This window comes from Papaver somniferum, chromosome 8 (assembly GCF_003573695.1).
Source record: "Papaver somniferum cultivar HN1 chromosome 8, ASM357369v1, whole genome shotgun sequence".
Taxonomy (NCBI): Eukaryota; Viridiplantae; Streptophyta; class Magnoliopsida; order Ranunculales; family Papaveraceae; genus Papaver; species Papaver somniferum.
The window spans coordinates 4,643,166-4,715,254 of NC_039365.1; the positions used below are offsets into that span (position 1 = coordinate 4,643,166).

The 72,089-nt window shown below is 38.1% G+C and overlaps 2 protein-coding genes and 1 long non-coding RNA gene across 14 annotated transcripts; all 3 read left to right on the forward strand.

Moving 5' to 3' along the window:
- Positions 1-14,259: 14,259 nt before the first annotated feature.
- On the forward strand, positions 14,260-16,305 carry LOC113304403 (ankyrin repeat-containing protein ITN1-like). The gene is made up of 2 exons (XM_026553508.1): positions 14,260-14,891; positions 15,245-16,305. Exons 1-2 carry the CDS (start codon positions 14,334-14,336, stop codon positions 16,133-16,135), a joined length of 1,449 nt encoding a protein of 482 aa, XP_026409293.1. The 5' UTR covers positions 14,260-14,333; the 3' UTR covers positions 16,136-16,305.
- An 8,668-nt stretch (positions 16,306-24,973) lies between these two features.
- LOC113304405 lies at positions 24,974-29,629 on the forward strand. 12 transcript variants are annotated; one of them, XR_003338175.1, is made up of 10 exons: positions 24,974-25,423; positions 25,517-25,647; positions 25,752-25,873; positions 25,978-26,046; positions 26,356-26,432; positions 26,505-26,654; positions 27,281-27,454; positions 28,324-28,432; positions 29,044-29,141; positions 29,286-29,629. It is a non-coding gene; the product is annotated as an uncharacterized LOC113304405 (long non-coding RNA). The 12 variants fall into 12 exon arrangements; XR_003338177.1 differs by having other exon boundaries at positions 25,758-25,873; XR_003338178.1 differs by having other exon boundaries at positions 24,974-25,259; positions 25,352-25,423; positions 25,752-26,046.
- Positions 29,630-30,993: 1,364 nt separating this feature from the next.
- LOC113304966 lies at positions 30,994-32,994 on the forward strand. Its single transcript, XM_026554083.1, has one exon. It carries the CDS (start codon positions 30,994-30,996, stop codon positions 32,992-32,994), a length of 2,001 nt encoding a protein of 666 aa, XP_026409868.1.
- The last annotated feature ends 39,095 nt before the right edge of the window (positions 32,995-72,089 follow it).

Below are 72,089 nucleotides of genomic sequence, written 5' to 3' on the forward strand. Positions count from 1 at the left end.
TGGAAGGACGCCTCTCAAGTGTCTGCGCATTTTCCAAACTTCAATCCTTGAGGACAAGGATTATGCATTTTCCAAACTTCAATCCTCGAGGACAAGGATTATTCTCTCGAGGGGGTATTGTCATGTGTCTTCCTAACTCTGTATGGGTTGTGCTGTTGGTAGTTACATTGGGGTGCTCTAGTAGTAATAATGGTAACAGTTTGCTTAACCGTTGCGATTGAGACATGTGTTTGTCTATAGTTAGTTGATTTCGATTAGGATTGAACCAATAAATGTTCAAGGAAACCACCTGAGGCGGCTAAGTAATGAATGAGAATTTTGTTTAGTTTTTTTCTTCTCTCAGGCTGGTTTTGAACCAGATTTCTCTAAATTTCTCCCATTCTATGTGTTAGTTGTTGTGGCAACACAACAATATTATGCGTACCAGAGCCTATCGAGTGTAACCCGACCAGTGTTCAACTATCTTAATGTCCCCAGTTGGGTTACAAGCTCTCGCAACCAAGCTCGACGTTCATTTCTCAGTTTTGAGATGTACGGTCTAATGGGCTGTATATATCAGAAGTTAAGGAAGAAGCCCAACCTAAACAAAAGAGAAAGAAAATGAAAACCGAGAAAAAAAGAAAAAGATTACACCACCCTTTTTGTTGCGTGCTCAAAAAAATCATCCTTCTTTGAATCCTCTGCAACAGAGCTTGGAGTTAACACCTGGATGGCACAGTATTGCTTCATGGAATAAACAGACATCTTGGTGTCATCAAAATTGAACGGATATATCATCTTCACCCCAAAAAAACCTCCAACAAAATCTGACTCAACTTTGAATTCAACATAGTATTACAAGCACCCGTTTTACTTGACGCTGGGTTGGAACTTCAATGTGGGATTCAGATTTTTATCCTTCGTGAAGTGAAAGTATTAATTAGTACTGAGGATACCACCCTGTTGAAGATAAAGAAACTTGACTGATTAAAGAGAACGTATGTTACATCACACCATGCTTCTAAAGCTAGCTCTACTATAGGGTTTAGAAACACAATTGATATTTCTTGACACACAATTCTCGATACTTCCATATATAACAGCTTTAGCTCGCAAGACCCCATGTTTTCGTAACACCGCATGTTACTTATCGCCGAAGTGGTAGGAACCCGGTATATAGCCTGGTTTTCGTGGAGGTTTGGTAGTCTTCCATGGCAAGGGGTTCCGAGGCCGTGGCACCTGAGACTGATTACACCTCATTTAAGGATATGTGACACGTATCCAAAATGATTGCCATGTGTAAGCACATAATCCACGGCGATACTTCCGTATATATAATAGCTTTAGCTCGCAAGACCCAATGTTTTCGTAACACGGCATGTTACCTACCGCCGAAGTGGTAGGAACTCAATATATAGCCTGGTTTTCGTGCGGTTGTAGTAGTCTGCAATAGCAAGGGGTGGTCAGTTAAGGCCGTGGCACATGAGACTGATGACACCTCATTTAATGGCGTGCGTCACGTATCCATAATGATAGCCATTTGTATACAAATAATCCACGGCGCTACATTAAAAATTGAAAATCACATTTGACGTTTGAACAGATTTAGGTCTTTCCGCGTGTTACTATAACTCACACAAGAGAACAACAAAACTAGAAGAAGAAATAGAAATCGAAAATTGTCAAGCACCCCGCTAATGCACCGGTTCTGTTTTCCCGTAGGTATTTGGTTCATCAGCAAAGATACCGTAACCATCAGGGCCATCAACAATAGCATAAAGAGTTCTATTTATTTTTGATTGATTTGGATAATGATGATAAACAAACAACCCCACTTTAAAAAAAGAGAAATGTATAAAACGGTCCCAGTATTAGCACCATATTTGTAAAAGGGTCATATTTTGCTACAATCCTATAACAAATAGGTTCTATTTCCGTTAAAGACAGGGTAACGTCATTGGGTCCCACGAGTTCAGAGTTAAATGCATTCGCCAGTTTACGAGTTTAACCTTAACCTGATCATAGTACATCCAATATCGCACATCTTACGATTGAAGCATCTCGAGATGATACGGATGGACAGAGATTGAAGTAGCAGGATGAAATTCTATAACAGTTTAGAGTCAGGGCAAATCCAATTCATTTCCGTCTCCCCCCTTCTCTCTCTAAAATCACTGCAAAAATGGCGATTCACTCCAAAACTTGAGTGAATCCCTGGTTTCGATCGCAAACAGTTGCTCAGTGCATTACGCTGGGAGTGTATATGGTTTTTAACCTTGATTCGTGAAGATTTGCAACCAAAGAATCATACTGCTTGTAGGACGTCGGTGGTTTTCTTACAAGATTTCGTCACCATGTACTCGGCGATCATGAGGTTGGTAATCACAACCATATTTTATCAATTTCCACTACCAGAATGTAATTTATCGATTTTTTCTTTTTTGCAAAACCCTAATTTCTGAAATTGAAAATTTTACAGACCATTTTAGTAAACCCTAATTTGTGAAATTGGGTATGTTATCTGTTACTAGTTTCTGGTGTATTGAATTTGATTATGTGTATGTGTAGGAAATATGTGAAGAATCCAGTTAGGAGCTTTAGGGTTGAAGAATCTGATACAAATAAAGTTAGGTTTTTTGATAACATAAGTGTGAATTCTGGTGGATTCGAAGGTATCAGTGATACAATTCATGCTGCATACCAGTTACTACCTATTAAGAAGGTTAATTTGACATGGTTCAGTGACCCGGACCCTTTCTATATTGGTAGTAATGATGAATTATTTGAAATGTGGGATAAGGGAGTGGTTGAAGATGATGGCTATATTCATCTTTACATGAATGTTACCAACAGGAAAGTTCCTCTTAGTGATGAATGCCCTTCATCTTCTTGTCTGTCAGTTTCAAAGAGTCTTTTTTCAACACCTGAAAAGGTTCAGAGTACATCAAGAATTCACATTAAAAGAGGTGCAGCACCAGTCAGTATTGACCCATCTCTTTTTTTAACACCTAAGAAGAGAATCATATATAGTACATCTCCCGAGCTAATAAGAAGAAGTCCTAGGTTGGTGCAGAAGTCAATTGCTGCAGTTACTGGTAGTGTGAATGGTAAGAAGTTATTTTTTAATGTGGATGATGATGACACTAGAATTGAAGAAATATCAGTTGAATCAAGACAGGCTGAGTTGGAGTATGAAAACATATAACTCAAAAACTGAAGAAGATATTTGTCATCCCATTGATGACTGTAGAAGTCCAGTTGTTGATGATGCAGAAATGGGTATAGAAGTGTACACTGAGTTTATGAACAACTACTTTGGGGGATTAGAATCTTTTGATTACTTACATCCACAACTATATAAGAAAAGGGGAAATGCAGGTATGATTTCCATCTCTATGTTTTGATTAAATGCATTTGAACTTGTCTAGGACTTCTTCTTGTATGCATTTTAACTTGTATGCATTTTAACTTGTCTGCATTTAAACTTGTATTCATTTTAAGTTGTATGTCTGTATTTTTTGTTGTAGATGAAGGCCACAATGACAACAGTTGTGGTGTTGGTGAAGAGTGTGACCCAAAAGGAAAAGAAATAGTTGTTATACCATCTGATACTGACAGTGGTGATAGTTCTAGTAGATGTGATTCTGAAGATGAAGATGGTACTTTATCAGTCCAAGGAGTTGTAGAGGATGATGGGCAGAAAATAGTTTGGATCAGTCAGTATGAGAAAGTCTAGGGGCCACATGTAGAAGCTGCTGAAAGAACATGTGGTTTTGATGATGACACTGGAGATGATAAGGAATTTTTGGATGTTGATACAATGTTTGTGGGGATGGAGTTCATGGATAAGAAAGACTTTAAGAAGCACTTAAGGGATTATGCAGTGAAGAACAAGTTTCAGTACAAGTTGATGCCCAATGACAATGAAAGGATCAAGGTTAATTGCACTTATAACAAGTCTCAAGGCTGTAAGTTTTTTATTTATGCAAGTGTCAGAACACATGAACCTACTTTCATACTCAGAAAGATGAACTTGGAGCATACATGTGTGACTGAAGGTGTAACCATAAACAGGAAAACAAATACAGAATTTGTAGCACAGTTTTTGTATGATAAGATGAAGAATGGAGACCCAATGCCAAGTCCTTTCAATTTACAAGACCAATTCCACACTACTCATAATACTAGTGTTCCTTATCATGTTGCTTGGAGAGCTAGAACTAAGACACTAGAAAAAGTGAGTGTCAGTTATGATGAGTCTTACAGACTTGTTCCAGCCTTTTGTGATATGGTGGACAAAACCAACCATGATTCTTTGACAAACTACACATTTGGAAGGTGAGTTGAAAATTTACATAGTTTATAGGTATAAAGTTGTATTTATTTTCACTTTTTTTTAACTCTGAAATTGAACTTTGATGGAAATACTAGTTTTATTGCAATGTTGATGGATTCTTTAAGTCAATGATCATTGCCTTTGCAACACCACTCAAAGGTTTTCATGATGGTTGCATAAATGTGATAGGTTTTGATGCTTGCCATTTGACTGGAAAACATGGTGGTTGTTTGATGGCTGCCACTGCTTTGGATGCAGAGAATAGAGTTGTCCCATTGGCTATAATGATAACTAGGAATAAAATTTGTGAGAATTGGCACTTGTTTATGAAAGCATTGAAGCCATATATTATCAACCATCGTAGAGGAAAGATCACTTTTATCTCAGATAGACAAAAAGGGCTATTAGAAATCATTACTGAATTGTTTCCAGATCATAACCAAAAATAATGTTTCAGGTAAATGTTAGTTTGTAAAATTGAGTTTGTTGTCCATAAAGAGCAAACCTAAAAAACTTTGATCCATGATTAAGCCACCGTAACAACCTCACCTTGTTCTCCTCCCGCTTTTAGCAACTAGCACTGCAAACACCCTACAAGTCGAACATAAATCCAAAGATAAAATTTATTGATGAAGGCTTTGTATTTCTTAATTTCTTTCATTTAAATTTATATAACATTTCAGTGTTTACTTATTTAGATATCGTTCAGTTCCGTTCAGATCTTTTTTTTTCTTTTTCCTTTTTTTTGACCATAACTTAAATAATAGGATCTTAAGTAATTTGTTTTAACACATCCAATTATATGAGGAACACAATATTTAAACGCGTGAGTAAAGCTATTCACATTACTAGCGTGGGGAAATGATTAAAATGAATATTGGTATACTGGAATGGAGTTGTCATTTGTACAATTCTTTGTGAAGGGGACAGGCCCAAAATTGAAGCTCATGATAAAAGGAGAATAGGACTAAATGTCAAATGAGCAAGGTTGTGAAGTCGTGAATCGTGGAGCGAATCGTTTTTCAATTTTAAGAATCGAATCGTGTTTTAAATTGTGAATCGAAAATTCATGGTCGATTACTAAATCGCTACGTTTATCCTTATAAATATGATTACGACAATAAAAAATCATTAAACTGAATGAAAAATGTATTATACTTTGATCTAATAACATTATAACTATAAAATACGTTGATTATTTCCATCAACAATCAACTTGGTACAGTGGTAGAGGGTCTACTTAATAACCCCAAGGGATCTCACGTTCAAATCCCATCAATTTTTTCATTACATTTCTGTTTTATATGGAACTTGTCTGTTTGACTTGGTCAAGAATCGCATCTAAAATGGTCAAAGTACGATTCTTGGTAGATTCGATTTTGACTAACGATTTGAATCGAAACCCAAACATTTGGAGTGAATCGTGCGATTTGAATCGCAAATCGCACGATTTTAAAAACCATGCAAATGAGCACTAGATTTCGGCTGCTAATGGGGGTGTCAGGATTAGTGGGGGTGTACCAAGCCAAGGCAAAACTTGTTTTGTCTTATATATAAACCTGTTTTGTCTTATCTTGATTTTGGTACACTCCCACTTAATCTGGTACCCTATTAGCAATTTTGAGATTTCATACTTTGGAAAAAGTACTTACCAAGTATAAGAGCATTGTTGTATGTAGTAATTAGAGGAGCATTGTTGTGTGTAGCTGGGATCTGTTTGCTACCGTATTTATTTGGTTCATCATCAAAGACGAAAACCTCTTTCAAAATTAAACCGATAAAACTTGAAACACTGAAATGGTTCTTATTCTTCTTCTTCTGCTCCTCCTCCTCTACCCAACAACATTACTTTTGTGTTGTTTATATGACCAAACCAGAAAAACCTTAATCAGTCATTCGTGCACCATCTTAAGGACAAGGCACTATGGTTAGTATTTTTCTTGGCTATAGTTAAGCCAAAGGGAATAAAAGAAGCAACCCCTGTGGGAGGGTTGCATTTCTTAGCTTGTATAAATGAAAAATGAGCATTTGTCCAGACAGTGACATATAAAAACTCTGTTTCCGTCATACGAAACTCAGTTTTTGTGAAGATCTTTTCTTTATTCAAAATATATTTAGTTTGGATTTTTTTAAATATATTTGTTATGAATTAAAGAATAATTAAGAGAAAAAAATTGGAGACTCAAAAATGTAAAAACCAAATTATGTTATAGTTAAAGATGGATACTCAGTTTTAACAAACCTCATACAGAACTCAGGTTCGTTATTGATTTTTTTTCCTATAACAAGGAATAGGTGTGTTCCCTTCGCTAACTATGCCAAAGTTTCAGCCATATTATAACTAAGAAATGAGTTATAGTGGTTGATCTTAACTATTATATAGCTAAAACTAAGCAAAACTTCCCACCATAGTGCTTGGACCTTTAAATATAGCACTAAGGATAAGAATAATATTTCTTTCTCAATACTTTACATCTCTTGATTCCTATTATTTCAATATTCTCAACCATTTGATTATTCACTTGGATATCAATATTAGCTTCGTTTGTTTATTTATTTCTTTCTTTCTTTCCTTTTTCTTCCTTTGTCTTCGACCACCACTTATATAATAGGAAATACCTAAGAATTGTTCTTAATACATCAAAGTTATATGAGGAACACTAATTGTCTGATTGCACATCTGTTTGCATATAAAATGAGTAGAGAAAATTACATTACTAGCATGCATGGGAAGTAAATGTGGTTTTGGAGTGGATTTATCATTTTAATATGCAACACGATCCCTATTAGAATGAGGGCATTCCAAAATATAAAACCTCATAATTACCGGTTTTAATTTGAATTGTCAAAAATCCGTTGATTTTCAACTGCTCATATATATTAGAGAAATATATCTCAAAATATAAGCTTGAAATCCATCACCGTTGGTTTTAATTCACAAAGAAAAATGTTATAAGTACGAGGGGTCCTCCTTCTTTTAATGTTTTACATACTTCGTTGGGAAGGGAAAAGCACTTAAGACCATCAGGTCTATCCAAGCAGGTAAGACCTATAATTGAAGGTCGTGATATAAGGAAAACAAGACTAAATGAGCATTTGATTTCATTTTAGCATCATACGAAACCAAGAAGACAATAGCCTAAATATCTTTTCATGGATAAAAATATGGAAGATACAAGTAATTTCGAGAATCAAATTATTTTTCTGGAAATTAGCTCAAAAACCCTCCCAACGAATTCAAGACTCGGAGCTCATAATACAGATATAAACACAGAGTGCCCAATGTGCGATTCACAGGATCAAGAATTAGAACAACACCTATTTCGATTTTGCCCATTTGTAAGAGCTATTTGGTTAGGTCTTTCTCTAGAAGCAGTGAATACGAGAATTGGTTCAGACTCTATAGTTAATTGGATAAATGAGTGTATCACGGATCAAGAATCCTTACAATGGTTTAATATAATCGCAACTATATCTTGGTTTATTTGGAAGTACAGATGTTCGGTGGTTTTCGAAAAAATCACTCCAAATCCAAATCACCTCATAGAGCAAATCAATCAATTCTTGCACCAGAATTCTCAAAGAAAGATCCAACAAAAAATGAAGAACAAAGAAGGAAATATCCACAAGGAAAAATGGCCTGACTTAAAGTCGGGCTGGATAATCTTTATTGATGCGGCTTTTAACAAAGAAGATTCACCGATGGGATATGCCTTTCTTCTCTATTCAGTGGACAACGAACCTTTCGTGCATATTGCAGCGGGATCGGAGTGGGCCTCCTCAGTTTTTCATACAGAATCAAAAGCCTTGTTAAAAGCTTCCTCACGGTTAAGTGGAAATATATTATCTAGTGTCTCGATAGCAACGGACTGCAAAACACTGGCGGAAACGATCAACAAGACATCCAAAGATTCTCCTTGGAACGCGGATAATACCATTCAGGAAACTATATCAATCCTGGAAAATCTTTCACAGGCCCAGGTAAAGTATATAAACAGGAAATATAACTATGTAGCGGATTACATTGCTAAAGAAGCTCGGATAAAGCATCTTAGGCACATGTCTTCCAATATTCAGCAAAGAGTTTCCAAATCTAGTGTTATTTCCAATGGTTTTGTTAAAAATGAGATTATAAATCTCTTGAACTTTATTATTTAATTAATACAATTTGCCTTTCTATCAGAAAAAAATCACACGAAGAGTACTTACGCCATTTGGAAAGTCTACATACAGTCTAATCTCGATAAATGGATGTTTTTGGGACCGGAAAAAAATATTCATTTAACGTGGATATATAAATAAATTTACCGTTCATTTATCGATGATACTCCCCCGGTTAGAGATGGCATGGAAGACACTAGAAGGTGGAAACTAAATCCCTCAGGTGTGTCTGGCAACCTGCAATTCCACCAAAAATTAATATTTTGATGTGGTGTCTAGTTCATGGTAAGCTTAATACCATAGACATTTTTCAACAAAAGGGTATGAATCTGTATAATAATTGCGCTTTGTGTGGTAGTGGTGTTGAGTCGCAACACCATCTATTTCTACAATGTAAAATTGCTTATAAGATGCTAAATCATCCGTTTTAGCGTGGGATGCAGCTGCGGGCTATCAAGTTCATTTGAACTTCTCTGATACAGTGTTGTCCAATTGGAATGCAATCTTCATGTAATTTTCAATTTCTTTTTTACTGTCTGTTCTTTGTTTTAAACTACCTCTGGGAGAACTCATTGTACATTCCTTTTCTTTGTTTTAATCTTCTCTTTCGATCAAGAAAAAAAAACTTTAAGTCCCAAGCGGGTCGTAGAGGTTGTCTACGTATAGTTTTAGTTCCTTCAATACTATCCCCCAATTGTTAGCTGACACTGAGAAAGCTAATGATTTAAGCAAAAGTAACTATCATCTAAACCGAAGGCACCAATGTCCACTTCACAATGGGTCTAAACAAAGACTAGGATGCCATGATCAGAATTAAAATTACTAAATAGATTCTCTGTTTGCTATTTCAAAAACCTCATATTGCAACATCAAAAAATAGAAATTAACCAAGAATCAAAGTGTGAAATTAAACGCCAAGTATAATGCCTTGGATGTATTGTTGTGCTCGCGAGCTCCAAATAACTTGAAAAGAGTTCGATCTATTTTCAATTAATTCGGATAATGAAGATCAAGAGAACTTTCGAATATTAAACCAGACTGAAAAAATTTGATACTCTTTGAATCACGCAATAGGCGACTAGCAAATTTGAAACCTTTTTATTTGGCTATGGTCAGAATAAAAAAGCGGCCACGGTATCCAAACGAAAATGTATTAAGAATACAAAATAAAAATACCGATTCAGATGAGGAGAGTAAGGAACTCATACAAAAGTAAGTGAAGATATTGATTCACAGAATAAGAAAAGTAATTAAGAAAGAAATGAGAGATTAAAGATCCCACGTAAACTAAATTAGTGAAAACCAATATGTTTTATTTTTCATATTATCAGAACCTCGATAAGAACGTAAAATCCCAAGGGAGATAAACCACCAAGCTCCATCTTGATCATTTATTATTTTATAAAATAAAATTAACATAATTGATTTCGGAATAACAATAGAATTTTCTTATAAAGTTCTGGATCCCTTTCATTTCAATTTTCTCCAACATTTCTGTATTTCCTGTAACTTCGACCATCGCTTAAATAATAGGAACCTAGGTAATTCGCGTTAACACATCAAATTATATGAGAAACAATAATTATGTGATTGCACATCTGCACACAAATAAAATGATTAAAGCTAATCACTTTACTAGTATGGGAATCTGAAAATGAAAGTGGTTTTATTGTTGGGCTTGTTAAGCAAAGCCTCGTACGCTTCTTTAAGAAGGGAAAAGCACGAACTATAATTTTGGGCATACCAAAATCTTCCAAAGCATACTGAATGAAGACAAAAAAGATTGTGAAATAGCAAAATCAGATAACCCGTTAACCCAAAAAAAATTAATGACAAATTTTCCCTTTACGTATTAGTGTTAATAATCTTGATTAGTGATTAAATATTTTGTTTAGTGATAAAAATAATTTTCAGAATTATAAGAGTTGTTTAGATGAAAAATTTGAGGAAAAAAAAAATCAAAGTTTTAGTTTGGTTAAGAAGGAGAGAAAGAGAAGGAGAAAGTGAGAAAATTCTAATTCTTGATTCAATGGAGGATGAGGAGGGTCATCATTCATCTAAAAAACCTAGGAAAATACATATCAACTACAACAATGATCCAGAAATGGCTGATTTCTTAGATTATGAGAATGATTTTACACCCACTCAAACTCAAGCTCAAACTCAAACACAAACTCAAGATGATGATTTTTATGAGCCAAATCCTGATGATGAAGACATTGATGAGGAACTCAATGCTTCTAATACACAGGTACACTTATATCCTATACTTAATCTCACTTCTATAACTCTCAATTATCAAAAGTTAGGTTTTTTGAATCATGGTTCGGCGAAACAGGTTGAGGTTCGACTCACATCTATGAGCCGAATCTACCAATTGATGAACGGTTCGGCTTACTGAATCTGTTTACTGCATGCGCCGAACCTATAATTTCCAATTCCAACCCTTTTGCTAGACACTAGTTCGGCTTATATGAAAGTTTCAAAGTAATCCGAACAACATCCTGAATAGCCCGGAATAGAATCATTACTAATTCGGCTTATATATCCAAAATTATATGTGCCGAACATAATTTTTTAATTTCTGGGTTGAAATATTGTACTAGTTCGGCACGTATGGAGAATATCGTATCAGCCGAAACCTCTTATGTTCAAGGTTCGACACATAATATGATTATCGTCTGAGCCGAATATGATTTTGTTAATTTTTGGGTTAAAATATTGTTCGTGGTTCGGTACATATTGAGGATATCGTATAAGCCGAAACCTGTAAATGTTTATAGTTCGGCACATAATGTGATTATCGAATGCGCCGAACCTTGTTATTATATTCCCTTTCTAGTGTTTAACGGTTGTGATATTCTTTGTAGATCGTGCTTGGACCCATGAAAAATCAACCTGATCCAGTAGACATAATTCACGAGGATACCAAAGGATCACTTCCAAAATGATTTGGTATGTAAGAACCTTTTGTTTACCTTAATGTTGTCGGAATATTCCAAAGTTTTTCTTAAAAATTACTTGTTTTGGAATGAACGTAGATATGGAAAACTAAACCAGAAGTTCTGGATTGGCTTGAGGAACACGCGATGAAGATAAATTGTGTACTAGTTAAAGGAAAACAAAGCCGATGGGATCGGTTTGAAATGATTTGTGAGCGTAGTGGAACCGGCGCTAGCAAGGTTAAAAAGGGTACTGTATACGTTGGGAAGACAGGGAGAAAGAATAGGACGAAGACGAAGAAAAGAAATTGCCCTTTCAAGATCGTTTTCAACCTCAAGAATAAGTCCATGAACAAAGAAGATCAATATTGGATAATGAATTAGATCTTATCTTCAACATTGGATAAGAATATTGGATACCAAGGTCCATATTAAACTCATTAAAATCAATTAGATCTTATCTTCAACTTCAAGAGAATGAAAAGAAAAACACAACGCAAAAAGAATGAGGTCATTCCGACATCGGACGAAAAAGTTATGGCCAAAACAAGATCGAAAAACTTGACTGTGCAAAGAGAAGGTTCGGATGATAACTCAACAACACGAGCTAGCCGAACCTAGAGCCTGCAAATCAATATTTTCGAAGTGTTTACATAGAGAGGTTCGTCTTGAAAGTGATCTAATCGAGTCAGCCGAACCTGATAACTACTTGGGGTAAATTTCACTTCTCAGGTTCGACCGGGAAGGTTTGCAAGGTATTAGCCGAACCTGACACTGTTCTGAGACGTATTCAATACACATTTTTGGGTTCGGCTAAAAATTGACATTCACGGTTTAGCCGAACTGTTCATAGACACTTTCAGGGTAAAATTTCAAGAACAGTTCGGCTCAAAACTCAACTCAATTATCAGCCGAACCCGCTACTGTAATCGTCAAAAACCCTAGTTTTTAGCAATTTAACCCATTCAATCCATGAAAAACAACAAATAAAAGATTGGGTTTGTAGGGAATACCTTCTTATCCTCATTTCAGTATTTGGAGCTTCAAATGGTTGAATTTCCGATTCAATTTCTGGTTCAATTATAGTTTTTATACCTTCATCTTCAATTGATTCTTCTTCTTTAATTCATGGATTGGAAGAGGATTTAGAACACCTGACGTTTGCTTTTTTCTTTGTACGATCTATTATATAGTTCAATTTAACCGATCATCGAAATTTCACGAATCGATAATTAATTACAGTGATGAAAAAAAATAATCCGAGAGAAAAGGAAGGTGGTTTAGCTGGAGGAAGAAGAAGAGATGTTTAGGATAGTTTATTTTTTGATTTTAGGTTCAAGGTTATATAGGTAATTGAACTACTCAATAGACACCCCTTATAAGGTCATCTAGGATGGGAAAACTATTTTGTATGCCTAGAAAGTTTTTGGTATGCCTAAAATCATAGTTCAAAAGCACAGAAGATCCAGCTGGTCTATCAAAGAAAGGAAACCCAAAATTGAAGCTCATGATAAAAGCTGAAGGAGAACAAGATTACATACATGAGCACTAGATTTCATTTTTGCACCAGAGTAGTCGGCCATTTTAAAGTCTAGATTTCTGTTACAAACACACCTTTTTTCTTCTCAAAACAAGGGAGGATCACCTTCTAACACATCAAGTTTGTTCACTAAGAAGTTCAACAATTTTCTGCCTCAAATTTGAAACTCTTTGAATGATGCGATCGATAAAAAGGGGAATAGTGAAACCGTGAAATGGGTATATCTGACTGTCGTGAACTAAAATTCTAACTACCAGTTAGAACTTTGAAGATGTGCTGTGTTGCACAAAGGAATTGGGGTTGATAATTCTTGTGTGATGTATGGGAATGACCTGGAAACTCAAGACCATGTTCTTGCATTGTAAGATTGCAGACAGAATTTGGTCAATGCTTTTACCGAGTAATTTTGCGCTTGGGTCACTCCCAGATCAGGAATGGCTTTATCTGTTTGCTGGCACACAACGTCCTTCTCCAACAATGGTAATTACTTATGGAGCTTAATTCCAGCTGCAGTTTTTTGGACGCTATGGAATGAGCGTAACAGTCGCACCTTCGATAATAAGCACAATTTAAAAACAGACGATGATCTTGCCAATGAAGCCAAAACCTCTATCCTGCTTTAGGCTGCAGCTGCGGGAAGAAGAATCCATATACACTTTGCTAGTTCAGTTCTTCAAGATTGGGAGAATCTTTTTGTGTAATTTAGTGTAGCTTCCTTCCTTTTCTACCTCTGATAGCCCACTGTAAATTCCATCTTTCTAATATATCTTCTTTTCTGATCCAAAAAAAATCTTGAAGTTTGAACACAGCGGCATCTTGTGCCAGCAAAAACAAATACGAATATTTCTCGCACAAGACTTTATATCTGTTATTTGGATTTTAGGTCCAATGAAAGTTACCATAGCAGGGTCTTCCAAGGGTGGAATGTCATTTTTGGATCCCGGTCAGATGGCGTACTGACTGACAGACTGACGTAGACTGAGTTTACCGTTTGGGTGATTCTTCTAACAAAAATCAAACAAACTAACCAGTCTTACAGGTCGTCCTCAAGGATTCAGTGTGCAGTATACATCAATGACTGATTAAGTTTGAATGCAGATGTCAATATATGTCCGACTGGTGCAGTGCGGGACTGGTGGAAATTTATTGTAGAAAATATAAATAGTTATGTCCACATCGTAAACCAAAGACTTAGACTCTATGACAGTGAAACGATACATTTTCGACATGCGACACGACTGCACATATATCTTTATAAAAACACTATTGAAGAAGCCGGCAAGATCAGGGGGAAAAAATTGCTTGTTAAAAGTTAGAAGTGTTATTCCGAGCAAAAAAAAAAAAAGTCTGAAGTGGTATTTCGAGTTTGAGAATTATGGAGAGACGGATTAATGAAGCAGCGATGGCAGGTGATACAAGTACTTTACTTGAGTTGATTCAACAAGACCCGCTCATTCTTGATAGACTTATGGTGATGGGCTCACTCCAAGAAAACCCTCTACATATTTCAGCAATGTTAGGCCATACTGATTTTACAAGAGAGTTGTTGAATCGAAAGCCTGAGTTAGCTCGTGAATTGAACTCGCAAGGTTTTACACCTCTTCACTTAGCTTCGGCAAAAGGGAAGATCGAGATTGTGGAGGAGATTTTAAGGATCGACACTGCTTGTTGCTTCATACATGATCGCGAGGGTAACATACCGTTACATTTGGCAGTAAATAAAGGTCATATTGAGATTGTTAAGGAGTTTATTAATGTTAAACCGGAGTTGATTCGGTTGCTTACGAGTCATGGCGAAACAATTCTGCATCTTTGTGTGAAATATAATCAGTTTGAAGCTTTTAAAATTGTTGAAGATGAGGAGATTTTAAAGAGCAAAGACTATGAAGGAAATACAGTGTTGCACCTTGCTGTTGCTATGAGACACCTCCAGGTACATATGCATTCCAGTTTCTTCTGTTGCTTGACTTAAGTTGTCTCTTGTTTTCTGACTCAATACATCTGAACAAAAAATTATCAAGGATCGTAGAAAGATTTTGAATCCAGATAGGTGTACCCAAATACCTCCGAGTCAGGTACACGACCTTAGTGAGACCTCGATTAGACATCACAAAAAAAAAAGAAAATGATCTGATATCTGACTTGAACTGAGTCAGGTACTGAGTCAGATTCTGATCTCGAGTCAGATCCAAAAATCAAGCGTTGACACCCTACGCGACCTGGTGCTTGATAAACACGTACCTGCAAATTGTATTCCTAAGTTATTTTTTCGACTTACATTTACAGATGATAAAATATTTGGTAGAGAGTAATAGGGTCGACGTAAACACCCTGAATGCAAATGGTTTCACAGCTTTAGATGTGTTACTACAATGTCCAGCTCAATCAGGAGACCTGCTAATAGGTGAAATTCTTCGGAGTTTCGGAGCTATAAGATCCATCAATACCATGCTACCCTCCGCTATAGCCATATCCTCACACCAAATTGAACCTGATATGATCGGCTCGCAAACAATCCTTAGCAGATCACTGAAAGAAAAGAAAAGAAAGAAGAAAATTACGAAGAAAAAAATGAATGCTAGTGAGGAAGAAGATGATGATGATGATGATTTTGAAAACAATCGCGACTTAAGACGAGATGCAAATTCATTAATGGTGGTGGCTGTACTAATAGCCACCATGACGTTTGAAGCTGGATTAAACCCACCTGGTGGAGATTGTGTTAAACTAATAAACGCTGCTACTTCTAATTGCACAATCAACAATTCATTCTTCAATAGGAGTACAACTTTTGAATCACAGATCTTTAACGGCACCGAGATAGGTAATTTTATAAAGTTGCCAGGATTCAGCTATTACGTTTTTGAGTTGGTCGACACCGTAGGATTTTTATCATCGTTGAGTGTCATAGTTCTGATTATATGTGGATTTCCCTTCAAGCAAAGTTGTCTCAAGTGGACTTTAATGGTAGTTATGATGATAGCAATAGCATCAGTGGCTTTGTTGTTCATGTTTTGGATGTACGCAACTAACCCCAACCATTATGTCGTACAGAGCTTTCCTGCTTTTTGGTTGTTATTGATTGTTTTGCTTGCAGTATGGCAACTCTTCCGGTTTATCGTATGGTTGTTCAAGAAATTTGAACGAGTGGCTTGTAAGAGACCGAGAGTGCATTAAGAGAATAAAATGATGTTCGATACTGGTAAAATTATGGTTGTTGAATCAAGGTGAATACAGTTATATGTATGTATATAGAATATTAATTAAAGGATTTGTAATGAACTATATGAAATTGTATCTGTAATGTTATATAGTTTGCTAGCGAGAATAACTTTTGTTTGGTTCTCTTTTTTTTTTGTCCAACATTTCGGTATTTACTATCAGTTTCGCTACAATTAAGGCATTCGAGATTGTAAATATATACATTTAAAACATTACAAGGCATAATGTAAGTTTTTAATATAACATTGACACACGTGTTTAAAAGAGTCCATTTTTTAGGTCTGTAATTAACGGATCCAGCTTAATATCAATTTACTTTTAAAGGAACAATTCTTCATCCTTCAACCCGGGACTTAAATTTGGTTTTTCGAGTTTCAATTTTCTCCAACATCTCTGTATTTATTTCTGTAAATACCGATTTTAATTCAGTTTATTTTTGTTCCCCTCTTTTTGTTTTTCCAACTTCGACCATCGCTTAAATAATAGGAACCCGGGTAACTTGTGTTGGCATACCAAAATTATATGAGAAAACATAATTGTGTGATTGCACATCTGCACACATAAAAAATGAGTAAAGCAGATTACTAGTACTATGGGAAATGAATGTGGTTTTGGAATGGAACTTATTGACGAAGACCTGGCCGGTCTATCAATGCAAGGAAGACCCATATTGAAGCTCATGGAAAAATTAGAACAAGACTACCTGAGAACTTGGTTTCATTTTTGCATCACACAAAAAGTAGTTGTCCATTTGAGAGTCCTACATTTCTAATACAATCACACCTCTATTCTTCTCAACGTAATTAAGGCTTATAACATCAAGCTTGTTCCCCAGGAAGTTTAGTGCCTCAAATTTCTACTGTCTATGTCAAGTTCAGCTTTATCCTTTAACTGGTTGGCAATTGTTTTCAGTGAACTCCTTGTCAGTGTCTCAGTGAAAAACATGCTCTTTATGTTTTCAATGGTTAGCAAAACTGCAAACGGTCTACCAAGTTGGTTTTAGAGGGATCAAGATTTTTCCTCATATGCTAAAGAAAAATAAAAGCCAGCTCAGATGATTCAAAGAGAGAAAACCATACTTCTACTGCACCCCGAGTCTGACCATACCCTCGGTGAGCACTGTTGGGTCTAAGCTACTGCACCAAGTAGAGGAGCATTGCTGTTTGTAGCTGGCTCTGTTTGTATGTAGCTAGCTCTATTTGCTTGTAGTTATTCATCATCAAACTTATCGTATGCATAATTCATCAGGCCAACCAACATGGCCTAAAGAGTTTTTATTTACATTTGATTTTGATTTGGATAATTAAGATGAAAAACATTTACTGTACAATATCAAACCAGACTGAGTGACTGACAAATTTTGAAAATGAGGAAGTGTGAAGTGAATTTATTCGACTGAGGTCAAGAAACCGTCAGATTTTATTGTAACTACTGGAAATCCAGTAGCACACCCAAATAAGAAAAGAAACGGATCTAAAACATGATAAAGGTTTTGGATAAGAAATTCTTTATTGCTTAACCACTCCAATTAGTAAAATACAAGTTTTGTTTACAAGGAAACCCTAATCTCTCACCCTAAGCAAAGCTCGCTCCTTCCCATAATCTGACCCCTCATATATTGCCCAAACATCCCTATTTATAGACCCTAATAGCGTACAACTCATTCTACTTCGTATGGATCTCGTGGAGATGCTTTATACTTCGCCCAAATCATTTTCTCATTTCTTTCGCTGACAACTTTGGGTGTTTGTCGAGACAGCTGTCTCTTTTCTTGCTTCATAATTTACTGACTTCGCTAATTATCTTTTCAGCCAAGTAACCTTATTTCGCCAACCTTTATTTCGTGGCTGGTATCTTGTTGGGTACTCCAATTTGATTCGTTTGTGTTTTAGATTCCTTATAGGTTTTTGAGTTGGTCGATACAATAGGATTTTTATCATCGCTGAGCGTTATAGTTTTGATTATATGTGGATTTCCCTTCAAGCAAAGTTGTCTCAAGTGGACTTTAATGGTTGTTATGATGATAGCAATAGCATCAACGGCTTTGTTGTTCATGTTCCTGATGTACGTGACTAACCCCAACCATTACGTTGTACAGAGCTTTCCTGCTTTTTGGCTGTTATTGATTGTTTTGCTTGCAGTATGGCAATTGTTTAGGTTTGTGATATGGTTGTTCAAGAAATTTGAAAGAGTGGCTTGTAAGAGACCCACAGTGCGTTAAGAGAATAGAATGATGTTCGATACCCGTGTTATATGAATTAAAAGATTTGTAATAAACTCTATCAAATTGTATTAATAGTATTTGTGTTTTTTTTTCCTTTTTGTTCGTCAAACATTTCAATATTTACATTTTCAGTTTGGTTACTGTTAGGGCATTTAAGACATAAAATTGCTAAATCATACCGTATGTCTTAAATAAAACATTTCGTGTATGTGTTTGAAATGAATCCATCTGTCAAATCTATAATCTGTTGTAGGGGTTAATATATCCATCTTTTACGTTTACAATAAGCTGAACCAATTCGTCGTTTATTTACTTTTGTAGCAGCAATTTTCACCCATTTATCTCTCATTGATTGAGCTTTTGCACTTCAGTTTTCTCCAACATTTCAATATTTACTACTCTGATTATTTTAGTTTAGTCCAGATCCTTTTCACTCTTTTCCTTTTTTAACTTCCTTCGACCATCATTTAAATAATAGGAACCTAAGTAATTTGTGTTAACACATCAAAGTTATCGGAGAAACAATAATTCTGTAATTGCACGTCCACACACATATAGAATGACTAAAGAAAATTGCATTACTACTAGTATCATGGGAAATGACTTCCGTTTTGGATTGGATTTATGATTTATTGTTGAAGAGCTAGCCGGGTCCGGGTTTCGGAAGCAGGGAAGGCCCCTGCAAAATTGAAGCTCGTGATAAAAAGGAGAACATGACTACACGAGCACTAGATTTCATTTTTGCAAAAGAGAGGACCATACTTCCGTTCACTAACATGCAATACCACTGCACCCCTACTGACTATACCCCTCTGTGAACACGTACTATTGGGTCTAGCTAATGCACCTCACCAAGCATAGCATCATTGTCGTACGTAGCAAGTTCACTTCGCTGGTAGTCATTCGGTTCATCATCAAGTTAGCGTAAGTATCAGGTCAATTAACTCTAGTTTATTTTTGATTGATTGATTTATTGATTTGGATAATGAAGATGCAAAATACTTTCAAAAAGTCAAACCGATAAAATTCAAAACAGTGAAATGGTTTATTTGATCGTGGTCAAGAAACATCCAGATTTTCATTTTGATGAAATATTACCGGACAACACTACTTGTCTACTTCTGTGTTGTCTATATATATATAGACCAACCCAGAAGAACCTCAATTGGAGATCAATCAGTCTTTCCTTCCCCATCTTGTTCTCCTCTCGTTTTTAGCAAATAACATTGCTAACATTTTGATAATAGCTCCTTGGAACGAAGAAATTTTTTTTGCCCAAGACTCTATATTTCTTGATTCCTATCATTTCAATTTTCTCAAACATTTCGAGTGATGCTACGTCGACGCCGAAAAAAATCAGATAAAATCTCGTGAAGGGATCGGACGGACGAGGGGAATGCTTCTCCGCATTTGGATATGGAAAGGCTAAAGTGGGTCCCGTCGATGTGAGGGACGGGATTTATCACGAGATTAATTCCAGGTAAACCTAACATTATTGAAACATTTCAATATTTGCATATCTGGATATTGATTTCAGTTTTATTTAGACGTTTCTTTCTCTTATCCTTTTCCTTTGTTTTCCACCTTCAATTGCGCGTGATGCATAATGATTGCGCGTTACGGAGTTGCAAGCCAAGTCAGTGTGTAGTCAGAATGGCGCAACACTGTGTAGACTATCAAGTGCTAACAATGGCATATCCCTGCAGGGCCAGTGAAGCGCAAAGATAGTGTTACACTTTAAAGACATTTGTCTAAGTAATGAAGCTTATTAGCCGACACAATGAAGCTTCATTGAGGAAAGGAAAGACAAAGCTAAAGTGGCAAGATGCAAGATGCAACATGCGATGTTGGCATTGATGCATATCCGTGGAATTGAGTTGGCCCAAACTCAAGGATGATGCAAGAGTGAAGAATAGGCCAGAAGTTGGTTTATGGCATAGTCCTAAGCTTTGGCTAAGGCTTGGACAATGCATATGCAACAATGGCGGGGCCAAATGCGCCATTGGTATCAATTGCTCAGGCAAAAGGAATGCAAGTGATGCATATGAAGTATGAAGTTGAACTAAGCAAGTCAAGACTCAATTGGCAGGGTATTTGGATGTTGGCATCCAAATAAGCTAAGTGGAAGTTGAGTAAAGCACAACCATTGCCTAGTGCAATGATTGTGGGATTTGAGTTCAAGGTGTTAGTTTCGAGTGTGTGTGCATCATACGCATGCCAAAGTGAAAGAGCCAGTTGGAGACGGTTATAAAAGAGCTTTGTAACCGAGTTTGGCATGTCCTAACTGTTCAAGACAAGTGTGGCGCAACTCTGCAAGCCAGCAAAAGTTGGCAGTTAAAAAGTAAGGATGGCGGTTAGGGAACTGCCCATGGACAGATGGCTGTTCATGGGACATGCAAGAGAGTTGCATACGAATTGGCCCTGGGTTCTTGGAATTATAAATAGATAGCCAGAGAACCCTTGTAAATGAGTGTTTTTCAATTGGAAGAAGAACGACTAATGTAGAGAGTTCTTTAGGTATTCACCAAGATGGTGAATGGCCTTTTTTGGTCCATGTGATGAACGAGTTTTGTAATCTTCCTTTAGTGCAATTAAATGGGTTTGTTGCAGTATCCTTTGTGTTCATTATGTTGTTGATGTTGTGTGAGAATTTCTTAAGTACATGGCAGAACCTCTTATGCTTATGGGAGCATGAAGAGTTAGAGAGAAAAGAAGAAAAGACTTCCATTGTGCAAGGCCTTATCAGTAAAGGAAGATGCGTACTTTGATGCAAGTATGCAAGGATGAATGATTTTGGGTGAAGTTGATTCAATGAACCACAATTATTGCCGGTCATGTCCCATGAAAAATTTAGGCGATTAAATGGGCATGTGACAGCAGGTATCAGAGAGGTGTTTGGGGACATTGTTCTTGATTTTTCTCTCTTTTACTCAAGTTGGTGTCATTTGTTTGTCAAATTTAGTGAAGAATTGTTTGGGTTTCACTAGTATGGAGACTATAAGAAGTTGGTCTTGCGTGGAGAGATCAATTGGAATGAAATTTGAAGCTTGAGGTAGCAACAAACCAAGAAAGTTTATGACAAAGGTGTCAAAATTCCTTCCCAAAGTGTTAGACGAACATGCGAGATTCATTGAAAACCGGGTTTTCAAGTGATGGCTTGACAAAACTAAGAAGTATGATGACTTCTATGGAGAAAGTCAGGTGTTTAAAGTCCATGTGTCTCACAAGTATGCAATGATTACGCATTTGGAATGCATATCATTGTGGTGTTATCAGTAGCGATTACATTACAAGTTGTAATGGGAATTTTGCGAAAATTCCCGAACTCGAAGATAGTGATGGCCTTTGCAGTGGCAAAGAAGATGAAGATCCTGTCTATTCGATAGATTGAAGGTGTTCTCATCGTAGCCAGTTGATGGAAGATTATAGTTATCTTTCTTGAATGCATGTACCTTGGTGGTAATGCAAAGTCTGGTTGCTAACCAGCATGTTTGTGGCAATGTAATTCCTTAAAATAAGAATTGGATGGCCAATTCTTATCTAGCATAAAGCTTATTGAAAGGCTGAAGAAATAAACACAAGTTAGGGGAAAACCGATACACCACGGTCTTGCGTTTGCAAAGAGTTCTTCATTGATGCTAGATGCGCACAAGGAGTGTGCTTGCACCTGGTTTTTGAGTGGGATCAGTATGCTTGGACAAGGGTATCCAAAGACCTGCATTTGATCATAACTACAAGTGGATTTTCTTGTCAACTGTAAATTAGTATTGCTACAAAGCTGATTTTAGAGGAGGGGAAAGACAAGAGTAACCAGATGTGCATGGGCAGTATTTGAAGAAGAATGTGGAATTCTTTCTTCATGGAACATAGGCAGTGGCGTCTCATTTGCAAGGATTATGGTCTTGTTAAGATTGTCAAAGGGATTTGTCCGCGAAAGTAATTGAGTGATATGACTTTGCTGAGCTCTATGGTGATGCTCAGAATCACCAAGTTAAGTCCATTCCAGTTGTGCATTGGTTCACAAGTTTACATTAAAATTCGGGTGTTGACTGGCATAAGAAATTTGCAATAGTAGCATGCGCCAAATGGTATTTGGGCATGGCCAGAATGCATAATGCGTGAAAAAATGCAAGTTAGGAGAATTGTATAGGCATGGAGAAGAAGTACAAAGTAGTGGTGATGCATAAGAGTGACATGAGGTCATTTTTGAAAAAATCTTCATGAAAGCTAAAGAAAAATGATAGCATCAGTTTAAAGGAGTATTCAACTAAGTGTCAATTATATAGTGCTTCGTTATGGGAGTCACATAAGAACGTTGATAGTTGGAAGAGTGCATGTGGCAAAGTGAATTGCTACATTGGGGACAATAGGTGCTATCTCGCTTCTTTTGTTGCTTAGAAGCGAAGATGAAGTCAGTATTGCAAGGCTTGTTAGGTCTTACAAGTTGCAATCAGTTGGCGCGAGTATTTTCTCAAGTTTGAGATGCTACATAGCATATAAAGCCAAAGTATGCAATAAAATACGCTAAAAGTGAAAGAAACAAACAGAGTTGGTGGCATAGTCGAGTTTTTTGTTGAGAGTTATGTGGAAGTGCGACGGCATATGGCAGCGATAGCATGGAGTAACACAGCAAGAATGAAGATGTAAGTCCATCAAGTATATGAGTTAAGAGTACCTCATAGTTAGGAAGAACGTGATGATGTTTTTCCGCCACATTAAAGCGTAGAAGTTTGAAAGAACAATTGATGCCTTGTTAGTTTCAAAGGAACGTGAAGAGGAGACCTATCTGTGAGACGGTGTGAATCCCCGGGTATCCTAAGTCATGGCTAATGTCATGCATTTCAATCAAGGTGTAGCAATAATGCAAGAAAAGAACAGCGGGGTGTTGGTTCTTTGGCACACAAATGGTGCAAATCTAGGAGGCGTAATTTACAATACGATTTGGAGGCCAAATATAGTGTAAATTTGGGTTTCCTTGCTGAAGACAGCAAAATCTATGGATTGTGGCGCATACCAGAGTGGTATGGAATCATGGCATGCAGACCTTAAGGAATGGCATGATTTCGCGTAGGCGCAAATGATTGAAGAACACTTAGTATACATTGAGTCATGTTGAATTGCAAGAGTGCAATGTCAGTCGGAATTGAAGGCACTAAGCTAAGTTATGCATATCAGGGCGATATGTTGGATGTTTGGCGTGTACACTTAGGCACAAAATAGCGTGGAGAAAATATTTGTGATGCTGATGCATTCGGAGGTGTAAAATTAGATTAGGGTTTAGCTAAAGGAGTACTGCGAAATTTCAGAAGAGTTCTGAAAGAGCATAGCAACAGATCTCAAGTGCACTTGGGTGTTGATATATGATTTGAGATAGAGTTGAAAGCGGTGGCGACGCAACAACAAAGGTCAAGATCATTAGGATCAATGGCAAGCAAGTAAAGCTAAGTGATGGCATAAAGTACTAGGCAGAGAAGTTTTGGCAAGGATAAAGGCCAAACAAGGTTTGCTAAGTTTTGAGAAGGGATCAAAAGCGTACAAAGCCATGGAACAAGTATAACGAGTATACTTTGTTGCGTTTAACGAGGGCGTTGAATGGATTAGGTGTGGGAGGTCTATGACGTGGCTGCAAGTGACGCATAATGATTGCGCGTTATAGAGAAATCAGTGTGCAGCCAGAATGGCTCAACACTGCGTAGACTATCAAGTGCTAAGAATGGCACAACCCCGCAGGGCCAGTGAAGCGAAAAGGTAGTGTTACACTGTAAAGACATTTGGCTAAGTAATGAAGCTTCATTGAGGAAACGCAAGACAAAGCCAAAGTAGAAAGATGCAAGATGCAACATGGGATTTTGACATTAATACATATCCGTGGAATTGAGTTGGCTCAAAATCAAGGATGATGCAAGAGTGAAGAATAGGCCGGAAGTTGGTTTATGGCATAATCCTAAGATTTGGCCAAGGCTTGGACAATGCATATGCAACGATGGCAGGGCCAAACGCTCCATTGGTGTCAATTGCTCAGTCAAATGGAATGCAAGTGATGCATATGAAGTTGAACTAAGCAAGTCAAGACTCAATTGGAAGGGTATTTGGATGTTGGCATCCAAATAAGCTAAGTGGAAGTTGAGTAAAGCGCAACCATTTACGAACATTGGCAGGATCAAGTTGCGAAGTGAAAGATTGTCGGATTTGAATTCAAGGTGTCAGTTTCGAATGTGTGTGCATCACACGCATGCTAAAGTGAAAGAGAAAGTTGGAGACGGTTATAAAGGAGATTTGTAACCGAGTTTGGCATGTCCTAACCATTCAAGACAAGGGTAGCGCAATTCTGCAAGCCAGCATTAAAATTGGCATTTAAAAAGTAAGGTCGTAGGTTAGGGAACACTAGTGGAAAATGGATTTTTTGAGTCTACCTGGGCTTTATAGAAACGACTTCCAGGAGCTTTCCTAATAGGTTGGGCTTCCAGAGGCAGACATATCTATAAGAAAAGTAAATCGAGCTCTTGCGGAAGACATAAAATTAATACTATTTTAATTAAAAAAAAAAGTAAATCTCCCTTTACGTGGTCCTAGAATTCTATCTTCCTTCATTTTACATCTCTCTAACCAATCTTCTGTCCCTTTCTCTAACTCAGAGTTCTCTTCTTTTATTTAATTCATCATGCTATGAAACCATGAATCCAATTTCTATTCTCGGCAGGATGAATCGTGAGCCGAAATTAAAAGAAACCCAAACAACCAATCTTTCAGCAGAAATCGAAAACCCTACCTCAAAATCAAAACCCATGTTTCAGCAGAAATCAGAGGCACACTTTGTAATCTAAGATCTACTTGCTTTGCTCCTGAAATCATCAAGTGATCTCAATCTTGTTCTTCTTTCATAAATTTGATAGCTTTTAGTATTATTAACGATTTTGATTTCTCTTTATTTTCTCTCGATTTTGTAGTAAGGTGTTTCCACTTTTTATTTTTCTCTACAAGAGAACTCCTCAAGAGGGTTGTAGATCTCTTCTCCCAGTGTAAGAAACAAAACCCCCAAATCTCTTTTTGGACATAGCTACAATTTAATTTTGATTTTTAACCCTAACTAAATTTTTTTTTTGTTGTTCCAGTCTTTTAGGTTGAGAAATTGTCTGTAAGTTCATAAAGAAGCGTTTAACCGCATCATGATTGGTAATAGTTTTATGCCACATGGTCTTGGGCATATCTTAGGCAGACACACATGATCTTCGTGTACCTTAAGGTCATTATTTCTTTGCATCTTATTTTTGTTTGGTATAACTTGCATACCCTAAGGTTATTTTGCTTGTTTTAACAGTCATTTTTTTTTCTTTTCTTTTGTATTAGCAACAGGCCAGCATGTCAAACCTTGCTGAGGAAAGGAAAAAAAATAACTGCTTCAGCTTGTGAACTTAACAAGGGCCGAGTGAAATGATTAGAGGACAGCGTCAAATACTTTGGAGCTTCTAGTATCCTTTCCAAATCTTTTTTTTAATAGCCAATTTATTTATCATTTTCGTTAATTGTAATGTTCTAATTTGGGATACACACACATGTCCTTGTATTTTTGCAGCTTTGTGTGCATCCTTCAAGAAAAGTTAGACAAGGACTTGTATCTGCTATTGGTGGATTATTATCAGTGGTGAGCTAGAATTGTCTGCAAAACGTATCTTGACTTTTGGGACAAAATACTTAGGACATGAGTGGTTTTACATACTCAATCTCATTAACTGGGCCCAAATTTAAAAGGTTCCAGACTCTAGAACTATCATTTTATTTGAAGGACTTTGAGACTTGCAGTAATTGTCAAGTCATGAGATACGTATCTTGAGAGAAAAACTCATTTTAACTGTCAAAATTTTGAGATTAATGCTTCTCATGTTAAAATTCATTGCAAGAATGCTTATTTGTTCAGGTTATGCTAATTCCAATGAAGTTTTTGTTGTAGCAGTGCACGATTCTATTGAATGTTCCCTTATGCTGGAAGAGAAAGAACTTATAGAATTGAAATTGCTGAGATATTAACAGGTTGGTGTGTTTTTATTAGTTTGGTCATTTCTTTCACTGGTTGTCTCAGATCTAATTAAGAATTTCTGACAGTCTCAGATCTAAGTAAGAATTTGTGACGAGATGGTTGAAGGACTTCTGAAAGTGGTGCTTGGAAATGAAGAACCTATTGCGTTGTCCAATGCTGCAGTTATGTAATATGCAGGCCTTCAACTTCTAGGGGACCATGTTTTTCAATCTCCTGTAAGTGGCCACAAATTCCACTTGTTTCCCAGTTTTCATCGTGTGATCTGATTAATACACGATAGACGCACAACTTCAACCTCACTTACTCTTTTCTTCTCATTAATCTTCCGGTGATATTTGCTTTAAGTTGTAACTGTCATTGAGCTATTTAGATATTTATGTTGTTTAAACGATAAGAGGTTCAGCAGAGTTTCTCATGATAAGCCTCAAGGACGAGGCAAATCTTTCTGGTCTTGGTATACTGATACATGATATTTTCTAGTCCTCAACCAATCAAGTACTGCAGCTTGTATTTTGAATGAAATCGTGTACTTAACTAGTTACTAGTAACAACAATTAGTCATACTTGTGTACTCGTAGTATGGCTTACATAATACATGAGCCTACTGTATTTTTTTTAGTTGAGTATCTTTCTGAAACTCATGTTTGGCATGATTCAATATGGCTCTCAAGTGTTACCGGTTGCATTTACTAATGTGTGATACAGGGTAGGTTCCTGCGGAATCATTACAATAATCACTACAAATCCTGGTGACATCATAGTTCACATCTAGCTGTATATTTGCATCTAGATGTCTCTTTGTTAATCTTCACTGGACTTATGACTTGCTTTGTGCTTTCAGGGATCTTAAAATGTTATAGAAAGCTTATTGACCTATCAGTTTCTGACTAAAAACCAAGTGCAGAAACTTCCTATTTCAAGTGTTGCAAATTCCTCTTCTTCAAAGTCACCACCTGACAAGGCCTGGGACCATGGAGAAGCATTTTGGGTCAAGTGCAACAACTTCCTATTTCAAGTGAGTCTCCTTTACCTTTGTTCTGTTTTTCTCTTATGAATAGTTATCTCTCTTTACATATATATGTGATGCTAAATTTGGATATGTCAAGATGAAATTGATGAACAAGAAGAGGATAGTAGGTGAAATTAGTATGAAATAATAAAAATTTCATACTCTTTAAAGTGAGCTGAACTACTTATTTTTGTTTATTGTCTGTTGGAGTTCAAATTTGGAAATTGGGACGAATGGGAGCCATAGGACATCCCAAATATCGATAGCTTTATGGTATCATCTTAAGATTCTGATTTCATTATGTCGCGAGTTGCCTCTGTTAGCTACCCAGTTTGACCTTAGATTTATACCATGCGAAGCTTGTCTATTGAGAATATTTTTATGTGTTTATATTTTAAATAGATTGGTTGCTTGATTACTTGAATATCGATAGCTTTACCATACTATCTTAAGATTCTGACTTTAGTATGCCGCGAGTTGCCTCTGTTAGCTACCCAGTTTGACCTTAGATTTATGCCCTGCGAAGCTTGTCTATTGAGAATTTTTTTCATGTGTTTAGATTTTAAATAGATTGCTTGGTTAATTACTTGATAGTTGATCGGATATTTGTTGAGTGGGTTCTCCTATGGTTATAGCACCTATCTAATAGCTTTAAAACAGAATCTACTTTGTGTTGATCTCTGTATTTACAAAGTATATGGTTTTCACATATTGCAAATGAACTGTGAGAAGTTGAAACTATGCTAGTAGCAGTCTGTTTATCGTTCACTGAATTCTCTGCTTTATTTGCAGATAGATAAAGACGAGTCTTATAGGAGAGGACAAATAATGAACTATGCCTAATCAAATTGTTTTCTGTTGTTTATGTTCATCAGCATTACATTGCTAAATTATCCAAATTTTAGGTGGTTGATAGAAGTTTGTTTAGGCCTGAATTGAAGGGACCTTCAAGTTACAGCAGCAGGCGGCAATCAATAATTCATTGTAATTTCTTAAACCTTAGGTTCTTTATCATTTATTATTTCCTGGTTATGGTATTTGTGAGCTGAAGTAGTCATTACTTATTAACTTGCAGCTGTAGAATCATGTTCTCTGTATTGGAGGATAAGGTTACACTGATTTATAGTTTGTTGCATGCTTGTTCTGTTTGTACGTAGCAAAGGTCCATTAACATTGATCACAATTTATTGTACACTGTATTTAATGAATTGTGCTTGTTTTTCTTTCTCTTTGTGGCTTGCATGACGCCAAGTAGTTAATCTGGAAGCAATGTGTAGTTTGTATACATTAACTGCATCTTTGGGACAAAGTGTAGTCACTAAGCTGTTTGCTTCTACTATTTTCAGGAAATGCCTTCTGTTGAGAAAGATTTATTAACATCTAGTAGTTTTTATGAGCTTGTTGGATGTTACGTTAGGTCAAGTTTGTTAGAAAGTCTATTTTCAAATACTTAAAGTCTAATCCCTTGTTAACATAACCTAGCATCTCTTCTATTAGTCTTATACACAATCCTTATATTAGTCTTGAGAGTTTATAAGCAGTGACTACTTCCATTTGGGATGATTACTGATAAGTGCTCAAATATATTGACGCAGTTTCAAGCTGATGTTGCCGGTGCATGTTCTTGTGGGATTCTTAGACAAACTCTTACACCAGATCTGTTCACCCTCTTATCGAATAACAACATAAGCAGGTATTGTTTTGTATCAAACACTTGTTTCGGTCAAGATGTGTATGGCGGATGAATTGCACATTGTTTTCTATTTCATCTTTGAATACTTAACTCTTGTCATGTTGAAATTAATTTGTAAACTAATTCCTAAGCTTATTTTTGCAGTAGGTATGTGATTCTAAGGTGTGCGGCTCAGTCCGTCATCAGATAGTTAGTCCGTCATCAGATAGTTAATTAGATAGTTGGTTTTCTCTAATCTCTAAGAAAACTTAGAGCTTGTATTGGTCATATTTCAGGTTTTGTTTCAATTTTTTGGTGATTCTGAATCCAATTATCAACTGAAATCAGCTTTGATCAGTTTATTGTAGTATAATGAATTCTAAGATTATTAGATAGTTAGTTTGCCCTAATCTCTAAGAAAACTTAGAGCTTGTATTGGTCATATTTCAGGTTTTGTTTCAATTTTTTGGTGATTCTGAATCCAATTGCCAACAAATCAGCTTTGATCAGTTTGTTGTAGTATAATGAATTCTAATATTAATTGAATGGGGAATGTTTTCAACTGAAGAATTCAGGTTGTATTTGAATGTAAATTGAATTTTAGTTTCTTGTTCGTTTAAATTTTTTTTTTTCTAGTTCTGGATTCAACTGAGTCAGTTTAGCATTCAGCTGAATCAATTTATAAAATATGATCCAGAAAAAGGACTGTGTCTATCAGTACTAATATAAACCAATGAAGGAAGACGTGATTTTAGAACTTATAGGGCTCTCAGGCACAGTCCTTTGGAGAAATAAGACTACAATGTTAGGGCTACCGAAAGCAGTCATTTTTTGCGATTTTAAGTCTCTCTAGCACTTTTTATTTGTATTTTCCACTAGCGGAACTACCCATGGACAGATGGATGTTCATGGGACGTGCAAGAGAGTTGCATACGGATTGTCCCTGGTTTCTTGGCATTATAAATAGCCAGAGAACCCTTGTAAATGAGTGTTGTTCAATTGGGAGAAGAACCACTAATGTAGAGAGTGTTTTTAGGAATTCACAATAGGGTGAATGGGCTGTTTTGGTCCATGTGATGGACGAGTTTTGTAATCTTCCTTTAGTGCAATAAATGGGTTTTTTGCAGTATCCTTTGTGTTTATTATGTTGCTGATGTTGTGTGAGAATTGCTTAAGTACATGGCAGAACCTCTTATGCTTATGGGAGCATGAAAAGTTAGAGAGAAAATAAGAAAAGACTTCCGTTGTGCAAAGCCTTATGAGTGAAGGCAGATGCGTACTTTGATGCAAGTATGCAAGGCTGAATAATTTTGGGTGAAGTTGATTCACTGAACCACAATCATTTCCGGTCATGTCCCATGAAAAGTTTAGGCGATTAAATGGGCATGTTACAGAACCTAACCTAAGTAGTTTGTCTTAACACATAAAAGTTATATGAAAAGCAGTAATTATATGATTTCTCACTGAGGCTAATACTAACCGTGTATCATGTACCTGATTACACCTTGTTAGCTTCAGCAAGGGGAGTGCCCGTAGTATTCTATTTGGGTGCCTCTGTAGTTATTGTTGAGTGGGTCAGTTAGTGAGTTAGCTAGCCGATCAGATGTCGACATGTGTTTAACTTAGAATGGTCGATTGTAGGGCTTATGATGTAATAGAGAGAGAAAGAGGTAGCCGAGAAATGAATGAACTCCTCCCTTTGGATGTGTTCTCCTGAACCAGATTGTCTTCATCTTCTTCTTGTCAATTCATCAGATTCTTCCTCCTAATTCGTCTAATACTTCTCTGATACTTCTCTTTCACTGGAATTGATAACTAAATTGTACTAAGTATAGTACATTTGGTATCTCAGAGCCGTTCTATCCTTCAAAAAATGGGTTCCACCAACTTTACTATCAAAGAATTATCTGATTTTCATAGAAAAAATTTACAGAAACTCACTGATCTAGACACTAAAATAACGAAGTTGATTCAACAATTAGATGAACAATCAACAGATTCAAAAGCCTTTCAAGAGAAAACGAATAACAGCTTTGAGAAGACGAGCAACATTTTTGATTTACTAACTAGTCAAATGGCTGAGCTAATTCAAGCTTCTAGACGCAAGAATGGAGATCCAGGAATTTTGGGTACACCTGGATTTACACCACCAGGAAGTAATCAATTTGTCCATAGCTTTGGAGGAAAAACATCTCATGCTAGACAACAACGTACCCCAAATCTTGAATTTCCTAGATTTGATGGGGAGAATCCACATGGGTGGGTTCAAAAGAGCGGAAGGTATTTTCAGATCCACGGTATTGAGGAGCATCAGAAGGTTAGTGTAGCTTCTATCTACCTTGAAGGTAAGGCCGATAAGTGGTTTCTTAACTTTCAAATTGGTAAACCTTTTTTGTCATGGAAAGAGATATCTGAAGGTGTGTGTGCTAGGTTTGAGAATCCTGTAGATGATAACTTTATTGGAAGTTTTAATAAATTGTGTCAAATCACTACTGTAGAAGAGTATTTTGAACAATTTGAAGCTCCCAAGGCTCTTATGTTGAGTAGTAACCCTCATTTGACTGAACAGTACTTTGTGGAGGGTTTTATCAGTGGATTAAAAGCTGAAATCAAAAATTATGTACTTATGTTTTATCCTGCTACCCTGTTACAAGGCTTTTCACTATCTAGAATGCAAGAACAGAAATGTACACAACAAGCTAAAGCCACAAAACCATTCCAAAGACCTTTTAGCAACTCATTTACGCACAACATGACATATCAAACTATTACTCCTCAACCCAAACCAATTCATACCACTACTACTACAATTACTTCTCCTTTCACACCCAGATCTGGTAATACAACTCCTAAGTCCAGTCCCCCAATACCACCCATAAAAAGATTGACTCAGGAGCAAATGAGGGCCAGAAGAGAGAAGGGTTTGTGTTACAATTGTGATGTTGTGTATTCTACAGGCCATGTTTGCAAGAGCCAACAATTATTCATGGAGCAAGTACAACAACCAGAGTCTTCTGAAGAAGCAAAGGAAGAAGTTTATGAAGAAGATGTGGAATCCCCAGTGGAATCTGATATGAAAATATCCCTTCATGCTCTTACTGGAAATGTGAATGGAGATACCATTAGGATACTAGGAACTATTGAGAGGCACAAAATTTTAATTCTCATTGACACTGGTAGCACCCATAGTTTCATTGATTGTACATTAGTCAGAACCTTAAAATGTCAAGTGGAACAAACATCTCCCATGTTGGTTACTGTGGATAATGGAGATAAAACTATCAGTAGTGGGGTTTTCTCTCAGTTTCATTGGTCAATGCAAGGTCACAATTTCTCTGAAGACTTAAGGATGCTACCTTTAGGAGGGTGTGATATGGTTCTTGGTGCTGACCGGCTGAGGAAGCAAGGTGAGGTCATGTTTAATCTCTCTAAACTATGCATTTCATTCAATTACAAGGGAAATAAGATTACTCTGCAAGGCTCCACTGTGAAGGTGTTACTCAAGATGATTAGTTGCAATGCTTTTAAAAAAAATTTATCCAAGACTTCCCATGGGATTATAGGGAAACTATCCTCAATATCAGTCTGTGAAATTCCAAAATCAATTCCAGAACCAATTACACGGCTCATTCAAGAATTCTCAGATATATTTGATGAGCCAAAACAATTACCTCGAACTAGGAGTTTGTTTCACTCAATTCCGCTTAAACCAAACTCAGAGCCTGTTAACCTTAGACCATATAAATGCCCCTACATACAAAAAGGAGTTGTTGAACAATTGGTCAAGGAGATGCTGAATTCTAGGGTCATACAAAACAGTCACAGTCCATTTGCCTCCCCAATATTATTGGTCAAGAAGAAGGACAATTCATGAAGATTTTTTGTAGACTATAGAAGGCTTGATGAGATTACTATAAAGGATAAATTCCCTATACTTATTATTGATGAATTGTTGGATGAGTTACCGGGGTTTGTCATATTCTCAAAGATTGATCTCAGGGCTGGATACCATCAGATCAGATTTTATGGGCCATACATTTACAAGACTTCCTTCAGGACACACCAAGGGATGGATCCCAACAAAATTACTAGTATGCAGAGTTGGCCATTGCCTAGCAACATCAGAGAGTTGAGGGTATTTCTAGGCCTTACTGGGTATTACAGAAAGTTTTTTCCAGGGTTATGGAGCCATATGCAGGCCACTCACTAATCTCTTGAAGAAAAACTCCTTCTGATGGACTGAAGAGGCTACTAAGGCATTTGAACGATTGAAGCTTGCCATGTCTCGGACTCTAGTATTAGCACTTCCAAACTTCACCAAGAAATTTACTGTAGAAGCTGATGCAAGCAACAACTGTATTGGGACAGTTTTAACCCAAGAAGGTGGGCCCCTAGCTTATTACAGAAAACCATTGTGACCAAAGGACATGACTCTATCTACTTATGAAAATGAGTTATTGGCTGTTGTAATGGAAGTAACAAGATGGAGACATTACTTGCTAGGGGGTAAATTCATCATTCAGACAGACCAGCAGAGCATTAAATATTTCTTAGAGCAGAAGATAACTACAGTACTTCAACAAAGGTGGTTGATGAAGTTGCTTGGCTTTGATTATGAGATCAAATATAAGAAGGGGACAGAGAACATTGTTGCAGATGCACTTTCAAGAAGGCCACACCCGGAAGCTAGCTGCAATGCAATAGCACTCTCAATACCACAATGGACTCAAGAATTGATCAAAAACTATTCTCAAGATACAAGAGCACAACATCTCATTTCTCAGTCACTTTTAGTGCCAACATCTGTGGAGCACTATACTTATACTGATGAAGTTCTAAAGTACAAGAAAAGATTGTATATGGGAAGCATCAACAACAACAGAGCTACTATCTTAGAGTCCACTCATGCCTCAGCCATTGGTGGGCACTCAGGAATACAAGCCACTTATATGAGGGTTAAAGGTTACTTCTACTGGCCAGGTATAAAAAAGGATGTACTCTCTTATGTCTCTTGTTGTGATGTATGCCAAAGAAACAAAGCAGATCATCAGTTTCCATGAGGGCTGCTTCAACCATTGCCTGTTCCAGACCAGGCATGACAACATATTACCATGAAATTTATTGAAGGCCTCCACTGAGTGAAAGAAGAACTTTTATTCTTGTAGTGGTGGATAGGCTAACTAAGTATAGCCATTTTATTGGATTGCATCATCCTTATACAGCAGCTACTGTGGACAAAGTATTCTTGGATCAAGTATTTAAATTACATGGATTGTCATCCTCAATTGTATCAGACAAGGACATGGTGTTCACAAGTAATTTCTGGAAAGACCTCTTCAAGGCACTTGGTACTAATCTAAATTTGAGTACAACCTACCACCCCCAAACTGATGGGAAGATAGAGAGGGTGAATGCCTGTCTTGAAAATTACTTGAGGTGTGTCACAGGTCAATTTCCTAAGAAGTGGTTTCATTGGCTAGCTCTAGCAGAACGGTGGTATAATACAAGTTACCACACTAGCCTGAAGATGACACCATTCAAGGCTCATGGTGGGTATAATCCTCCACACCTAGATTTTCCATCAACAGCAATCACCTCTGTAGCTGCAGTAGAGAGTTACCTTAAAGAGAGAGATGATATGCTTGATCTCCTCAAGGAAACACTGAACAAGGCACAAGAAAGGATGAAATTTTTTGCAGACAATAGCAGAGTAGACAGAGTTTTTGAGGTTTGGGATAGAGTATATTTAAATCTTCAACCTTACAGGCAAGCATCAGTAGCATTGCGCAAGAATTTTAAGCTATCTGCAAAATACTATGGACCATTCACTATTTCACAGAAGATTGGAGCAGCAACTTACAAGCTAGATCTGCCAGCCAGTGCTAGAATTCATCCTGTGTTTCATATCTCCCAGCTGAAGAAGCAAATTGGTCAAGCCATCATTCCTTCAACAACTCTTCCCAAAGTGGACCATGCAGGCAGATCATAATGCAAACTGAGAGCATTTTGGACACCAGATCGATTACTCAGAAGAACATGGAATTATTGCAGGTTCTAATTCAATGGACAAACTCATCTCAAGACGATGCCACTTGGGAAGATATATCCAACATCGCATCCCACTTCCCTGAATTCATGGCAGTGCATTCTCCACCTTTGATTCTTGAGGACAAGGATCAGTTTTAAGAGGGGTGTAATGTCATGTACCTGATTACACCTTGTTAGCTTCAGCAAGGGGAGTGCCGTATTATTTTCTTTGGGTGCCTCTGTAGTTATTGTTGAGTGGGTCAGTTAGTGAGTTAGCTATCCGATCAGATGTCGACACGTGTTTAACTTAAAATGGTCGATTGTAGGGCTTATGAGTGGAAGTATTTATGTTGTAACAGAGATAGAAAGAGGTAGCGATGAAATGAATGAACTCCTCTCTTTGGATGTGTTCTCCTGAACCAGATTATCTTCATCTTCTTCTTGTCAATTCGTCTGATTCTTCCTCCTAATTCGTATAATCCGTCTCTGATACTTCTCTTTCACTGGAATTGATAACTAAATCGTACTAAGTATAGTACAACGTTCTTGAAAATCATCGATTGATTTAGGTCTAAGCCACATGTTGTTCATACAAGAGTAAATCAAAACGACAAGAAACAGAGTTCTAGTTTAGCAGAGGGTCCATGAACTATTTTATATGACTATATTCGCCGTTGCTACAACTTTCATAGACACTTCTAATATAAATTTTTGCACAAAATAGTTTTGGGTTTGTGGATGATTGTTCGTTCTTGAGTGTTATTGAACACCGCTAAGTTATTTTAAGTTCAAAAGCGTGTTTACCGCAATGGACTATTATTGTGCACGGTTCCAGAACCATTGACCATAATGCATACTATTTTATGTAATTTCAAGGCGGACATTTTATATTCTTACACGGATTCCTAATAAGAATTTCATCTATACTGAGAAAGTGTTTGCTTGAATCTCAAGCTATCTTAGCTTGAATTCAAGGCAACCTAAAGCCTTGAAAATCTATAAATAGAGAGACTCTTGCAATGGGATTTGTTAATCGTTAGCAATCTCTCCTAATTGCAAACCTAGAGTCGTCCTCTATAACCTAGGTTCTTCGCAGAACTGTATTTTAGTTCACAACTTTGAAGACTTCACTTAGGGATTCGTGAAACTCAGTCAGACTATATTTTACCTAATAGTTCTTGTATTCAGATCTTGTTCTACTGGTAATTGAAGTTCACGAACTTTAATTCAGGAACAAGATAGATACAAATCACAAAGTTCTTTACTTCTCATACTTTGTGATTCCTCAACATAAACATCTAAACTTTTTTATGATTTATTTGGATTGCTCTTGAGAGGTGGTTAGCAATCCAGGCTTCTCAGCTGACTGAGTGCAAGTGTTCCGGGTTCGTGAAGTTTGCTGGACTTTGTCTACTGCGAATTTATTTCCGAACCTATATTGAAACATATCAAAAGAGAAATCAAATAGGTTTTTCTGTTGGAGGCACATAAGTATCAAAGTTTCACCGAGGTTGATGCAACTCTTAGTTTGTAAAGGATGTCAGCTAATGAAATCAAGTGTGTAGAATCTTGCGAGGTTCAAGAAACGTAATAAACAAGACTGCAGTTAAATAGCTTAAATGATTAATTCGGCCTCAACTAAATTCCAGCCTGAAGTCTCATTGTAGAGTATGGTGTCTGTGGAGGTTTAGTACAGTGTGGTTGTTAAAGCTGGACAATGTTTCGGGCTTTTGCTGCGGGAGAAGTTTTATTCTTTAACAAAATTTGAGGTGTCTTGTGTTTTTCCTTTTCCGCATTATATTGTTTATCTTTCTAGTAAGAATAAAACAAGTAGTACCTAATTAATCTGGGTAGTTTAACTCCTTATTATTTGAGATAAAATAAAAAACAGGTTCTTGTTGAATTTATATCTTAAAACATAGATTGTAAGTTTCATACTTGTTGGAATTCGGATCCTTTTAATTTGGAAAAGACTAGATTGATCTTGGATATTGATTTTTAAGATCATCCAAGAAATCGTGTACACATTCAGATACACGTGTTCATGGTGGGTTTTAGCTTAGGGTCAAAATCATAAACCTTGCATCTGATGTGACGTCACTCTGCTAGGAAACAGAGCCACGTGTTCTATCCTCTCCATTGGAAAATTTATTGAGCCGCTCAATAAACTTACATGAAATTTATCCAGACTGGCGAATCCCAGATGTTCTGTAAATTTCGGCGCCTCGCGTATATTCACTTAATATAAGTTCCTCTGAATGCCTTTTATGCTATGTTCCCCGGCTGAACTCTTAATGTTGATATGGCATGACGATTTGTGTTCACTCGCAACAGAGTAGCACGAATCTCCAAGTATCAAGAATAAGATATTTGCATAAGGTATTCAATCAGAAAAGTATGCTGCTCTCTGGAAACGAACTTAAAAGAACTCTATGTCGACACATAGAATTCAGTCAATCATCCTGACTAACTTGCAGAAGTTAGGGTTTCGCGCCTCGTGCAATGCACCAGACCTTGCTTGTAAAAATTAATTAAATCCGCCGCAGCGCACTAGAAGTACGGCCACGCCCTATCTTGCCGGCCCCATTTCCCATTAACCAATCAGGTCGCCCTAAAAGTGCCACACCCTCACCAGAAGTGTGGTCGCGCCTTATGTATGGCCTCCCCAATTTTTGTGGCCAATCAGGTTATTCTAAACTTGCCACCATACATTAAAGGCCAAACGCACCCTACCGCGGAAACTTCGTAACATGCCAACTTTGTGGAAACCTGCCTTAAATAGCCACCACACGTCAATTCCTACTCATATGGCCGTTTCCACAATATGGCCTTTCCATGGCTCCTTTGCCATAGACATGGCGCCATTTGCACAAAAGTAGCGCCATGCCGCAGCCGCACGACACGTGAACTAAGGTATTTGACAAACCCAAATTTGGGAAAATTGCTACCAAAGCCAAACAATGTTCCCAGAGCAACAGGATTGGCATGGCAACAGGGCCAACGTTTCCACACCACATGTGGGTCCGACTCCACGATGCCTTGGCCATGCCAAGCCCTAATTCTTCCACGGAGAATTCTTCCACGACGCCTTGGCCACGCCAAGCCCTAATTCTTCCACGAAGAATTCTTCGACGGCGCCTTGGCCATGCCAAGCCTTAATTATTCCACAGAGAATTCTTCCACGGCGCCAAGCTTTGGCCACGCCCAAATCCTTCCACGGCGCCAAGATTTGGCCACGCCAAATCCTTCCAACAGCGCCAATACTTGGCCACGCCAAATCCTTCCAACGGCGCCAAGACTGGCCACGCCAAATCCTCCCAACGGCGCCAAGACATGGCCACACCACATCCTTCCAACGACGCCAAGACTTGGCCACGCCAAATCCTTCCACGACGCCAAACCCTAACTTTGGCTGTGGAGCCAATTTTATCTTTGGTCATGCCGCAACATCACTTCCATACCACTATGCCGCGACTACTAGCATGCCGCTATGCCTCCATGCCATGGCTACGCCACTTCGCTATACAAAAAGATGTGGCCATAATCAATGGCCATCCTTCTTCATGAGATGCAATCTTATCCATCCAAGTTCGCCACCGAACTGATGAGCTCGCGACAAGTTTTAGAAAACTAGCCAAGACGAGCCTAGCATATTTACCTGCGGAAAGCCTATCAATTTTAACTTGCCACATGTATCAAAGTGCTACATGTTTTCCATGAAAACACTCGAGACATCAAAATATGTCACAAACTGGGGATGCTCATCAGGGTATTGGTCTAGCGGTTGACAGCGTGCGGCGTGCAATACGCCCGTTACAAGAAAGTGTCATGAAGTAGGATAATTAGGGGTGGTGAAAAGTAACGGTGTAAAGAATTCATTTCCTTCATCATGGAAGAGTAATGACCGGCGGTTGCACGAATTTACTTCCTTCATCATGGAAACATAACGTCTGGCCATTACACGTTACTATTTTCTTCCACCACTTAATCATTTCCACTTCCTACTAGACCAGGGTACGTTTCACTATGACTTGTATAAATAGGTCTCACCTATTTCCACCAAAAAACATGTTTTTGGTTCGCAACACACAGTATCTAGAAATCACCTGGTAGCTTTCCATTCGGATAACCAGTTCTACTTCCGATACAAGTCAAAAAACAAACCACACCTTCAGAATCAACTATTCTGGTCTCAACACTATCTTCGCTTCCCTCCCTAAGAACAACCCTTCTCCTTCACTTTGTGACCGAAGCAAGCCTGGAACGACCATTTCTAAAATCAAAAGTACTCCCGTGCAGCACATTGTTTAGGGTTTAGATTCGTTTCTCACCCACATACCCGAAATTACCAAAATCAACAGAAACAATTTTCACCCTCAAACAATTGGCGACCACAGTGGGAGATTAATCTCTCGGTTACAATATCAATTTCCAATTCCAAATATCATCATTTCAACCCCGATATCAAGATGGTGGAACTCAGGTCCGGATCAGCAACAAACCCTGAGAACACTGGCGCTGAAATCATCCTCGGTACTAACGCTCCTTCCAGTGGCATTACTATGCCACCTTCCGAAACCAGCGGCGCGTAAAATGTTCCTTCAGGTGTTACACAGCCGATTACCAGGGCCAGAGCCGTTGCTGCCACTCCCAATGTTTCTTCAAGTATGACAGCTCCAACCGTCACCAGAGCCGCTGCTACCCCACTGTCAGGACGAGAGACTGGAGGATCCAGAAGAAGTCGATCTCTTCTTACCACTGTTGATTTGATGGAAAGACAGAAGGTTCTTGTAAGGCCGCTAAAACTCAGAAAGAGATACCTATTTTCCTCAAGACACCAACGTAGCAGCTACCACAAGATTCACGTCAACCCCAGATGAAGCTGACAAGGAAAACTTTCAACATCCGGTGCAGGCACTTCAGCAGGACGTGCGTTTATAGATGGAGAGGCTCGTGTTGGTCTTGAACGCCCGGTAGAAGGGAAGCAACAATCCAATTTCATCACACGTGAAGATTAGGAACGACTTCTCCAAAATCGAGGCAAAGAAAGTCAGCAACCCTCCTGAGTTCACAGAGACCCTCTTCCCGTCTACATGATTTCCGGGGACTTCGCCCACAAAATCGTGCGGTCTATGATGAAACATTTATGTGAGATTACGTATTTCTCCAAGGCGCAACATCAATACATATTTACAGCCCTCAACCGCTACAAGGGTAATCCGTAGTTCTCCATGTTTTAGTTCACATGGAAGAAGTAATAAAGTCACCAGTACGGATGCAATATTGTGATATCCTTATCATGGTCAACTCACCGACCATACCAGATATAAAAATGTAAACCACACTTGGGGATTGAGGCTCTACACAGGATCCCTTCACTGTCAAATCTCAGAAGACACGGTCAACCAAAAGTCATAGCCACGACAAGGTCATCCACCCTTCAAAGGTGTAGCGTAAGAATATCATCACCTCTCTGTCTAGAAGGCTCCTGAAACACTTTACGAGTCCGCGGAGGATCCCGAGCCTACTCAGATAAAATAACTTCAGTAACCAAAGAGAAGTGCGACTGGGGACTGCTCATCACAGTCCATCCCAGACAACAATCAAGCATTCATGAGATAACTCCAGAGACACGGCTGAAACATTTCTCTAGAAAAAATAGAGGGAGCCACGATTAACGACATGACTCTCTCACTTCTACTTCTACGTTATCCAGAATGTTTCTCCCATGTGATATTCTAGCCATTCCAGCATCACATCCAGGGAGAGTATGATAAGATTGTACCCTGTAGGCGTGGATTAAAGGCGATGCAATTAAAGTAGGCTACACCTGGGGACTGAAGCCTCCTTCATGTTTGGAACATTAAACGCAGTCACCACCTTACCAGCGAATGCAGCAGAAGCACATCTTCCACGAGAAAATAGGCTCAGGATAATTACACATGGGGACCACCAGAATGGGATGCCTTCACTTTCCTCAACCAGGTTATTCCTGATTTCAACATTGTCATTGTCGAAGTTTTACGAGCCGCAAGAATTTCTCAACATGAAGCCGTACACGTGCGCCAAAGAACCCAAAAGTACGCCACAGAGATACATTCACGTATCCGGCCACGCCATCGAATCTAACGGAAGTATAACTGGGGACTGCTCACCGCACTCCATGCAATAGTCCAAGATTCAGAATATGATTCAAAGGATGTTGTTTAGAATGAATTCCTTGAGGACTTGATAGCAGCACATCGGCAACGAAACATCTCTCAACTCATCTATTTCACCCAATGGCTGCGGAAGATTTCGACCATACAAGCATCCACAGCATATCATCATCGCGATCAAAAGTCTAGGTACCAAATAACCTAAAGTCAAGGATGAACCAACAACGCAACCACAATCTTCAAGAACCTTATTACACATTCTAGAGAAGATCGATGGCACTATTGAGTGGATACTTACGAGAGAACCTACCTCGAGTTCTCCTAGCTCGCCTTGCTGCTGATTATAACTATTGGATATTTCTTTGTTACCATTAATGCTCGCCCTACCGCCGCTAACAAATGATGAAGAGGATCCAGATACTGCAGATGATAGCACGGAGCTGGACGAACAACAAAAACAAAAGAGAGTCGATAACCTTTTCATACGAATGCAGTTTCTAGAGTTTGAACAGAATAATGATTACTTACTGCTCCATGAACGGTAATAGATGACTGGGCGCACCACGCTCATGCTCCATAGCCGAACAAGTAGTGCGCCAATATCTCCGCTCCATGACTGACCATCAACGCGCCAGCACGAGCAACACCAGTCACTCAATGTGCAACGCTCCATGACTTCAGCACTCTGTGGTCAAGCCAACTATCCAAGGCTCCAGCACTCTGTGGTTAAGTTAGCTCCATGACTCCATCACTCCGTGATCCAATCCATGTTATCTCCACCCATCATGTGACCTAGCCGGCTCCACCATCACCGCTTGGTAGCCGAAGTTTCAGTGCCATCATCACCTTTCCTAGAAGAAACGTTGAGAAACATACCTAAAATACGCTCGCCTACTTTTGTTGTTGTTCTCTCTGCTGATCCAAGCCTTTTCCGCTAGCACCAAGATGTGAAAACAAAGCCAATATTGCAAAAGATAAAAGATTGGCGATGCTTTATATATACGTATTATTTTTGGAGTTTGAGTGGAAGAAGGTTTCCTTTTAAGGCCATGCACAGAAGAAGACAGATGGGCCCGCGGAGTCAATGCCCCATTGCCAAGGTAGCCGCGCCATCCGCCATACCAAGCTAGCCGCGTCGTCCGCCATACCAAGCTAGTCGTGACCATCCGCTAATCCATCTAGCCATACCATCCGACATGCGCAGCTAGCCGCGCCACTTCCCCACGCCCTAGCTAGCACCAACGGATTGTATCCTTCCAGCGCTAGTTTTTATGCTCGACAGCCAGTGCACCAAGAACTTGCATCCTTCCAGCGCTAGGTTCTCTGCTCGATAGCCGATGCACCAACAACCCGCGTCATTTCCAGCGCCACCTTCACCCTTCCAAGCAAAACGTTCCCTCTTCCCTTTCTGCGACCTAGCTGGCTCCATCTTCACTGTTTGGTAGCCAAAGTGCAAAGTGTTTTTTCCACCATTCCAAGGACATCACCAAAGCGGCGCCATCTTAGCCGTTCAAAGCAGCGCCATCTCCAATATCCAAGGTGGCGCCATCTTGGTCGTTTAATGCCGTGCCATCCGCTACTCCAAGCTAGCTGCACCATCCCCCATGCCGAGCTAGCCGCACCATCGGCCTTTCCAAGCTAGTCGCGCTATTCTCCATTCCGCAGCTTCATTTCCGCTCGGCCAAGATTGAATCACCATTTTCGCCGTTCAAAGCAACGCAACCTCCACCGTACAAAGCAGTTTCGTCCGCCATTCCCAAGCCAGAAGCGCCATCTTCACCACCCGATGGCCCAAATTGGCACCAATGTTACGGGAAGAAAAACTCTACGCCAACACCCCCTGGTCAAGCCGGAAATGCGCCAAGTCGTCAATACAAGGATCACGGATTCCTCATGCCTTCCGCTAAAGGTTAGTTGAATTTCCCTGGAAAACTCTTCACGCCTTGCCCTCTTCGATTTTTCTCTTGTCCGTCACCATCTCATGCTTACCCCGCAACAAACGTGCTAAGCAGGGGACTTAATGTTAATGGTGGTTTTTAGATTAGGATCAAAATCGTAAAACCTTGCATCTGATGTGACGTCACACTGCAAGGAAACACAACCACGTGTGCTAACCTCTCCACTGGTAAATTTATTGAGACGCTTAATATACTTAGATGAAATTTATCCAGACTGGTGAATCCAAGATGTTCTGTAAATTTCGGCGCCTCGCGTATATTCACTTAATATAAGTTCCTCTGAATGCCTTCTATGTTATGTTCCCCGACTGAACTCTCAATGTTGATATGGCATGACGATTTGTGTTTACTCGCAGCAGAGTAGCATGAATCTCCAAGTATCAAGAATAAGATCTTTCCATAAGGTATTCAATCAGAAAAACATGCTGCTCTCTGGCAATGAACTTAAAAGAACTTTATGTCGACACATAGAATTTAGTCAATCATCCTGACTAACTTGCAGAAGTTAGGGTTTCGCCGCAGCGCACTAGAAGTGCGACCATGCCCTAGATTTCCGGCCCCACTTCCCGTTAACCAATCAGGTCGCCCTAAAGGCGCCACACCCTCACCAGAAGTGTGGTCGCGCCTTATGTTTGGCCGACCCCCTTTTTTTGGCTAATCAGTTTATTCTAAACTTGTCACCAGACATTAAATGCCAAACGCACCCTACCGCGACAACTTCACAACATGCCAACTTCGTGGAAACCTTCCTTAAATAGCTACCACACGACAATTCCTACTCATGTGGCCGTTTCCATACTATGGCCTTGCAATGGTTCCTTTGGCATAGCCATGGCGCCATTTTCACAAAAGTAGCGCCATGCCACATTCGCACACAACGTGCACAAATTAGGGTATTCGACAAACCCTAATTTGTGCAAATTGCTACCAAAGCCAAATAACGTTCCCAGAGCAACGGGATTGGTATGACAACATGGCCAACATTGCGACGCCACATGTGGGTCCGACTCCAATACGCCTTGTCCATGCCAATCCCTAATTCTTCCACGGCGCCTTGGCCACTCCACGACCTAATTCTTCCACGACGCCTTGGCCACGCCAAACCCTAATTCTTCCACGAAGAATTCTTCCACGACGTCTTGGCCATGCCAAGCCCTAATTCTTCCACGGAGAATTCTTCCACAGCGCCAAGCTTTGGCCACGCCCAAATCCTTCCACGGCGCCAAGACTTGGCCACGCCAAGTCCTTCCAACGGCGCCAAGACTTGGCCACACCAAGTCCTTCCAAAGGCACCAGAACTTGGCCACGCCCAAGTCCTTCCAACGGCGCCAAGACTTGGCCACTCCAAATCCTTCCATGACGCCAAACCCTTCCTTTGATTGTGAAGCCAATTTTAGCTTTGGCCATGCCGAACATCACTGCCATACCACTATGCCGCCATGCCATGGCTACGCCACTGGCATGCCATTAGCATGTGGCTGACGCCACTTCCTATACAACAAGATGTGGCCATAATCAATGGCCATACTTCTTCATGAGATGCAATCTCAGCCACCCAAGTTCGCCACCGAACTAATGAGCTCGCGACATGTTTTAGGCGACTATCCAAGACGATCCTTGCATTACATGCTATTTACCTTCGGCAAGTGGCAGGCCAGGAAAGGTGTTAGAAAAATGATGCGCAATAAAACGGGCCTACAGTAATACCGCAAGTGCACGGTCGTCAGTTGTAGCTCGTGCAAGTACGGGTCGATCCACAGAGATTGGGTGTGTTTTGGAAATGTGTGTTAGCTAATTGGGTTCCTAGATTTGATTTGGGCTTAGAAGCCTTTTGGAAATGTTGGGCTTAATGTGCTATTGGGTTTGTTCTCAATAAAAGGAACTGAGCTTGGGCTCAGTTTGTTCTCTTGAAATACAAATGGGCTTTGGCCTTTGAGTTTAGGCTTTATGGAATAAGCCCACAGTTAAATTGGTTTGGGCTTTAATGAGTTTGGGCTTTGGTCTTTAACAAATGGGCTTTGGTTAAGCCCACAGATGACTGAATTGGGCTTCAGTCTGAAATGTGATCTGGGCTTGGTAAGGAACTAGGTCTTGGGCTTAACTGAATTTAATTGGGCTCAGTTAGTCTTCAGCTAGGCCTTTGGGAAGGAAATGGACTTGGTGAACTGTGGCTGCAACAGCAGCAGAAGCAAGAGCTGCACAGCAGAAGAAGTGGCAACAGCAACAGCTTAGCAGTAACCTAGGCAGGAGAAGAAGTGGCAGCCTGACAGCAGCAGCAGGAGCAAGAGCTGCACTTGGCTTGGCAGAGTGGCAGGAAGCAATGCAGCAGTGCTGCAGGGCAGCAGAGGAAGAGCTGCACAGCAGTGCTGCAGCAACAGAGTTGCAGCAGCAGCTGCAGCTGCTCAAGCAGTCAAGAAAATGGAACTAAGCAGTATGGTATGCAACAGCAAGCAACAGCACAAAATGAACCAAGGCCTAAGGCCAAGGGCAGAGATGTGAAGAAAACAGTAAATGAAAGAAAGAGAATAAGTGAAGTGAATAAGAAAACAGTGAGAACAAGAGGATGATCACTAGAATTTTGAATCCACTACCAGCCTAAGGAACATTCTAATCACAGCTAAGGTAATTACCTAAGTACTAATTGTCTGTTTAGAGTACAACTAGTCAGAGGGTTTATAATAGCATTTTAAGCATGAGCTGTACATGATAACATAAGGGAATTCTAACTACAATGCATACATGATATGCACTGTGAGAGCAGGATGTTTGACATGTTTTGATTAGGAAATTTCCTTATGGTTTATATGACTTCATCTAATCTTAGCAATTGACTTAGAGCATGATAGGCAGGGACATGATAGAACAGATGGATGCAAAACATCACAGGAACAAACATCACACACAGAACAAGATATTACACTAACATGAACACAACAGCAACATAACATGAACAGCACAAAAATTATCATTAACAGAACTTGGTTCTGGATACACTGGCTAATCCAGGCATGCTTTCTAACACAACCCATAGCATCTATTTATACATACAAGAAATATCCCAAAAAAATCCCATAAGTCAGTGAATTTAGGTTTTACCCAAAAATCTAAAATTCACTCACCTAACACACTGATAACACCCCTAATATGTGACCCATGCTTCTAATTAGAAGTACAATCAATTTCCCCCAAAAATCCCCAATTTATGGAATTAGGGTTCATATAAAAATTTCAATTAAAGTTTACCTAATCACTGATGACACTGGTAGATGTCGACCCATGCCTCCAATTCCTCTCCTGATGCTCTAGCTACGTCCAATTGTCCATCTAACTCAACCTAATTTACCAATTTTTACACGTTAGGGTTTTGGAAGAAAAACGTGTATCAAAAGGGAAATTAGGTGACTAGATAGGTGGTAATGATGGTAGTGGAGATGGGTTATAGTGGTTGATTGATTTGAGAGTTGGTAGAGGTGGTTGTGGTGGTGGTTGAGCGGGAACAGGGAGATGGTGGTGGTTCTGCGCAGGGTGGGTGGTGATGGTGGAGATGGGTCGATAGAATGAGCTTAGGTGATGTTTGGTTGGGGTGTAGTGGCTCGGTCACTAAGGTGTGTAGCGGGACCATCGAGTTTGATGTTTGGAGAATCTCGACCGTGGGATGCGATGATGATTGGTAGATCGGACGGTGATGCGGAGGCAAGCGATGAGCGACCGTTGGATTATATGATACAACAAAATGAACGGTACTTGATGGAGTTAGGTACTGTAGTGTTAGGCGGAGATATCAAACTTCGATGCACAGCAAGGGAGCGACCGTTGGATTCAACTACCATCTAATCTGAAGGCTTGGAATTTCAGCGCTGTGGTGCTTGGCAGAGACATCAGATTTTGATGATCAGCAAGGAGCGACCGTCGGATGCTTCTGAGAAATGATCTGATGGCTGAGGACGGAGGCGCTTTTGTGTGTAGAAAATGAGGTTGTGCGCACCATTCTTCGCGGCTTCCTTGCGTAATTTCTCCCGGCTTTTCACTACTTTTCTGCTCTTTTCGCTCCGCGACTCATCCGAACTTTATTTATTACCTAAAAATGCAAAATTAATTAATAAAAATATTTATTCTTGAAAACAATGAAAATACAGAATATGGGGTAAAATGTAGAATTACTGCACAAAAGATGAGTTAAAATGCCAACAAAAAGGGATAAAAATATACAATATTTGGCACTCATCAAATACCCCCAAACCTGAATTTTACTTGTCCTCAAGTAAAACAGAACTAAGGAAATCCTAACTATACCACTGTCGCTGGTCTCTCGAATGCATTTAGCGTATGCACTAAGCCTTTTAAACCACTAAGTGTCCCTAGTGGACGAGTTGAAGTCTCGTGAAGGTTTGCTTAGAACGTACCTACAAAGTTCTAGGTCAAAATATAAGCTCAGATTCCATCAAATGTGACATGTGCAAGTCAGTTAAGCTCACAGCAAAATGGAGATGTCAATCTAGCTATCAAGGCACGATCCTAGCACTGATAACAAAAAAAAGACATGTGATAAGAGTGTAAAGTGTATCTACACATGTGTAAAGAAAGATTGGATGTTATGACTACTAATCACCAAGAGATAGTTTCTCAGGCTAAGAACCAAGGTCGAAATCTAGCTAGCTGTCCGGACTTTACGAGAATTGTGAATGAGTTGGAGGTATTTCACAATTACTCGCGTTGTACATCAATGGCATACACCCTCCTTGCTTATTACAATGAAACAACAAAATGACTATTTACATGACTCTTATTTACATTGACTACTCTCTTTTATTTTTGGAACAAGAGAGGATGGAATTGATAAATACTTGATTGATTTTTTCATTTTTTTCATTCTTTTTTTGATTTTTTTTGATTTTTTTTTTCTGAATATATACATCATTTTTTATTTTATTTTATTTTTTTTGATAAGGAAACACTTTTGATACATATACAAAAGGAAACAAAAAATTACATGACACTTTGCAAGAGGTAGCCCTTTTTGATGCACCCAGTTAAATTCGATGGTTGTCTTTCTTAATGTAACCTCCACCTTCTATCCCAACCAACCAAAGAACAAGCTAGTCAAGTTTCGTTCAGTATTCTAAAGTGATTGGCAACTAAAACTTCCGATAGAACACCTCAAGGATGAGGCTATACATGTATTGGTAGATCGTGCGCGTGCAAATTTCTTATCACTATGTGAATTGTGCTAGAATCAGGGTGCCTAAATATCTAGACTAAGACTCCTAATAAAAATACATATTTGCACAAGAGTCAACATTTCAAGGTAAATGAGCTCCATTTTTATGATTTTTTCATTTTTTAATTTTTTTTTGAATTTCGATTTTTCAATTTTTTTTTGGAATTTTTCAATTTTTTTCAAAAAGAAGAAGGAGTTTTGTTTTCAATTATAGCATATTATCGTGGCATCTACTCTATACCCCCAAACCTAAACTAAACATTGTCCTCAATGTTTCAAAATATGGAAAGAATTAAAATGCAACATATGGAAAGGGACATGCTGAGTAGAGTAAAAGGAGAGAGAATACCCGATTTCGGCGAAAGCAGAATTAAAACTCCGTTATTCAAGGCAAAAATCCAACATATTTCAGCCGAGATCATATTGGATTAGCAAAATATATACAAAAGGAACAAAAGGGTTTTTAAGAAATTTTATCTACTGGATTATATACAAAAAATTCACCATACACTAACAATCTAAAGAGTTGAGGATCAACCCAAAAGACGAAGTGTAGACATTTCAACAGCTTCACACAGTAATAATATGATAGAAACGCAAGTGAAACTGTGAAACAAAATGAGCTACCCCCAAACCTGGATTTTACAGAAGATATAGTTTTGAAAACAAAATCGCGCAGTTTTGGGGGTTCATCATGCAAAAGGTCTAGCTCAAAATGAACTGTGCTAGGGACGGGTAAACATGCAATTTCCAACTGTGGCTCCTCAATTGTATTATATTTGGAATCAAAATAGTCCAAAAGGACTTGGGAAGCACACAGTTCCAAACCTAGGTTAGGCATTTTCAGAAAAATTGGTTTTACAATATTGGTACAAACCAAATCTAGGTTGGATGGAAGGCCAACAGATTGTGACTTAGGTAGAAGAATAGGTATATCATTATTAATCAACTCAAAATCTCCTAAATCATCTACATATGTCACATCATGCTCACAATCATCATTCACATTGGCAAGTTCACACTCAGAATCATCAACATCATCAACAAATTTATTCTCGTGCATCGGCAAATCAGGAGAAATATCACAATGTGACCTAGGTAGAGAATCAGACACATCAAATATATTTTCAGGCATATCAGTGTCTACAGAAGATTCAACTATTCCTATGTCATGCTCATCTTCACAGAATAATTGTACGAACCCCATGTCAATATCAAAATCATATGAATTACAATGAGTATTAGAAACAACATTCATGAAGGTCGAGGGCGAGAAGCCATATGTTATTGAACCAACAGGTTCCACAATATTTTCATGTTCTTCTAACATATCATCATAATCATCATAATCATCATCATGGTAGCATGCATATTGGTCCTCATTAAAAGTGGTGGTGTCATTAGTCGATTCATGTTCCTCTAAATTAGGTTCATATTCAACATTATTTACATGAATGGGACCAGACACTTCATTAGGGACAACATACATTTCCTCATGAATTTCCTCCTCTTGTAGGTGAAGCAAAATCTGATCTAAATGTGCCTTAATTCGTGATGTAGATCTATCGAAGTTTTGCTCACTGAGTTTGGAAGCTTCTGTAGTGGAGTCTAAATTCATGGGAGTACAAAATTCTTCATGTTCAAATTGTGGTGAATGGTACATGTGTGCATGGTCATTAGGGTCTATAAAAGATTGATCACAACCCTCAAAGGATTGATTATGGTCCCAATGAATACCATTCTCACAATTCATGGGCATTTCATACCTTGAATTTTCTCTAGATTGCCTAAAATTATGCAAAATATGACAATTCTCAACAGGGTGGTCTAAACCACCACATGTGGGACATGCATAGATTTCAGGTTGCCTAAGAAAATTAGATGTGACATATTCCTCATGTGTTTGCATTTCTAAAGCTGTGATTCGAGCTTCTATTTGATCCATAAGTGATGATTGGGTGAATGAGGCACTAGCAAAATGTTTATTTTCACGTTGTGGCGAATGATGCATGTATGAATAGTCATTAGGGTTCATGTAATGCGGCTCGGGACTTTGAAAATGTCCATAATAATTCCTATGACTATTGACATCATGGTCCGTGGAAGGTTCATAACGTGGCAGATGCCCATAAGCAAGTTCTCTAAGAGTTTTATTTCCATCCCCAGGAGCAGACCAATATCCAGACATGATTGGCTCAAAAAGCTAAGTGACTATGTTACAAAGCTCAGAATTTGGTTTTTTTTTTTTTTTTTTAAAGGGTTTGGATTTTTGGGAAAATTTTGGTTTTGGTGGGAGACACTTTGAAAATTTGGTTTAAAATGGGATATTTTAGAAAAAATTTGGTTTAAGATGGGAGCAAGTAAAATTTTGGTTTTAAAATTGGGAGCAAAGTAGAATTTTTTTTTTTTTTTTTTTTTAAAGAAAATAAAATTAAGAAAATAAAATTTGGTTTTAGAAAATAAAATTAAGAAAATTTTGGTTTTTGAATGGGAGCAAGCCCACTGTGCAAGCCTCTAATGAAATGGAAGGAAGGCTGCGGCCTACGAAAATCCAAGTTTTAATTTTGAAAGTTTAATTTGGCCCAGTTGGTTAAGGCCTGACGTTTGTTTTAAAACTTTGGTTTCGAGGTCCAAGTACAAGTCCACAATCAGTTTTAAGCTCAGCTGGGTTTAAACCCAGAGTCCAAATTATCAGTCCAAATTAAACAAGCCCACACAATAAATACAAGCCCACAAATTAAACGACAAGCCCAAAAATAAATTATTACAAACCCAAATAGAAAAATAAAAATCCCAAAAAAATTGGGTTAATTATTACAAGCCCACAATTAAATAAATTTGGAAGCCCACAGGTTGGGTTCTCTCAATTGAATGGGTTTAGGCTTACCTTTGTAGCACAGCCCAGCTGCTCTGATATTGTTGCAAAAACCCAGTTGGGTTTTGGTTCTTTTCCTTGGTGGCGTCCCAGCAGAGGAAAAACAGGTTCAGAATCAGCAGGTTCAATAGCAAATGAAATGAAGCAGATGCAGATGCAAATGCTATGAAATGGAATACAAAATAGCTAAGAAAACACACAGATAAAACACAGCACCGATCCCCGGCAGCGGCGCCAAAAACTTGGCAGGCCAGGAAAGGTGTTAGAAAAATGATGCGCAATAAAACGGGCCTACAGTAATACCGCAAGTGCACGGTCGTCAGTTGTAGCTCGTGCAAGTACGGGTCGATCCACAGAGATTGGGTGTGTTTTGGAAATGTGTGTTAGCTAATTGGGTTCCTAGATTTGCTTTGGGCTTAGAAGCCTTTTGGAAATGTTGGGCTTAATGTGCTATTGGGTTTGTTCTCAATAAAAGGAACTGAGCTTGGGCTCAGTTTGTTCTCTTGAAATACAAATGGGCTTTGGCCTTTGAGTTTAGGCTTTATGGAATAAGCCCACAGTTAAATTGGTTTGGGCTTTAATGAGTTTGGGCTTTGGTCTTTAACAAATGGGCTTTGGTTAAGCCCACAGATGACTGAATTGGGCTTCAGTCTGAAATGTGATCTGGGCTTGGTAAGGAACTAGGTCTTGGGCTTAACTGAATTTAATTGGGCTCAGTTAGTCTTCAGCTAGGCCTTTGGGAAGGAAATGGACTTGGTGAACTGTGGCTGCAACAGCAGCAGAAGCAAGAGCTGCACAGCAGAAGAAGTGGCAACAGCAACAGCTTAGCAGTAACCTAGGCAGGAGAAGAAGTGGCAGCCTGACAGCAGCAGCAGGAGCAAGAGCTGCACTTGGCTTGGCAGAGTGGCAGGAAGCAATGCAGCAGTGCTGCAGGGCAGCAGAGGAAGAGCTGCACAGCAGTGCTGCAGCAACAGAGTTGCAGCAGCAGCTGCAGCTGCTCAAGCAGTCAAGAAAATGGAACTAAGCAGTATGGTATGCAACAGCAAGCAACAGCACAAAATGAACCAAGGCCTAAGGCCAAGGGCAGAGATGTGAAGAAAACAGTAAATGAAAGAAAGAGAATAAGTGAAGTGAATAAGAAAACAGTGAGAACAAGAGGATGATCACTAGAATTTTGAATCCACTACCAGCCTAAGGAACATTCTAATCACAGCTAAGGTAATTACCTAAGTACTAATTGTCTGTTTAGAGTACAACTAGTCAGAGGGTTTATAATAGCATTTTAAGCATGAGCTGTACATGATAACATAAGGGAATTCTAACTACAATGCATACATGATATGCACTGTGAGAGCAGGATGTTTGACATGTTTTGATTAGGAAATTTCCTTATGGTTTATATGACTTCATCTAATCTTAGCAATTGACTTAGAGCATGATAGGCAGGGACATGATAGAACAGATGGATGCAAAACATCACAGGAACAAACATCACACACAGAACAAGATATTACACTAACATGAACACAACAGCAACATAACATGAACAGCACAAAAATTATCATTAACAGAACTTGGTTCTGGATACACTGGCTAATCCAGGCATGCTTTCTAACACAACCCATAGCATCTATTTATACATACAAGAAATATCCCAAAAAAATCCCATAAGTCAGTGAATTTAGGTTTTACCCAAAAATCTAAAATTCACTCACCTAACACACTGATAACACCCCTAATATGTGACCCATGCTTCTAATTAGAAGTACAATCAATTTCCCCCAAAAATCCCCAATTTATGGAATTAGGGTTCATATAAAAATTTCAATTAAAGTTTACCTAATCACTGATGACACTGGTAGATGTCGACCCATGCCTCCAATTCCTCTCCTGATGCTCTAGCTACGTCCAATTGTCCATCTAACTCAACCTAATTTACCAATTTTTACACGTTAGGGTTTTGGAAGAAAAACGTGTATCAAAAGGGAAATTAGGTGACTAGATAGGTGGTAATGATGGTAGTGGAGATGGGTTATAGTGGTTGATTGATTTGAGAGTTGGTAGAGGTGGTTGTGGTGGTGGTTGAGCGGGAACAGGGAGATGGTGGTGGTTCTGCGCAGGGTGGGTGGTGATGGTGGAGATGGGTCGATAGAATGAGCTTAGGTGATGTTTGGTTGGGGTGTAGTGGCTCGGTCACTAAGGTGTGTAGCGGGATCATCGAGTTTGATGTTTGGCGAATCTCGACCGTGGGATGCGATGATGATTGGTAGATCGGACGGTGATTCGGAGGCAAGCGATGAGCGACCGTTGGATTATATGATACAACAAAATGAACGGTACTTGATGGAGTTAGGTACTGTAGTGTTAGGCGGGTATATCAAACTTCGATGCGCAGCAAGGGAGCGACCGTTGGATTCAACTACCATCTAATCTGAAGGCTTGGAATTTCAGCGCTGTGGTGCTTGGCAGAGACATCAGATTTTGATGCTCAGCAAGGAGCGACCGTCGGATGCTTCTGAGAAATGATCTGATGGCTGAGGACGGAGGCGCTTTTGTGTGTAGAAAATGAGGTTGTGCGCACCATTCTTCGCGGCTTCCTTGCGTAATTTCTCCCGGCTTTTTACTACTTTTCTGCTCTTTTCGCTCCGCGACTCATCCGAACTTTATTGACTACCAAAAAATGCAAAATTAATTAATAAAAATATTTATTCTTGAAAACAATGAAAATACAGAATATGGGATAAAATGTAGAATTAATGCATAAAAGATGAGTTAAAATGCCAACAAAAAGGGATAAATATATACAATATTTGGCACTCATCAGCAAGCCTCTCAATTTTAACTTGCCACATGTAGCAAAGTACTACATGTTTTCCTTGAAAACACTCGAGACATCAAAATATGTCACAAACTGGGGGATGCTCATCAGAGTATTGGTATGGCGGTTTACAGCGTGCGGCGTGCAATGCACCCGTTACAAGAAAGTGTCATGAAGTAGGATAATTAGTGGTGGTGAAAAGTAACGGTGTAAACAATTCATTTCCTTCATCATGGAAGAGTAAGACCGGCGGTTAAACGAATTCACTTCCTTCATCATGAAAACATAACATCTGGAAGTTACACGTTACTCTTTTCTTCCAGCACTCAATCATTTCCACTTCCTACGAGACCAGGGTACGTTTCACTATGACTTGTATAAATAAGTCTCACCTATTTCCACCAAAAACAAGTTTTTGGTCGGCAACACACGGTATCTAGAAATCACCTGGTATCTTTCCATTAGGCTAACTAGTACCACTTCCGTTACAAGTCATAAAAAAAAACCCTTCAGAATCAACTATTCTGGTCTCAACACTCTCTTCCCTTCCCTCCCTAAGACCAACCCTTCTCCTTCACTTTGTGACCGAAGCAAGCCTGAAACGGCCATTTCTTGGTTTAGGCCAGGATTGTACAGATTGATCTCCTGAATCAAAAGTACTCCCTTGCAGTACATTGTTTAGGGTTTAGATTCGTTTCTCACCCACATACCCAAAATTACCAAATTCAGCAGAAACAGTTTTCACCCTCAAACAACACAGACCTTTGGTATATGCATATTGACTGTGGAATAGAAAGAGATAAACTTTATATACACTCTTCTTCAAGGAACTTTGTTTTGACCTACTTGTGGTTGTATTGGGTATTGTCCATATAGGTTATGAACAAAAAAGTCTGTGATATACTTTGTACCTTCTCCTTTTCAATAACGACTCAACTAATTGTCTGTCAAAAAAATATTCGCGTTTATTCGGCATTGATTTATTAACGAATTTCATGCCATGCCGACATTTTTACTAAATATTTGGTGTAAAAATACCAAAAGTTCACAGATTCAATTTATAACAAAATACATTTATATAGGGGACTTCTAGTGATTCCCACAATTTGGATTCTTAAAGAGACATTAAGATACTCTTTTTGATAATATAGTACCCGACAACATTACTTTTGTATTGTTTATACAAATTAAACCAGAAAAACCTGAATCGGCCATTCCTAAAGTCAGGCACTGTGGTTAGGCTTTTTGCTTGGCTATAGCTAAAGCAGGGGTATTCAAAAAATCAACCACTTGGGGAGGTTGCATTTCTTAGTTTCTATCCATATGGAGAACACAAAAGTCAGTTTCTGTCAAAAAAAAAATCCAAAATATATTAAGTTGGATTTTATTAAATATTTGTTAGCGATTATAAAGAATAATTAAGAGCAAAAATTGGAGACACAATAGGGAAGAATAATATTATGATAAATACAAGAGTTAAAAAGGAAATATCATAAATACAAAAATATAAAAAAGAAAAAGAATATAGGTTATAATTGAAGACGGATACTCAATTTTCTTCTGATAGACACATTTATGTGTCTAATATGTCTAAATTGTATGTGTTGTTAGTGCTCGATTTTGTATTTATTGTGTTATTTTATGTCTTTGAAGGAAATTTTAGAGAAATAAGCCATTGCGGCGAAATGGGCTTAAAAAGTGGTGTTTTACACCCCAGGATAAAGTGTTAAAGGCACCCCAGAAATGCGCTAAAAGCACTCGGAGGAGTTGTTAAAAACACCCAGAAAAATTACTGTTTCAGCCCCAAAAATTACTATTTCCGCCCCAATTGCTAAAGGGACCCCAGGAATGGATAAACGGGAGATCCCTTTCTTCCAAAAATTTGAAATCAAAAAAAGGCGGGAAAAATGATGCATGCAACTGGCAGAAGTTTGATCGGACATTTGGACGTGATTTTGTGCGATTCAATCGCTGAAACTTTGTGGAAAGATGTGATATATCATAATAAAGATGGTATGGGTGTTTGGTTCGACCATAATTGGCTTGAATTGGCTATGCAATCCACGAGCTGGAAAAAGGGGAATACGTGCAGGGAAGAGTTGTTCACGGGATTCAGCGTGTTTGTACGTGTTTGGATGGAGTTGGGATGCTGTAGAAACTTGTTTGGAGTGCGTTCCACATCAACAGAAGCGCGTAAGAGGAATTGAAGGAAATAAAATCCCGTATTTATTTGAAAAAGTAAAGAAAATAAAAAAAATATCCCGAGTAAAAGAAGATTATTTGGGATTAATGGAGGAGATTCAACGCGTGTTTTTGGTTTAAATAGGTTCCCTGGGAATCCTGGAGTGGGTGTCGAGAGTTTGGGGAGCTAGTAGAGACAAGAGAACGAAGAAATCACGAGTTGCAGGAAAAGTTTTCTGCTGCTGCAACTCAAGAACATGAAGAACGGACGTCCAGTAACCGTCGTTCTTCAACAGTTACAACGAAAAGTCTTCGTGGGTCATAGGTGAGAGTCTTAGAACCACAACGACAATGCACTTCTTTTTTATCGTTCTTGTGTGACGCTTCCTGTCGGTCGCACATTAGCTGTTTACACCATTTTCTCTTGTTCTCATCATTTGTAAACCATTTTTGAGCCATAATAAAATATTTTGAGAGCATTTATACTATGATGATCTAATTCCCTCGTAACCAAGGCAATGGAGGAAGCTATTCACGCAACATAAATGGGTAACTATTTCATTTAATTATATAATTCACCTAATCGCTGCTTTTGCAGAGTTTTAAATTGTTTGAATGATTGTTTTAATTATTTGTTATTCAGTTTGATAGGTTATGCTTGGTTTAATCTCTTGATAATCTATGCTTAAGGTTTACAAATAATGCTTGAGAATCTGTATGATTGATAGTGAATTAAAGATAAAAGAGGACTTAAGAATTGAATAGAGTTTTGAAATATTTATCATTCAATTTTGCATAATAGTGGAATCTAGTGTCTTGGTTACCTCTCGCACCCATTATTAATAATTTTGTATATAATTTTATTAAATCTTTAAACTTAATCTTCACAAATCTTTGAGTTCGAATCCTATTTACCAAAACTACAACGACTCTCAAAAAATTAAAAACAATTTGGCGCCGCCGACGCGGATTTTTGCTTAGGCAGAAGAAATTTTAGGTTTTTATTATTTTTTTTATTATTTCATTTGTTCTTTTTACGTCTCTTTGGTTGTGTCTTTGTATTACATGTTTGAAGTTGGATACTAAAGACCTTGGAATCAAATCTTAAAGCTAAAAGAGAAGGAAAAAAGACAAAGCAAAAAAAAAAGAAAAAAAGAGAGATTTATTTTTTTTTATTTTTTTTAAAGAGACTTTCCATTTTATTTATTTTTTGTAATTATTATTATTATTTTTTGTATTTCTTTTCATTGGACTGGACTTTGGACAATTTATTTTAATTTTAAACCCTACAGAAGGGTTATATAAAAAAAGAATATAAACTGTTTGCAGGGAAGGACGACGATTACAATATGTTCTCGGCCCCTCGGGTTCGCACACTGACACCGGAGTCAGTGGCCCGAGTCGACTTCAGCGGTTCTGTGCCCGTCTGGTACGGGAGGTAAGCTTTCGAAACACCCGCGAATCCCCTGTCAGCGGGTTTATTGTATGCCATAAGGTGAATATATGCTGAGGATTTGAATAAGGTTGTTTTAATTTCCTAGTAAAGGGCAAGGTTTGGCCAAATTAAGATAAGGACTCGGATTTCATCATCGTTTCCTTCTTGCCCGCTTTAGGAAAACGAAACCAAACGCGAACCTAAGTTTAAAATTTTGACTAGAACGAGACCTATAGGGTAACGAGCTTAGTAGGAAAGTCGTTCGAAAAATATTGGTTACACTTTTAGCATACTTCGAAGTTCATGATGGTTTCTGTGAGTTGAATGCGTGACTGCGCCGCCTTGCGATAGCGGTGAGGCCTTGGGTATCAAAGCTCCACTGAGCTTCCCTCGCTTCAATTCAACTTACTTTGACTCGGATTGATTCCATAGGGGTTTGCTTAAATTGTAACGAATTCCCTTTCGAAGGATTAGAAGATGGTCTAGAAACAATCTAAGTGGAACCATGATACTTGTTGTTTGCTAGATTTTATAGGTTTGATTTGGTCGAGTCAGCCTTGTTTGTGATTGTGTAGAATTCCCTTGCAATTAAGAATGTCGAACTGGTATGATAGAAGCCAATACAATGATTATCGACCTGAATTTGAATATGGACATCATCCTTTCTATGACCATGTTGGGAATTAAGGGTGCACACGGTACGGTTCGGCTCGGTTCTTGCTGAGGCCGAGTACCTGTACCTCCCTAGGATCGGGACGAAGATTTTGGACCGGTACCGTGTACCTCAGTTCCGGTACCATTCGGTTCCGGTGCGGTTCCGGCACGGTTCCGGTACCAGTCGGTACCTTTTCAGCACAAAAATGACTGCCTTTTCTTTTACCTGTTTTTTCTATAGAACAAATTCTCATTCGAAGCAACAACTAATAAGTAGCAATATTACTAACAAACCAAACAAACAATGTCTTGAAAATATGGAAAAAAAAAGTAGCAGTAGCCACAGACACACACACACACTATGTCTTGAAAATGAGAAAATCTGAAAAAAGAACAACTACTCAACTAGCAGTGCAGCTGCAGCTAGTGCTTCTGTAATCTTGAATCTTGATGTTCTAATAATGTAATATGCCCACCACAGGTAGACGAGGAATGCACAAATACCAAATGACAAACCTTGAATGTGCAGTATCAGCAACCCTCTAGAATTACTGAATTAGTGAACTCCAAGAACTTAAATCTGCACTTCAGCACCTAATCAAAAGCACAAGAAAATAAATTAGATTTCAACAACATTTAATAAACCCAATTCAGAAAACCCACTCCACTCCAAGAACTTAAATCTGCACTTCAGCACCTAATCATACACTTGATCAAGTCAGATAACTTCTCAGTACCTATTGATTCTTCATTTCAACAAAATCCATTTTATTTAGACAAACATGGAGGTGATGAAACATAAGAAGATTCATGAAACATAAGAACTAACTACTTGTCATTCTTGTCCTGCTCTAACATGTAATTGCAGTTAACTACTTGGTACTTATATAGCATCATCAACAAAGTCTAACAGCAGTATAATGAACCAAATCGTAATCCCAGATTGCTAATTGTAACTAGTAGGAACACCTAACCCATATTAACTTTATAAACAAAAGTTACAAAACCACAGAATTGGAGCATCACTGCAAGTAAATGCACTTTGACAACACCAGAAATCAGAACAATTACTAACACGGTAACACCCTAATTTCATTAACAAAAAGAAAAAGAAGTACTCAAATTACTAAAACAGCACCATTACCATTCAAAGATTAGCACTAGACACTAGACAGTGAATTAGGAACAACATAATCCAAAACAACAACAAATCTCTAACCTTTTCCTTCTCTTTCTCCACTCCCTTAGATAATCTGATTGATACTTAATCCAGTTCAGTTCCTTTCTTTTCCCTTTGTCTTACCCTGTGAAAGTGAAACCCTAATATAATCAGACATAGCTTTTAAGATCAAAAGATTCAAAACTTCACAAAAATAATGATTACACATCGAAGCTTTGTCTTGATTTTTCAAGAATCATCAACGAAAACATGATTATAATGAAAGAAAGGTGCACAGAGGGGTGAAAAACAAGTGCTAAATGAGGTTATGTTACCTTCTTGAAGATCAGATAATGGTGTCATTCAAATTATGAAGCTCAATTATTGCCTGTTGAACAGATCAGGAAGAAAAGAAAAAGTTGAACCCCAATTAAAATTCAAAACTAAAACAAACCAACAAATCAAATCAAAATGAATACATAAAAATACAAACCAATGCTCAGATTCATCAAAAATGCCCAAAAATAAATAATTCATGAACAACCTAATCAATCCTCAAAGTTCACTGGATCTAGACCAATCAAAACCAAAATCATAAAATTCTGATAACAACTAAACGTGATTTGGCGAATCAACTAAAACAATTAGAAATCACATACAACATGATCTTCGTAATGAATCACCACAAAAAATTACAAACCTAACTTCGTAATGAATCACCACAGAAAATCAAAATCCGCAACATCTGATTACCTCTTAGTAAGAACTGAAACATAAACTCATATCAATCAACGAGACAGAGGAGTAATCCAACAGAGTTCTTCACTTATTCTCCTTCTCAGAGACAGAGGAGAGAGTCGAGAGACAGAAAGAAAAAAAGAAACGAAATTGAGAATAGAAACCCTAGACCTATAACGTTTGCTTATATACCACCACTTAATCCAACGGTTATTATTGATCTATCATCTCCTAAATCTGACGGCTACAACTAATCGGTACAGACGGTACGGTTCGACACGGGACTAGGCCAGGGCCGTGTACCTGTACCTCCCTAGCCTCGGTTCCTATTTTTAGGACCGGTACCTGTACCCCGTTCCTCGGTTCGGTACATAACCAGGTACGGTTCCAGCGGTTCCGGAACGGTCCGTCGGTCCGGCTCGGTTCCTGTGCACCCTTATTGGGAATAGTGGTTGGGAACGCGAAACTTTTGAAGGTTACGAGTCATACCATGGTGAGCCCAATTACTATACACATGCGCACCGATCATACGAGCAAGAAGACTATAGCACTAGTTCCTCGTCTTTGGAGGATGCAATGAAACTATTGAAAAGTAGTCCTTTTTATGATCCTTCTGATAATTCCTCTTTACTTGAGTCAACACGTAAATTAGCTGAGTCGACGCGTAAGTTAGCTGAGATGAATAATATAATTATAGACGAAATAACTACAATAATGAGTGAACCTTCTTTAGAAGACCACCTCAAGCGGATAGCTGAGACGAACGAAAGAATTGCTCGAAATTACGTGAATTGCCAATATAGTGTATCCAATAATACCCTTGAGAATGAAGATAGTTATTTACGTAATCAAGATAACAAGGATAGAATTGGTAGCACTACTAGTTTTGATGAGGTTCGATCTTTTTCATGTTATTATGATGAGGATAGTGTTGATGGAGAATCATACTTATGTAAGAATAGTGATCAGGAAATGGATACTCCAATTGAGCTTTACAATGATAATATTATTTCTATTTCAAATCCAAATAATTTTAATAATTATTCATCCATTCAAAAGGAAGAGGATTTGACTAGATATACCCTCGTTTTAGACGATGTAGTATTTCCTGTCTACGAAGCCGATGATAGTTTCGAGGAACGAGTTTATTCGGAGAATATTGTTTTAGAGTCTAGAAATTTAGAAACATTAGACTTAGAAAAATAAGATGAACTCGTAGAAATGAGTGAGGATGAACCCAACTTAGAAGAATCTATTGACCATTTCCAGGAATCTGATGACCTAGAAATTAGGGAAGTTGTGCCTAGTCTTTCTAGAGACACAGAAAACTCTAAGTTTGGGGGTGATTATCATTCTCCGTGTTTTTTAACTCTTAGAAAGTCCCTTCACTTAGTACTTGATATCTTTGCCTTGAAAATTTTACAAGATTACCTTCATACTCGTTTTCCCGAACCTAATGATGTCCAGGAAGAAGTTCAATCGTTAGAAACCCATCCTCTGGTTGATGTGGTTTGCCCAGGTTATGATACCCAAATTGACTTTGTTTTCCCACCAAATAGTTTTCTTCCAACTGTGGTAACGTTTATATTCCAAATGTGTCGAATATTAAGTTGTGAGACTAAACCTAAATGCTTTAGGAAATTATAATTGACACATTTTCTTAAGAATGACCACTACTCTCATTGTGGTCAATTTTGTAAGTAAAATCTTATTGACTTAGAGTATCCTCAGTTATTTAGGTTATTATTGAGCGCTTCTAAGATCATATTTGGGTTTTTCCAGACTCTAGGACCTAATGATTCGGATCCCACCTATGAAGAAACGCAGCCAATGAAAATTTTCTATTTAGACCCTTTCATAGTTACTGAACCACAATTAGATATAAATTTCTTAATAAGGAAACTAAGTAAGGGCATGCTAGTCTTGTTCACTTTCTTGGTTCATTGCAGTTTCCTTTGGTCAGCTCTATTTAGTTTTGAAGACCCACAGTTATTTCGACTGGTACTTTATGGTTCGAGTTGACTAATCCTTTCCTAAGTCTGGCTGAAGACTTTAAACTTAGAACTTCTTGGGAGGTATCCCATGCCCATGCAACACGATAATATCTTTCCTTAACTCTTTCGCTTCAAATGGTAACAGTTTCTCCTTGTTCATGATTTTAGTTTCATCTTTAGAACATTTAGGACAATGTTAGATTTAAGTCTGGGGGTATGGGAAAATCTTTTAGTTGCAATAAATAAATACGCTCCAGAGCCTAGAGATTTATGCGTATTCAGGATGGCATTAACTAATATAAGTGGATGGAAGGATCTTGGTTGTAGAAGTTGAGGAACCAATCTGATAAGATGGAAACATCTATAGAGTCTATTCATAAAAGCACAGAGCTCAGGTGTTAGAAATAACATGATAGTTGCACCATATCTCGTTGAATCCTTTTCATTTCTTTTTTTTTATTTTATTTTTTCTTTTTAAACTATGTTTCTCTAAGTGATTAGGTGGGGCACACGATTCAAGTTGTTACCACTGTTACGGTGAATTAGAGTGACTGAGTTACTAAAAAAAAAAACCGGACCAGTTAGACCAATCGGAATAAGTATTAACACTTGGATAACAATATGCGTGTGTTCTCCCTGTTTTCGTCGCCTAAGCAAGCGTGGAATGCAGGACATGTGGGAACTATCGTGTAATCTGCTGACAAGAAGCATGCGCTGGGATCAAAAAGATCTATTCATGTCGTTAAGTTATCAAAAAAAAATGGTTATTGTTCTCTGTAGTCAACTGTTGGTTCCCTTGTATTTGCCAGTTTGGTGATCTAGATTTAAGTTATTTACCACTGGTTCCCTTGTATATGCCAGTTGTGTTGATATTAGTTAGACTGGTATCTCAGCCCATTAGGATAGGTTCATTATGGCAGTGGCCTTCAGACAGATATGTGAAACATCGATCATTTGGTTAACATCAAAACCATCTACATTTTTCTATTTCCATCTCCTTTTTCTATCCATATGATTAGTTTGACTCCAAATATGATGTCCATAGTGCAACTATCTGAGTAGATCTCTGTCACTTTATATGAATTTTAGTATGCTTGAGTACAAACTCGTGTACAACAATTGGAATTTCGCATCCGGGTACTTCCTCCTATAGTCAATATTGTATGCCAACCAAGGAGATTCTTTAATGCCTTCCAAGGTTCTCCGTAGATAGCTAGGGTCTGGAGTATTGGTTTTGTGGGTACACCTCTAGTAAACCCTCCCGAGATTAACTATGTCACTAGGGACACCTAGTGAGTTAGGATTTTATTTTCCATATTAGTTTTGCTCGAGGACTAGCAAATAATAAGTTTGGGGGTGTTGATAGACACATTTATGTGTCTAATATGTCTCAATTGTATGTATTGTTAGTGCTCGATTTTGTATTTATTGTGTTATTTTATGTCTTTGCAGGAAATTTTAGAGAAATAAGCCATTGCGGCGAAATGGGCTTAAAAAGTGGTGTTTTACACCCCAGGATAAAGTGTTAAAGGCACCCCAGAAATGTGCTAAAAGCACCCGGAGGAGTTGTTAAAAACACCCAGAAAAATTACTGTTTCATCCCCAAAAATTACTATTTCTGCCCCAATTGCTAAAGGGACCCCAGGAATGGATAAAGGGGAGGTCCCTTTCTTCCAAAAATTTGAAATCATAAAAAGGCGGGAAAAATGATGCATGCAATTGGCAGAAGTTTGATCGGACATTTGGACGTGATTTTGTGCGATTCAATCGCTGAAACTTTGTGGAAAGATGTGATATATCATAATAAAGATGGTATGGGTGTTTGGTTCGACCATAATTGGCTTGAATTGGCTAGGCAATCCACGAGATGGAAAAAGGGGAATACGTGCAGGGAAGAGTTGTTCACGGGATTCAGCGTGTTTGTACGTGTTTGGATGGAGTTGAGATGCTGTAGAAACTTGTTTGGAGTGTGTTCCACATCAACAGAAGCGCGGAAGAGGAATTGAAGGAAAGAAAATCCCGTATTTCTTTGAAAAAGGAAAGAAAATATCCCGAGTAAAAGAAGATTATTTGGGATTAATGGAGGAGATTCAACGCGTGTTTTTGGTTTAAATAGGTTCCCTGGGAGTCCTGGAGTGGGTGTCGAGAGTTTGGGGAGTTAGTAGAGACAAGAGAACGAAGAAATCACGAGTTGCAGGAAAAGTTTTCTGCTGCTGCAACTCAAGAACATGAAGAACGGACGTCCAGTAACCGTCGTTCTTCAACAGTGACAACGACAAGTCTTCGTGGATCATAGGTGTGGGTCTTAGAACCACAGCAACAATAACACTTCTTTTTTATCGTTCTTGTGTGACACTTCCTGTAGGTCGCACATTAGCTGTTTACACCATTTTCTCTTCTTCTCATCATTTGTAAACCATTTTTGAGCCATAATAAATTATTTTGAGAGCATTTATACTATGATGAGCTAATTCCCTCGTAACCAAGGCAATGGAGGAAGCTATTCATGTAACATAAATGGGTAACTATTTCATTAAATTATATAATTCACCTAATCGCTGCTTTTGCAGAGTTTTAAATTGTTTGAATGATTGTCTTAATTATTTGTTATTCGGTTTGATAGGTTATGCTTGGTTTAATCTCTTTATAATCTATGCTTAAGGTTTACAAACAATGTTTGAGAATCTGTATGATTGATAGTGAATTAAAGATAAAAGAGGACTTAAGAATTGAATAGAGTTTTGAAAAATTTATCATTCAATTTTGCATAATAGTGGAATCTAGTGTCTTGGTTACCTCTCGCACCCATTGTTAATAATTTTGTATATAATTTTATTAAATATTTAAATTTAATCTTCACAAACCTTTGAATTCGAATCCTATTTACTAAAACTACAACGACTCTCAAAAAATTAAAAACACCTTCTAAAACCATAAATATCTGTAAATTATATTTTTTGCGAAAACTCCGTTTTCTTCGTGCATTTCTTAGCTATGACAGAAAGTGTGTTCTCTTCACTAACTAAATCAAAGATTTTGACCATGTTATAGCTAAGAAACGAGTTATAATGATTGATGTTCGCTATGACGTAGCTAAAACTAAGAAAAACACCTTGTTATAATGCTTGGTCTAACCCTTTCAGTATAGCGCCAAGAGAAAATTAGTGTTGCGTGCTCACGACTTGATATCCCTTGATCCCTGTCATTTCAATCTTCTCCAACATTTCAGTACTTACTTGGATATCGGTTTAAGTTTAAGTTTCTTTTAGTTCTTTTTTCATTTTTCACTTTTTCCTTTGTCTTCAACCACCACTTAAAGTTATATGAGGAACGGTAATTTGTGATTGCAAATTAAGGATAATACAAATCGTTCCTTACTATGGAGAATGAAAATCATCAATAGCCATTTAACATCTTATATTACTCAAGTCTTTACCACGTGTTTCTCATGTGTATAACAAGATTACAAGGAAACATGAAAAACACAAATTGAAAGAAAATAATAAAATGGTTTTACAGAAAATGTCAACAATAGGCTAAAATAATGGCTCTTTTGTGAACTGTATATGAACTGTGATATACACAGTTGTATTATGTAGTGTTTTATAAATGTTATTTTCACATGTCATGTCGTGCCGGGTGTTGTGCCACGTTGTCTAACACGGCACATTACACTGAAGCTAGCATGTCGTACCCGTTCAACTGTGTGATGTGCTACAATTTTAGTGTATTATGATGTGTCGTAAACGTGCTGGTACGATGCAGTTGACACCTTTATATGCACACATACAAAATGAGCAAAAAACATTATATATACTAGCATGGTAACAGGGGCGGAACTAAGCCCAGACCAGCCCTAAAAACCCAAAAAACCCTTTTTTTTTCACTATCTATTTTATTTGGATTGATAAAAATAAGTCCAATTAATAGGCTTAAGCTACCCTTAAAAACCCAAAGCCACCCCCAAATTAAAAAATCCTGATTTTGGGGATACTGAAATCTTACTAGGCATACTGCATAAAGACAAAAAAGGTTGTGAAATAGCAAAAACAGATTACCCCGTACCCCAATTTTTTTAATGGCAAATCTTCCCTTTACGTATTAGTGTTAGTAATATTGATTAGTGATTAAATATTTTTTTTTAGTGATTAAGATAAATTTCAGAATTATAAAGGTTGTTTAGATGATTTTTTGGATCATGGTTCGGCAAAACAAGTTGAGGTTCGGCTCGCATCTATGAGCCGAATCTACCAATTGATGAACGGTTCGTCTCACTGAATCTGTTTACTGCATGCGCCGAACCTATAATTTTCAATTCCAACCCTTTTGCTAGACACTAGTTCGGCTTATATGAAAGTTTCATAGTAAGCCGAACAACATCCTGAATAGCCCGGAAAAAAAATAATTACTGGTTCGGCTTATATTTCGAAAATCGTATGAGCCGAACATCAATTTGTTATTTTCTGGGATAAAATATTGTTATTGGTTGGCACATGTCGAGAATATCGTAATAGCCGAACCTCGTAAATGTGCTAGGTTCAACACATATTATGATTATCGAATACGTCGAACCCCTATGCATCTCTATCTGTGACTAGGTTCGGCTTGAAATTTCATGTCGAACTGTTCATATACACTTACAGGAAGCTTTTGTGAAGAACAATTCGGCTAAAAACGCAACTCAATTTTGAGCCGAACCCAACACTGTAACCGTCATTTAATCGATGAAAAACAGCAAATAGGAGATTTGGTTTGTAAAACTTACTTTCTTATCCTCATTTCCGGAGTTGGAGATGCAATTGGTTCAATTTCTGGTTGATTTTCAGTTTCTACACCTTCATCTTCAATTAGTTTTTCTTCTTCAATTGATGGATTAGAAGACGATTTGGTTTTCCTAGTCCCTGCTTTTCTTTGTACGAGTTATTCTGTGGTTCAGTTTAATCGACGATCAAATTTTTACGAGTCGACAATTAATCACGATGATGAATTTTTTTTTTTCGCAGGAGGGGGAAGAGTTCGTCTAGAGGAGGAGGAAGAAGAAGAGATGTTAAGAGAAACTGATTTTGATTTTTTAGAAAACTGATTTTAGATTTTTTTATTAAGGGTATATAGGTAACTGAACTACCCATAGAGTATCCCTTATAAGGTCACCCAAGATGGAACTATTGTTTTGTATGCCTAGAAAGATTTAGGTATGCCCAAAATCAGGGTTCAAATTAAATTTCCAGTTCAGCCACTGCATGGTAAACGAGATGGAATGGATTTATCATTAGCACACTTTGCTACGAAGGGAAAAGGCCCAAAATTTAATATAAATTATCTAAAACGATAAACCTACAAGCTTAACACTACCCACGGTCGATCGAATAGAACGCAGTGGCTTATTCCTCCATTGCGAGCCTATAGATTCTCTCCATTTTTCCAATAAATCTACTAAAGCATTACTCTCTCTATGAATTATAAATATGAGAGCACTTGAATTTAATTTTCGATAGAAACTTCTTACAGTTAGCTCAATAAACATCTACATCATGGTACCAAAGAATGATCTTATTAAGCACCAATGACATGCATGGTGAGAAACACTGAAGTTGATATTAGTGTAAAGAATTGTTTTTCAGTACATTCTAAGAAAGTATTATTACAAGTATTTAAAAACAACCATTTGGTGTAATAATACAAGTCAAGTCAATATTGACTAGTTGACTTGACACAAACTATTCACACACTTATATCTCTAATACTCCCCCTGCAAGCTGATACTAAGAACACATTATCAGATTGACATAAGATAAAACTAAGAAGAAATTTCTGTAAGTTGAACTGCAAAAGAAGTAACTGAAGTAGAAGAAGCAATTGAAGTAGATAAAGGAGTCCCAAGCAACTGAGACAAAGTCTTGAAAAAGCTGGAAAACACAAGCCTTTAGTAAAGAGATCTGTCAGTTGATCTTCTGAAGAAATATGCTGCAACTTTAAGAATCCTTCCTCAACCAATTCCCTGACAGTGTGATATTGTATTTATATGTGCTTGGTCCTGGCATGAAAAACAGGATTAGTTGCCTGATGAGTGCTAAAAAGTGCATATTTCTATATATTTTTCTTGGCATTTAACTCATCTTTTGTGCATTAATTCTACATTTTAACCCATATTCTGTATTTTCATTGTTTTCAAGAATAAATATTTTTATTAATTAATTTTGTATTTTTAGGTACCAAATAAAGCTTGGATGAATTGCAGAGCGAAAAGAGCAGAAAAATAGTGAAAAGTCGGGAGGAATTACACAAGGAAGCCGCGAAGAATGTTGTGCGCAAGACCAAAAGGCTAGAACTGGGCTTGAAGAAGAAGAATTGTCCTTAAAGAAGATATGGGCTTGGCATACCCAAGGCCCAAAACCCTCACCCAAACCCATTTCCAATATCCATATCCCACTTCTCCTGTAGCCGTCAGATTGGATCATCTCAGCATCCTATGGTCGCCTCATCGTCGCTCATCAAAATCTGAAGATCCTGCTTCACACTACAACACCTAACTCTAATCTGCGCCGTTAATTTTGATGTATTATTCATCCAACGGTCGCTACAAGCTCCCTTCTATCTCGCCTTCAGATTGATCTATCAATTCCACATCCAACGGCTGAGGTTCTCAAATCATCAAACTCGTTGTACCCGATCAACACCCAAACACCAAATTCCCTATACCCGAACCAAACACACTTTACCCAAATTTCCCATCGACTTCTTCTTCTCTTTCCCCTCACCTCCGTCTGCAACTCCATCACCACCACGCCCTGCCACTGCCACAACCACCTTCTCCACCTGCCATAGCCACCATCACCACTCTACAACAACCCATCTCCTTTCCCATCATTTCCCTACCACTCTACCCACCTAATTCATCGATTTCCCCTCTTTTTTCTCTGAAACACTAGATGAGAAAATCAATGAATTATGTCGAGTTAGATACGCAATTGGAAGGCATGGAGAGGAGCAGGAGAGTCAGAAGAAGAATGGGTCGACGTACAGAAGCCATTATCAAGGATTAGGTAAACTGAATTTCAATTTTCAGAAACCACTAATTTACTGTTTTGGGGGTTTTGCTTGTAAAGTGTAATTGAGTATAAATATATTTTGTGGGTATGTGTTAGAGTTATGCCTGGATTAGCCAGAGCACCACCTTAGAGGCCTGGACTAGCCAGTGCTCTCTACTGTTACTTCTTGTTTAATTTCAAGTTCAGTAATTTCAATTGTATTTTTTCACCATGTCTAGTATGTTCTAATTACTCTTGCTAGGGTGTAGATGAAACCCTTAGTCATATGTTGAGAAAATTTCTGTTCAATTTAATGTTCTTATGATGTTCACTGTTGTAGGATGATTACTAGCTAAAGCATTCAAATGCACTTGTGATGAGTTGTACTGTGAGAAGACAGTTCATGCTAGGAGTGAATTAGATAACATGGCTAGAATTATTATCCATTTTATCCTGTTAGGGATGATAGTTAGCTAAATTGATCAAATGAACCTGTGATAGGCTGTACTGTAAGAAGACAGTTTATGCTAGGGGTGAGTTAGTGAGAATGGTTGGCATATTATCCATTTTATCCTTCCCTGATAAGGAACAAGAACATTAGTTGAATAGGTATTGCCTTAGCTTAGGATTATTAGGTGGATTCAAATGCCCTAGTGCTTTTAGTCACTGTCACTAGAAATAGTTAGAAAACAACACCAGCTCCCTCCTTGTCGCTGTGGACTTCCCCTTATTTGCTCATTCACTACTTTAGATCCTGTATACTTGCAGGTTTAGGTTAAAACATAGTTTTAGGTTTAATTCCTTAGCTATCAAGTTTTTGGCGCCGCTGCCGGGGACTCGGTAGCGGTGCTGTTGTTGTTTGCTCTTTATCTTTGCTCTTATTTTCTGCATTTTACTGCATACTTTTCATTTTCACTGCATATTTGCACTTTCATTGCATATCTTGCACATAACCTCATTCTTGCATCTTCATCCGTCACTCTTGCTGTCACTCTAACAAGTTATTTCCTCATTTACTGCCTGTTTCATCATTGTAGTTCATTTTTAGCTTTAAGTGCATTCAGCTGTTGCATTTAGCATATTGTGCATTTAGCATATTTTGCATTGCAGTTCATTTCATAACTTCATAGCTGCAGCATATTTTGCATTTAGCATATCTTTCTATCATTACATTCTGTTTTAGGTACATCATCTTGCATATCACTTGCACATCTACATTCTTTCAGTTCTTTTTGTTTACTTTCATTTTCCTGTCACTACATTTGCACTGCATCTAGTTTACATTTGCATCTTGTTTAGGTTAAGTTACCTGCATCTTTAGTGCACCTTAAGTTATTACTGCATCATTCTTGCATTTTCTTGCACACTTTGCTTATTACATCATCTTGCATTTTCCTGCATTGTAGCTTTGCTGCTGCTGTGTTGTTGATACTTTAGTAATGTGGTGCTGAGAAGCTGCTGTGCTGCTGAGGACTTGCAGCTGTGCAACCTGCTGGAACTTTGGAGATGTTGGGTGCTGGAGATGTAACTGTTGAAGTTGCTGCTGGTCTGGGCTGGTGTTGTTGGAGTAGAAGTTGTGACCCAACTGGGCCTCTGTTAAGGAGTTGAAGAAGGATGATCCAAAGCCCAACTGGCTTTTGCAACCAAGCTGAACAGCTGGGCTGTGCTTCAAAGGTAAGCCTAAACCCATTAAGAGAACCCAACCGTGGGCTTCCATTTTAATCTGTGGGCATGTAATAATTATTTTAATTTTAATTTTATTTCTTTCTTTGTTTGGGATTGTAATAATTTTAGTTTATTTTATATCTCTTTTTTTTTTTTGGGGTTTGTAATAATTAGTTTAATTTTTATTTCTTCTTTATTGGGCTTGTAATTTAGTTGTTTGTTAGGCTTGTAGTTTCTTAATAGTTGGCTTGCCCTAAACTTAACTTTTTGGATTTTGGGCTTGCCTCTTTTGTGAACCAAACTTAACTAAATTTTGGGCTAAGAAAAAAAAAAAAATTTGCTCCTTATTTCAAAAACCAAAATTTTATCCCAAGCAAAACCAAATTTTCTTTTCAAAACCCTTTCAAACCAAATTTTCAAAACCCATTAAAACCAAATTTTTTGAAAAAATGGGCGAGTGTGTGAATAAACTCCGTAGTCTCCATGAATACATGTACCCTAACATAATAAGTCAATTATCATGTATCGTCTTACCCCAGACTGATGGCCCATTTGAACTAAACGCAAGCATGATACAAATACTTCCTATATTTCGAGGGTTCGATTCTGAGAATCCTTATAACCATGTAAGAGAGTTTGAACAAATTGTCCGGGTTTTACAACCTGACCATATATCCGAAGACTCTTTGAAATTGCGCTTGTTTACATTTTCTTTAAAGGAAAGGGCTAAAACATGGTTTTACAATCTGAGACCGCAGTCAATCACCACTTGGGACCAACTCACAAATCAATTTGTCGGAAAGTTCTTTCCACATCATAGGACCATCTCTATTCGTCGAAGTATTAATTGTTTTGTCCAGTTAGATGGAGAAACACTTTTTCATTATTTTGAACGATTTAATGATTTGTTGTTTGAGTGTCCTCATCATGGCCTCGAGAAGTGGAGACTGGTCGCCATTCTTTATGAGGGACTAGACTTTAAGTCTCGAGCCTTGGTTGAATCTATGTGTAATGGTGAATTCATTGATAAAACTGTGGATGATGCATGGTTATTTCTAGCT

Coding starts and splice junctions, on each gene's coding strand:
- LOC113304403 (XM_026553508.1), top strand. CDS start 14,334: ATGGAGAGACGGATTAATGAAGCAGCGATGGCAGGTGATACAAGTACT. Junction 14,892..15,244: donor TTGCTATGAGACACCTCCAG/GTACATATGCAT, acceptor TTACATTTACAG/ATGATAAAATATTTGGTAGA.
- LOC113304966 (XM_026554083.1), top strand. CDS start 30,994: ATGGGTTCCACCAACTTTACTATCAAAGAATTATCTGATTTTCATAGA.